This window comes from Phaseolus vulgaris, chromosome 8 (assembly GCF_000499845.2).
Source record: "Phaseolus vulgaris cultivar G19833 chromosome 8, P. vulgaris v2.0, whole genome shotgun sequence".
In the NCBI taxonomy this organism is placed as follows: domain Eukaryota; kingdom Viridiplantae; phylum Streptophyta; class Magnoliopsida; order Fabales; family Fabaceae; genus Phaseolus; species Phaseolus vulgaris.
In genome coordinates, this window is record NC_023752.2 from 37,057,517 (window position 1) to 37,120,651 (window position 63,135).

Genomic DNA, 63,135 nt, shown 5'->3' on the forward strand with positions numbered 1-63,135 from the left:
AGTAGAAAATAAGGTGCGGAAGCAATGGGTGAGATGATCAAGACCCTCCTAGGAGTTGTGTTGGCCTTGTAGGTGCATGATGAGTATGGTGTTTGAGTGGTTCGGCCAGCTCAAGGGAGAAGGTGAAAGGATTGAAGTTTAGAGCCTAGATTTCTAGGAGAAGTAAAGCTTGTGCACAAAAATGGCAGCATAACCTTACTCAATTAAACTTGAAAATACAAGGTGTAGGCTCCTCCTTTTATAGGCTAAGGAGGACCATAATGCAACCCTAATGCTAGCCAAATGAAATGTAAATATGAAGCACATGGGTGCACATGGCACATGGGTGCACAAATGAGCACATGGGGAGGGGTGTGTCTAGTTTTTATGTTCACCCCCTCCATGGGCTTTCTAGTTTACCGAGGTTGGTGTTTTAGGTGCCAAAATTAATTCTAAGAAAATTACAAATAAAGTTCCTATGCTAATTTTGACAAGAAATTAAAGTCTACTCTACACTAGAGTTTATGGCATTTGAACATGTAAAAGAACGTCTTCTTGGATCCTCTTGGCCATAACTCTATGGTTGGCCCAAATCTACCCTTTGGTGGGCTTGCATGTGGGCTTGTGCTTGGGCCTCTTCCATCATCCCCTCCCTCTTGAAAAGGATTTGTCCTCAAATCCATTGCTTATTCTTCTTCATGGCTAGGGGAATGGATGTGGCTGGATGGTGTCCATCATCTCCTTCTCCTTGAGAAGATCTATCCTCAGATCTAGAGATTTGATCTCGGATAGCAGCCTCTTGCTTCTTCAACTATGCTTGCCCTCCCGGATCAAACGTCCACCTAGGGGAATTATCTAATAAAGCAAATGAGTTAGTTGAAGCAGTTATATACAAATCAATTTTATGAAGTTGCCATTTTTGTTTTTCTTTTGTTTTTGGCAACTTTTTACAATATTTCTCTTTTGATGGTTGCATGTGTTCTCTAATCCTCTCATGCTTTGTAAAATTTTCAATAGTGGTTACTTGTTCCTTAGGCATAATTCCTTTAGGAAGTGGTAACAACACAAAAAGAGAAAGAGGACTATGTTCACATACAACTTCAAATGTAGAAATATTAGTAGTCTTGTGGACTACTCTATTGTATGCATGCTCAATAGAAAAAGGATACTCATCCCAAGAATTGTGGTTGGCTTTCATGATTTCTCTAGGCATAGTAACAAGAGCTATGTTTTCAATTTTATTTTGACCATTCTTTCGAGGATGATAAGAATTTGAAAAGGACAACTTAGTTGCAAGTTTTTCCAAGAGAATCCTCAAATGATGGTTTTCAAATTTTGGAGCTCTATCCAACACTAAGTTTGAAGAGAAATCAGGAAGACTTGTCACTTCTTTAAGGAAGAGTTTATCCATGTCTATGACAATGGAATCAAAACCTTTTGTTGTCCTAGGAAGATCTAATATGAAATTTAGGCTTATGTCTTCCCAAGGATCATTTGCAAAAGGTGAAGGAGTATAAAGTTCATGAGACATCGCCTTAGATGTATTTTTAAAACACAGAATGTATCTAGGGTAATGTCTTTGAACATCTTTTCTCATGGGTGACAATAATTTTCCTTTTAAAAGCTCTAGAGTTTTATCAACTCTATTTTGACCCATGAGTTCTCCTTCATGAAGAATTTCTCTTTTATGTGTGAAGGTAGTCTCGTTGATACAACCTTTGTTCATGGAAATTTCAATTCTTTGCAAAGGTTGTCTCAATAAGACATGACAAGTTTCTTTAGGCACTACTTCACATAAAAAATTGTCTTTGTAGATGCCTATAGATGACTTGACCTTCACTTGGTGATATCTTGGCATGTATGTAAAATAATCTACTATATTTTTATCTATGCAAGCCTTTTTTAAGGATTCTTCTTTTTTTTCTAGGCTTGCAAGTGTTCCTTTACAAAAGGTAAGGCTAGGTTGTTCAACAAGAGGTATATTTTCAAATGTATTTTCAACTTTTCCTTCTTGTTGAATGACCTTGTGGGAAGGAACACTCTTCTCCCACGCCTTTTGTTTTCCAAGGGTTTTCTCTTGCTTTTCTATTTTTACATTTTCTTCACTCTCACTAGCTTCTTTTTCTTGGCTACTATTCTCATCTTTGTCCCTTAAGATCATAGATCTTTCATTGAAACATTGAGATGCTAATTGATCATTGCCAAGGTATTCTAAACATGGAATTTCTCTAGCTTGAGTGTGAGAGATATGCTTGGTTAGGTTTTCTTGTCTCTCTTTCCTAGCTCTCCTAGGGAATTGTTGATGATATTCATTTTTCCTAAGACTTTCTTCCCCAAGATAATCATGATGTTTAGAGCTAGATGCATGAGAATGTAATTTTTTTGAAAATTGAGACTTCTCATTCTTTGCTTTAGTCAATTCATTAGTTTTGATCTCATTCTCCAATTGTTTAGATGAAATGGATTGAATATCCTTAGTAAGTTGCTTCAAAAGAGATTTCAAGGATTTCACCTCACTTTTAAGAGATTTAGAGGAGTGAGAAGACATGACTAAAACTTTGTGTGTAGAAGTATTTTACCTTGAGAAAAATTTAGGGAAGTCAAAGAAGGTAGTCTTCCAGGTAAGGGAGGTGAGTCACAGTGGACTACTTAAATACCAAGCCTTTGCCTTAGCCAAAAACTATCCCTCAATGTCTTCACACAAAGCTTTCTCTTAGTAAACCACTTGGAACACAATTAAGTTGAGAAATCAGATTTTAATGCAAGAAAACAATGCATGCTAACTAATTAACAAAGCTAGACGGTTTTTAACAAAACTTAAACAAAATTAAACATGCAAAACGTATCTATGAAAGCAAAAGAAAAGCAATTACAAACAAGTAACAATTACTAATCAAGAATGCTATACTATTCGGCCCTAGGTGAGGCTTCTTGGACACTTTGAGCCCTTGAAGACACACTCACCGTCTAAACGTAATTAACAAGGTAATTAACAATAAACCAAGTTGCAAAGGAAATAAGAGAAAACTCCCTTTGTTGTTCCTCCTTTTGGTTAGTGCACTTCTTTGTTGTCTTGATTGTTGCACTAGATTAGATGACCAAATAAAAAAACAGCACCACTGGAAAATGTTGTGGGCCAGAAAACAGTTTTGTTCCCCGATTTATGCTGAGCTGTAATTGTAAAATTTGTTTCTGAAATTTGGATACAAGAAAATTCAGGATCTTAGCTAAATTTTGGCTTTGGAATCACCTAAAACGCATGCACCATTTTTTTTTAATAATTTTTGCAAATTTGGTGTGCAGTTAGGCTAGCTGTAACGCTCAAGATTCGCATTCTGATTTTGTGAGATTTATCATTTTTTTTCTGTTGCTCCTTTTGACCTCATTCTTTTTTTGTCTTTTCTATAACACCTTAAACTTGCATTTTCCAGAAATTCAGAATTTTCCTATGGGTAGAAAAATTTTGTTAAACAAAACAGCCCAGAACAGAGAGGTGATACAGGGGAAATCTGGAAAACTGGAAGAAAACAGCAAGATAACCAAAATTAACACAATGGAAAAAGTGAGAAAGGAAATTGTGTATGAACTAAGACACAATTATGAACTCAAACTAAAAATAAAAAGCACCAAAGGATCCAAATAACAGCAGATTAAAGCAATATAAAGAGACCCAAAAACAAGAAACAATCAAGCCAAAAAAAATAGGACTACTAAGAATTGATGACAAATATGGATTCACATGACTTGACACAACATTTATAGATTCAGAAAATAAAGACTCAAAGCATAAAATGAAGCAAAATTAAGAAAGCAATAAGGACTCAAATTCCTAAAAGAAAACAGCCACTCAATGGTGTAAGGAATCCTATCACAAGCTGCACAGAATTTGTTCAAGATCAATTGAACAATTGTGCTTCGGTTGGATCTTCCATAAGCACACCAAGAACAATTTAAAAAGTAAAAAAACAGTAAGACAAGTATGGAATTTAAATGACAATATGAAATAAAGAAGAACTGAAAATTTAAAAGACCAAGCTACTCATCTTGAAGAACCAAAAGCTCTGATACCAAATGATGGCATTTCATGTGTTCTTCTTGAATCAAAGTAGTGAAAAATGATGCGGAAGCAATGGGTGAGTGAAACAAAGCCCTCCTAGGAGTTGTGTTGGCTTTGAAGGTGCATGATGAGTATGGGTTTGAGAGGTTTGGCCAGCTCAAGGGAGAAAGGTGAAGGGATTGAAGTTTAGCCTAGATTTCTAGGAGAAGTAAAGCTAGTGCACAAAATTGGCAGCATAACAATACTCAATTAAACTTGAAAATACAAGGTGTAGGCTCCTCCTTTTATAGGCTAAGGAGGACCATAATGCAACCCTAATGCTAGCCAAATGAAATGTAAATGTGAAGCACATGGGTGCACATGGCACATGGGTGCACAAATGAGCACATGGGGAGGGGTGTGTCTAGTTTTTATGTTCACCCCCTCCATGGGCTTTCTAGACCGGCCTTGGTAAATTTAGAGGTTTTTTTAGAAACTCTAAGTTTACCTAGGTTGGTGTTTTAGGTGCCAAAATTAATTCTAATAAAATTACAAATAAAGTTCCTATGCTAATTTTGACAAGAAATTAAAGTCTACTCTACACTAGAGTTTATGGCATTTGAACATGTAAAAGAACGTCTTCTTGGATCCTCTTGGCCATAACTCTATGGTTGGCCCAAATCTACCCTTTGGTGGGCTTGCATGTGGGCTTGTGCTTGGGCCTCTTCCATCAATTAAGACCTTCATTCTAAGGGGAAACAAAGCCAAGGCAGAATCAAGCTTTCTTGAAAAACACCACAAGTACTTGGAGGGCCAACAAGCAAAGACAACAAGGAAGTGCATTTAGCAAAAAGAGGATCAACAAAGGGAGTTTTTTTTAATTTCCTTGCAACTTAATTTGTGTTAATTACCTCTTAATTACGTTATTAGATGGTGAGTGTGTCTTCAAGGGCTCCAAGTGTCCAAGAAGCCTCACCTAGGGCCGACTAGTATAGAACTCTTTAATTAGCAATTGTTAATTGTTTTTAGTTGTTTCTATATTGCTTAATTAGTAACGCTTTGTATGTGTGGTTGTTTTAAGCTTTGTTAAAACCGTCTAACTTTGTTAATTAGTTAGCATACATTGTTTTTCTTGCATTGAAAAAAAAGTTTTGATTTCTCAACTTAATTGTGTTCTAAGTAGTTTACTAAGAGGAAGTTTTGTGTGAAGACATTGAGGGATAGTTTTTGGCTAAGGCAAAGGCTTGGTACTTAAGTAGTCCTTTGTGACTCACCTCCCTTACCTGGAAAACTACCTTCTTTGACTTTCCTAAATTTCCTCAAGGTAAAACACTTATATACACAAAAACTTTAGCCATGTCTTCTCCTCCTCACTCTCCAAAGTCTATTGAAAGTGAAGTCAAATCTATAAAATCTCTTTTAAAAGAAGTTTCACAAGCTGTGCAAATGATTTCTTTTAGACAATTGGAGAATGAGAATAAAATTAATGAATTGGCTAAAGCCCAAGAAGAGAAATCCCAAAAATCACAAAAATCAAAGAAAACTCATACTCATGCATCTAGGAGTAATGAGTCTCTAGGGGAGGGAAGCCTTAGAATTAATGACTATTACCAACCACCCCCTAGAAGGAATAGCAAAGGGAGCAAGAGGGGCCAAGGGAAACTAGAGTAGACCTACCTCACTTCCATGGTAAGGAGAATGTAGAAACCTACCTAGATTGGGAGATGAAGGTAGAACAACTCTTTGCTTGCCATAGGGTGAGTGAAGAACGTAAGGTACCCCTAGCCACCCTTAGCTTCCAAGGGAACGCCATGTATTGGTGGACCTCTCTCGAAAGAGAAAGGCGTCTTCATAGGGAACCTCCCATTACATATTGGAATGACCTTAGGGGAGCCCTAAGACGCCGACACATACCTTCCTACTACCATAGGGAGTTGATGGACAAGCTCCAAAGACTCCAACAAAAAAACATGAGTGTGGAAGAGTATAGACAAAAAATGGAGCTCTACATGATGAGAGCATCCATTAGAGAAGAGGAGGATACCACAATAGCTAGGTTCCTTAGTGGCCTATCACTTGAGATAAGAAGAGATAGAGTGGAGCTCTTACCTTACCAAGACTTGAATGACTTGGTTCAACTTTGCATTAAAGTTGAGTAACAAATCTTACGCAAAACGTCAAGTCAAAAGGTGAGCCCTTACTCTAACTTTTATCCCAAGAAAGAGTTTAGAAGGGAGGGTAGTACATCAAAAGAAAAACCAAAAGAACCTACCAAACCTTTCACCAAAGAAACCTCCACCCCACCCATCCGAGCTAGAGATGTTAAGTGTTTCAAGTGCTATGGTAGAGGGCATGTGCAAGCACAATGTCCAAACCAAAGGACTTTGTTTCTTAAGGGTGTAGATGAATACACTAGTGGCGAGGATGAGCCTAGTGAGAGAGAGGAAGGGGGAGAGGATGAAAGGGTAGCTCCACTAGAGGGAGAATTGCTTATGATTAGGAGAACCCTCAACAATCACCCTAGCACATCCATTGAAACACAAAGAGAGAACATATTTCATACAAGATGCAATGTTTTAGAAAACATATGTTCCCTCATTGTGGATAGTGGATCTAGTTGTAATTGTTGTAGTGCTAGGATGGTGGAAAAGCTTAAGCTACAAGTAGTTCCTCACCCAAAACCTTACAAACTTCAATGGCTTAATAAAAATGGGGAACTACATGTAGACAAGCAAGTGGAAATCAAGTTTTCCATAGGGAACTACAAAGACAAAGTTTTATGTGATGTAGTACCTATGGAAGCTTGTCATATCTTATTAGGGAGACCATGGCAATTTGATAAGAAAACCTTGCATGATGGTCTCACTAACGAGATTTCCTTCACCCACAAGTATAAAAAGTTTGTACTTAGTCCTTTACCACATTCTCAAGTGGTGAAAGACCAAATATAAATGAAGCATAAGAGGGATGAGGAAAACAAAAAAAAAAAAAGCGCTAGAAAAAGAGAAAATCCTTAGGGATAGGAAGGCGTGGGAGAAGAGTGTTCCTTCCCACAAGGTTGATCAACAAGAAAAGCCTCTTGAAAAAGTTTTTGAAAATTTGCATCTTGTTGAACAACCAAGCCTTATCTTTTGTAAAGGAGCACTTACATGCACTGCCACAAGTAGTGAACTTATGAATTTACCTCCTCAAATAGAAAATCTTTTAAGTGAATTTGAAGATCTGTTCTCTAATGAGGGTCCTATTGGGCTTCCTCCCCTTAGAGGTATAGAACATCAAATTGACTTCATTCCGGGGGCAAGCCTACCAAATAGGCCTGCTTATAGAACAAACCCCGAGGAAACAAAAGAGATAGAATCACAAGTTCAAGACTTGTTGGAGAAGGGTTGGGTTCAAAAGAGCCTAAGCCCTTGTGCTGTACATGTCTTGTTGGTGCCCAAAAAGGATGGAAAATGGCGCATGTGTTGTGATTGTCGAGCAATCAACAACATCACCATCAAGTATAGGCATCCAATCCCAAGTCTTGACGATATGCTTGATGAATTACATGGGTCAACTCTATTCTCCAAAATTGACCTTAAAAGTGGATATCACTAAATTCGAATCAAGGAGGGTGATGAGTGGAAAACCGCTTTTAAGACCAAATTTGGATTATATGAGTGGTTGGTGATGCCCTTTGGGCTTACTAATGCCCCAAGTACATTCATGAGGCTTATGAATCACACCTTGAGAGATTGTATAGGTAAATATGTAGTAGTTTATTTTGATGATATCTTAGTGTATAGTAAAATCCCAGAAGACCATCTAAGTCACCTCAGGGAAGTTCTTCTAGTGCTTAGGAAAAATAGTCTTTTTGCAAATAGGGATAAGTGTACCTTTTGTGTAGATAGTGTAGTTTTCTTAGGCTTCATAGTAGACAAAAGGGGGGGTGCATGTAGATCCCGAGAAAATCAAAGCCATCCACGAGTGGCCCACTCCACAAAATGTAAGTGATGTAAGATGTTTTCATGGGTTAGCTAGTTTCTATAGAAGGTTTGTGCCTAATTTTTCTAGTCTAGCTTCTCCTTTGAATGAACTTGTTAAAAAAGATGTTGCATTTTGTTGGAATGAAAAGCATGAGCAAGCCTTCCAAAGGCTCAAAGCTCAACTCACCAATGCACCAATTCTATCTCTCCCAAATTTTTCCAAAACTTTTGAGATAGAGTGTGATGCATCGGGAGTAGGCATAGGTGCGGTATTATGGCAAGGTGGACACCCCATTGCTTATGTTAGTGAAAAACTCCATGGTGCCACCCTCAACTATCCCACCTATGACAAAGAGCTCTATGCTCTTGTGCGAGCCCTAAAGACTTGGGAACACTACCTTGTGTCCAAAGAATTTGTCATCCATAGTGATCACGAGTCTTTAAAATATTTGAAGGGCCAACACAAGCTCAACAAGAGACATGCTAAATGGATGAAATTTCTTGAACAATTTCCTTATGTAATCAAATACAAGAAAGGAAGCACCAATATAGTGGCCGATGCTCTTTCAAGGCGGCATACACTCTTTTCAAAATTGGGTGCCCAAATTCTTGGATTTGATCACATAAGAGAGCTTTACCAAGAAGATCAAGAATTCTCATCCATCTTTGCCCAATGTCTACATAGAGCGCAAGGAGGTTACTATGTGTCTGAGGGATATCTTTTTAAAGAGGGAAAACTTTGCATTCCCCAAGGAACACATAGGAAACTCCTTGTCAAAGAATCACATGAGGGGGGACTCATGGGCCATTTTGGAGTTGATAAGACTCTAGACCTTTTAAAAGAAAAATTTTGTTGGCCACACATGAGGAAAGATGTCCAAAGACATTGTTCTAGATGCATCTCATGTTTAAAAGCAAAGTCTAGAATAATGCCTCATGGACTCTACACCCCTTTGCCGATTGCAAATGCTCATTGGGAAGACATTAGCATGGATTTCATTTTAGGACTTCCTAGGACTGCAAGAGGCCATGACTCTATCTTTGTGGTAGTGGACCGTTTTAGCAAAATGTCCCATTTTATTCCATGCCACAAGGTAGATGATGCTCAAAATATTTCTAGACTCTTCTTTAGAGAAGTGGTGAGACTTCATGGTCTCCCTAGAAGTATAGTATCCGATAGAGATCCAAAGTTTATAAGCCACTTTTGGAAAACTCTTTGGGGCAAACTTGGAACAAGACTACAATTTTCAACTTCTTGTCATCCTCAAACGGATGGCCAAACCGAAGTAGTCAATAGATCTCTTGGGACTATGCTTAGGACTATCATGAAGGGCAACCATAAATCTTGGGATGAGTATCTTCCCCACATTGAATTTGCTTACAATCGAGTAGTTCACAAGACTACTAATGCTTCTCCTTTTGAAGTGGTATATGGTTTTAATCCTCTCACACCCATGGATTTGTTACCTCTTCCTAATCCACAAGAATTTGTGCATAAGGAAGGAGTAATCAAAGCCGACTTTGTAAAGAAAATGCATGAGAAGATTAAACTCCAAATACAACAACAAAATGAGAAGTACGCAAAATATAACAATAAAGGGAAGAAGGAAATAATTTTTAAGGAAGGAGACTTAGTTTGGCTTCACCTTCGCAAAGATAGATTTCCAACTCAAAGGAAGTCCAAAATAAGTCCCCGAGGTGATGGACCCTTTCAAGTCCTCAAGCGAGTCAATAACAATGCATATAAATTGGACCTACCTCTTGAATATGGAGTTCATGACACTTTTAATGTAATTGATCTTTCTCCATTTGTAGGTACCAATGACGATAACGAGCTGGATTTGAGGACAAATCCTTTCCAAGGGAGAGGGGATGATGGAGGAGGGCCAAGCACATCTCACCATGGAAGCCAAGACCCAAGGCTAGACTGTGATGAGCGTCTAGCCTCAAGGAATGAGCGTCTAGGACGTGATGAGGGAAGGCTACACATGGAGCGTCTAGGAGGAGACCTAGACCGTCTAGGACCCATTACAAGGTCAATGGCTAAGCACATTCACGCCCAATTGGATGAAGCCACGGATGAAAGAGAGAAAGCCTTGTACATGTTACATGGAGGCCCATTAGGGGTGCTTAGTAATTAGAGTAGAGCTAGAAAGCATAAAAGAGTGAACATTCTAGAATCTCTCCTTACTTGGCCGGTCATGAGCATGTGCCATGCGCCTTGTCATTTTTGCATTTCATTTGGCTCTCATTTCATTTACACTTAGCTTAGTATTTACGGCCCTATAACCTATAAATAGGGAGGCCATCTCTTGTATTTTCCAAGTTTATTGTGAGTAAAGTTATGCTGCCATTTTGTGCCAAGCTTTGCTTCTCCCAATAATTCTAGGCTCTAAGCTTCACATCCTTCACCTTTCCTTGGGCTGGCCGAACCTCCCAATGTTCATACACACCATGCACCTTCAAGATCAACATCACTCTTAGGAGGATCTTGCACACACATCCATGGCTTTCGCACCATCTCTTACATGATTCAAGAAGAACTTCATGAATTTGCCATCACTTTGTGTGGAAGAACATAGTGTGCCGCTTTGGAATCCCAAAACGATTGGTGTCTGATAATTGTACCCAGTTTGTGAGCCAACAATTGGGCAAACTATGTACGGAGCTGAGAGTAAAACAGGTGTTCACATCAGTTGAACAACCCAAGACGAACGGGCAGGTCGAGTCTGCCAACCGAGTTCTGCTCAGAGGTCTGAAGAGAAGGCTAGACAAAGCCAAAGGGATCTGGGCAGAAGAAGTTCCTAGAATTGTGTGGGCTTACCACACTAGTCCCCACTCCACAACCAGAGAAACACCCTTTAGCTTGGTGTACGGTTCAGACGCAATGATTCTAGTAGAAATCCAGGAGAACTCGCCACGTTTCCAAAACTTCATGGTTGAAGAGTCTAATGAAGAAAGGAAGGTGAACTTGGATCTACTGGACGAAGTAAGAGAGGAAGTAAGGATCACGGTTGAGGCCTTGAAGAGAAGGGTGGAGTACAAACACAGCTCCAAGCTGAGACCTCGACAGTTTCAGGTCGCTGACCTGGTGATGCGAAAGGCCCACCCGTACCTGCTAGAGAACAAGTTGTCCCAAGTGGATTAGTCCTTTCAGAGTGACGGAGGCCCTTGGGAATGGAGCGTACAGGCTCGAGACATTAGAAGGTGGGGCGATTCCTCGTACTTGGAACGCGACCAACCTTAAGTTTTATTTCAGTTAAGTTGTTTGCATTGTACACAGTTGTAGGGGACGCTATTTTTCCCTTACAAGGGTTTTTTAACGAGGTCACCCAATAAAATTTCAGTTATTCAGTTAAGAAATATGTTATGCAGTGCAGTTAATGAACCTCTCCCTGAGATTGATACACCAAGATCGGGAATAGTATGGTTCCTCAGTGAGCCTCCCTCTTATGTGAGTTCACCAAGGCTGAGAATAGTATGGTTCAACCATTAAAAAACTTGTCCCTTGACTTCATACAACAAGGTTGCGGTTAGTTATTAAGACCTGTCCCTTCATTTCGTACAACAAGGATGAGGTAAGTTAAGAACTATTCACTTGGGTGAGAAACACCAAGGTTAGGAATAGTACGGTTCCTCAGTGAGCCTCCCTCTTGCGTGCGAACGCCAAGGTTGAACAGTGGGGTTCAACAGGTACATCCTCCTTGGCCCCATGGGCGAGGATGAGGTAAGTTAAGAACCGTTCACTTGGGTTAGAAACACCAAGGTTGGGAATAGTATGGTTCCTCAGTGAGCCTCCCTCTTGTGTGGGAACACCAAGGTCGAACAATGTGATTCAACATGTACATCCTCCCTGGCCCCATGGGCGAGGATGAGGTCAGTTAAAAACCGTTCACTTGGGTTAGAAACACCAAGACAGGGAATAACATGGTTCCTCAGTGAACCTCCCTCTTGTGTGGGAATGCCAAGGTCGAACAGTATGGTTCAATAGATGAATTCACTCTTGCCCTCACGAAGCAAGGTCGAGAACGATACGGTTCACCAGTGTTACTAACGAGGCATGCCCAACGACCTAAAGAGGACAAAGACGAGATCAGCAAGGAGACCTTTCCCTTATCTTGCAAGAGGAAGATAAAAAACAGCAGGAGGAGCTTTCCTTATCCTCGTACGACAAAGATAAGGCCGAGTAGGGGTTTTTGCGCACATGTCACCAGTATCCCAACAATAATAAAGGTCGAGAGAAGTAAAGCAGATGGAGTTAAGCGCGCTACCTAAGAGGTGAATCTATGTCGAAGACGCTGTTAGTCGAAGTTCATGCAAGTAAAAGCATATAAGACAAAGAGATTAAAGAAAGAGCAGACGCTCATATATATATATATATAAACAAGGTGCGAATTATTTGTTAAGAAGTTAAATTACAAAAAGAAGTTACTCTCTGGGCACGAGCTGCCTATCAACGACCCACTTCGACTCAATGAAAGGGGAGAGATCCACCTCAGGATGCACACAGGAAAACTGAGCCATGACATCTTTAAACCCCTCACTATAAGTGTCAGCGGCGTCGTTATTGAGTTCTTCTCCTGTCTTCTTGAAGAGTTTGACCTATTCAACCAACTTTCGCTCCATTTGGCCCAGTTGGACTTCGCGTTGGGTGGCCCTCTCCTCCAGCTTGGCCATCTTGGCCTGCACCTCCTATACCTTCTCCTCCAGTTCAATCACTTTGTTACGGAGAGGTAGGATCTTCGACTCAGACTGAAGAGCCTTTTGGGACTTCTCGAAGAGAAGCCTCTTGGCTTCCTTCTCGGATTGACGGAGGCTCATCAACTCTTTGTTGAAGACGGCTTCACGTGTGAAGGATGTTGAACAAGATGCTTTGGTGTCTCCAAATCCAAGAGCAAAGCTTGAAGACCTTGTTGTTGGGTGTGTGTGTGTTGTCTAGTTGTTTGAAACTTGTTAATTCACTCCTTAAGATGATCAAGTTCATTTGAATCTTTAACCTTTTGAAAAGATGTGTTTTCTAAAAAGCTGTCAAAATTTCAACACGTTGTTTGAAACAACAGGTTGTTTTACCTTACTAGTTTTTGAAAAAGGTTGAAAGTTGTTTGACTTGGTTGACTTTGCTGTCAAACCAAATCAATCGATTGTTTTGACAAAATAATCGATTGTTTTCCTGAAAACCTTAACAGAATTCTGTTAAACGGTTTTAATATGTTTTAAATGATCCTAACTAACTTGGCTCCTTTATTAAATGCTTTTGACCACTTGGTTTGTCAATATAAAGGTGGTTTTACGCTCCTAATCTTGGAGTAACAGAAAGAGTTTATCAAAACAGTTTTTCCAAGATTTGAAAGAGCTTTGGATCATTCTTAAGTGAGTGGAATAGGATTGGGTTGTAATTCTGAACTTTAAGCTTTGTAATACCCACGTGTATTCTATTCCCTTCTTCCTTGATTACTGTATTTCTGTAGTTGTGTTGCCAAGGAGTGTTGTGTGTTCTTGAGGTGTTCAAGATCAACATTCTTGGTGTGGTTTGCCAAAGGTAGTGTGTTTCTTGAGGGGTTCAAGGTCACTACTTTGGTGTGTGATGTGTGTAATCTGGTTTTGATTGCATAGTGGATTACCTTGTGGTTTCTGGGGACTGGATGTAGATCTTGGTGTAAGAGTGAACCAGTATAAATCTGTTTGTGTGATTCTCTCTTTCCCTGATCTCACATATATCTGTTTTCAGTTGTTTTTATTAATTGTTGATAAAAACAACCGATTGTTTCGACAAAACAACTGATTGTTTTTCTAATATCATCTTAAAACAGTTTTGGGTATTCGTTTCCTTGATTCTTTTCTCTGTAATTCAACATTGATTTTCATTAACCTTCAAAGTTTGCGAAAATCCCTCTTAAACAATTCACCGCCCTCTCGTTTAAGGCCATCTATTCTAATAATTGGCATCAAGAGCTTGGTTCTTGAAAGATATTCAAGTTTTGATCCTAAATCTTTTTTAAATGGCTGAAAAACTACCTTTTGGGGAGGGTGCCTCAATTAATAGGCCACCTCTGTTTTGTGGACTGAATTATCAATTATGGAAGGTTAGAATGAAATTCTTTGTTGAATCTATAGATAGAAAAATCTGGAATGTTATTACAAATACCTATCTTCTGCCTATATATGAAAATGTTTCTTCTGAATGAGAACATCTTGATTGTGTAGCTATGAACATCATTGTATCTGCACTTGATTCTAATGAATTGCTCAAGGTTTCAGAATGTAGTTCTGCCAAAGAAATGTGGAATACCCTTGAAGAGTATCACAAGAATCCAAGGAGTGTCTTAATGGACAAAGAAGAATATTTTGTTTAATCTTTCTCTTCAGAATCCAGAAAAGAGGTTTGTCTTGTGACAAAAGAAGAATTTGGATAAAGTCAAGCTGTTGGGAACAAAAGCTGTCAATACTCAAGTGATGAAAGTGAAGAGGAAACATTTAGGTTGTTGTTTAAGAAATTCAGCAAGTTCCTAAAGAAGAGAAACAACAAAAGTGACTTATTCAACAGGTACGATAACAAGAAACCTACTGAGTTTAACACTAACAATATACATGCTTTGGATGTGGTGAACAGGGTCATATTAAAACTGAATGTCCCAACAAAAAGAGGAAAAACTTCAAGAAGCATGAGAAGAAAGGAAAATAAAAAAAAGCTTATAATGATGACTCATCAAGATCCTCTTCACGTGATGAAGAAGAAGCAAATTTATGTCAAATGACAAGACAAGAAAGTGACACAAGCAGTGTAAGTTCAAGCTCTTCCATTAATGTTGAAAATTATAGCCAACTTCTTGAGGCCTTTAATGAGACTCATGAAGAAGCTAATAGGTTGACCCTTTTGAACAATCAGTTGAAAGGTTTAAACAACTGGTTGGAAAATCGAGTCAAGACTTTGGAAGAAGAGTTAAACCATTCAAAAACAGATTTTGAAAGTTTGGAAATGATTTACAAAAACTCTTCTTGCAAGTGTGATTCTAGCTTTTGTGAAAATTGTGAATCTCTTCAAAAGAAGGTTCACCATCTTTTAAAAACCATGGACAAGTTTTCCAAAGGCCAGTCCAATGTTGAAACTGTTCTTGCTTCTCAAAAATGTGTTTTTGGTAAGGCTGTGATGTGAATGCAATAGCAAGAATACATAATTCTTTGACATTCTTAGGAACAACTTGAGTTGGTCATTAATTGACACTTTATTAGAATTGGATCAATGTTCTAATTCAAGAACTCACTAAGACTTTGCACCGAACCAAAGCTCACATGGAAGTCCATGTATTGTCAAATTGAATCAAGCAACAAGAATGGAAGAAAACACAATGGAATACAGCCAAAGAACATGAATTACCGAACATAATTGAGAAATACAGCAAAGTACCGAACAAAAATGAAGAACAATTAAGCTAGAACATGAACTAGAAAGAAGGAACAAAGCTTGAGAATAGAAAACTTATGGAGATGGAAGGAGAGGTGAGTGATCACGCCACTTAGAGTGTGGATACTCCAAGATTAGTGAGTTGCCGCCACTTGAGGTTCACCATAGACACCCAAGATAAGACTTGATGAAGGCACCAAAGCTCTTCCAATTTCTCTTTCAATTTGAGTAGAGTTTTCTTACTACAATTTCCAAATCTGATTTGTACAAGCCAAACACCTCTATTTATAGCCTATAAGGTGCTGAAATGCAAAGCTAATCAAATGCAAATGTGCCCCTAATGACATTCAACTTTCGGCGCCAACTTGTGCATGAAGGAAGTGTGACTTTCCTTTCTAGTTTGGCACCTCCTAACTCATATCTACACTCCCCCCTAGCATCCCTTACTAAGTTCACACCCCCCTAAGCTTCTAATATTTCTAAACTACAACTAAGGATGCTTTTTACAAAAGAGGTTTCTTATGTTTCCCTCTTAAGCACCATCTACCAAAGATATTACAAATAAAGAAAACAATTGTCCATTATTTCCTAAGGCCTTGAACATGCTTCTTGTAAGCCTTTGAGGAGGATGAATGACGTCTTGCACATCTACCTCTTGGTCCTCTTCCTCTTCTTGTCCTTGTTGATTGGCTTCTATTTGTCCTTGGCCTTGATCTCCATCATACTCCCTGAGTTGGAGAGAATTCGTCCACGAATTCTGGAGACCTACAGAAAAAGGAGTTAGATCGCTGCCATTAAAAGTATGACTACCTAAGAATGTATCAGGCATATCTAACTCATAAGCATTGTCATTAATCCTCTTGAGGACTTGGAAAGGTCCATCGCCACGAGGCATTAGTTTGGACTTCCTTTGAGTAGGAAAACGATCCTTCCTCAAGTGAAGCCAAACCCAATCTCCCTCATCAAACAACAATGCTTTTCTCCTCTTATTGGCAAGTTCAGCATACTTGCCAACCTTCTTCTCAATTCTCATCTTGATGTCTTTATGCAAAGTTTTTACAAAAGAAGCCTTTTCATCACCATCTTTGCACAAGACATCTCCAAGATTCGGAATAGGAAGAAGATCAAGAGGTGTTAAGGGATTAAACCCATAAACAACCTTAAAAGGAGAATGAGAGGTGGTAGAATTTACTACAAGGTTATAGGCAAATTTAACATGAGGTAGTAAATTCTCCCACACTCTAGGATTCCCGGAAATGAAGCATCTCAATAGTTGGCCCAATGTTCGATTGACCACCTCGGTTTGACCATCAGTTTGTGGGTGGCAAGTGGTAGAAAATAAAAGCTTAGTTCCAAGCTTGCCCCACAAGGTCTTCCAAAAGTGGCTCAAGAACTTTGGGTCTCTATCGGACACAATAGTTCTAGGGATCCCATGCAAACGAACCACTTCTTTAAAGAAGAGGTTTGCTATATGACATGCATCATCCACTTTGTGGCAAGGAATAAAGTGAGCCATCTTTGAAAAACGATCCACTACCACAAAAATGGAGTCCTTTCCCTTTGATGTCTTGGGTAAGCCTAAGATGAAATCCATAGATATGTCTACCCAAGGCATTGAAGGGATAGGAAGAGGGGTATATAAACCATGGGGTGCATCCTAGATTTAGCCTTGCGGCAAGCTATGCATTTATCACACCAACTATGAACATGTTTATGCATATGAGGCCAATAAAAATGATCATGCAACACATCCAAAGTTTTAGCAACCCCAAAGTGACCCATTAAGCGTCCCTCATGTGCTTCTCTAACAAGAGATAATCTAATAGATCCATGAGGAACACAAAGACGTTTTCCCTTAAAAAGAAATCCATCTTGTAAAAAAAAAATCTTTGTGTCCTCCCCTAAGACACTCTTGATAGATTTGAGAAAAATCAAGGTCATCATGATAAAGATCCTTGATGTGATCAAAGCCAAGAAATTGAGAGCCTATAAGATTGAGCAAAGTATATCTTCGAGAAAGTGCATCGGCCACAATGTTTACTTTGCCTTGCTTGTGCTTGATCACATAAGGAAATTGCTCAAGGAATTCCACCCACTTAGCATGCCTTTTGTTGAGCTTGTTTTGGCTTTTCAAATATTTAAGAGATTCATGATCACTATGGATCACAAACGCTTTAGGAAAAAGATAATGTTGCCAAGTATACAAAGCTCTAACAAGGGCATATAACTCCTTATCATAAGTGGAATAGTTGAGATGACTCCCTTTCAATTTCTCACTAAAGTAAGCTATGGGGTGGCCCTCTTGAAGGAGGACAGCCCCAATGCCTATGTTGGAAGCGTCACACTCTATCTCAAAGGTCTTAGTGAAATTAGGAAGGGCTAATATGGGAGCATTAGTCAATTTTTCTTTTAAAAGCTCAAAAGCGTTTTGTTGTGCTTCTCCCCATTGAAAAACCACATCCTTTTTCACTATGTCATTGAGAGGTGCGGCTATTGTACCAAAGTTAGGTACAAAGCGTCTATAGAAAGACGCAAGTCCATGAAAACTTCGGACTTCATTCATGTTTGGAGGTGTAGGCCAATTTTGAATGGCCACCACCTTAGCTTGGTCCACATGGACCCCTTTGCTACTTACAACAAACCCTAGGAATTCTATATGGTCAAGAGCAAACATGCATTTAGCAAGATTAGCATACAATTGTTCCTTCCTAAGGGTTTCTAAAACTTCTCTAACATGCACTCTATGGTCTTTCAAAGATAAGCTATAAATGAGAATATCATCAAAATAAACAACAACAAACTTACCAATGAAAGGTCTCAACACATGATGCATGAGGCGCATGAAAGTGCTTGGCGCATTAGTTAAGCCAAAAGGCATAACTAACCACTCCTATAGACCAAAGTTGGTCTTAAAAGCCGTCTTCCATTCATCACCCGGTTTGATACGGATTTGATTGTATCCAAACAACAATAACAGATCTGTTTCAAAACCCTTTCAAGTTTCTTTGAAAAACAACCTGTTGTTTTATTGAAACAACCGATTGAAATTTGTCATTATTGCATGAAAAGGGGCCACACTATTAGATTCTGCAGAGTAAGAAGGTTTTTTGTTCCTAAAGGTATTTTGAAATGGGTTCCTAAGGTTTCTAAGGTTCCTACTAACATCATTGGACCCAAATTCATAAGGGGACCAAATCTTGCTTCTTAATCTTAATCTTTTCTTGTAGGTATCCTTGGTAGCCAAGAATCACTTTTGGACTTAAAGAGTGACTGCTAAAGGGAAAACTATCAAAAGCAAAGTTTGTCTCTGTGCCTATACTTTCAATTGTATATGTCTTGCAAGGTTCTTTTAATGTCAAGAGACATCCTTGGCACATGCATAGTGTTGATCAAAAGAGAAACTTCAAAGAGAGTATGTGTGCTTTCATTTCTCAATTTATGTAAATGTGCATTGTGAACATATGAACATCTCAAAGTCTTCTTTTTGAGTGAATCTATTGGGGTTCTCTGTGCAAAGGTATGAATAAATTGCATACTGCATTTTCATCAATTTAAAAGGTAATTTCTAGTTATGAAAAATGTTCTTTTTGCTGTCACAATAAAACAACCGATTGTTTTTTCGAAACAACTGATTGTTTTTCCTTTGGCACCTTTGTATAATGATGCCAAGTTTGCTTATGCATGATTAAACCTATTTCTCTTTTTCAAATCTTGCTTTTGGACAAATATACATTGAATGTACCTCAAAATCTGATAATAAAAGATTATATCCATTTGTTTTCTTGAAAGCTCTATATCATTTTGTATTCTTGAAATGTCAAACAGTGTTTGTACTGCTTGTCTACTATATTATCATTCTGATTTATGCTTTGTACAACCCTTCTCATTGTCTATTTGTGAGAGCAAATAGGGGGAGTTGTTTATGCTTGATTTGGTTGTATAAGATAGCTTTAAAACTGATGTATTATGTTGTTGCTTCTCTGCACTTGAAAGCACTTGATTACTTCAATTTTCTGGTTTTTCTGCTAATGTTGTATACGTAGAAAACTGGTTTGTGTGTGTCTTGTTATCTTGCTGCTATACTTGCTTTGTATATGCATCAATTTGGTGTTACAGGACCTTTCAAGTACAAGTGCTATGATGAAGAATAATCAAAGTAATGCTTATGGTTCAAGAGCATATACACCTTACTCATATTCTTGACAAGTTAAAATTCATGACCTATGTAAAGAAACTTCAAGAATAAAGAGTCTGATATGGTATTGTTGATGGTTTATAACTGTGGAGGAGTATGTGATGAGAATCAAATAAAGGAGGCTTTTATTAATGAAGGAAGAGGACATTCGCCTTCACATTTGAAGTTCTTCCTTCCAGTCTTCTCAAAATTAAAAGAAGACATAAAATAAAGATGAGGCCGCCCAAGCCCAAGAAGGCCAAAGCCCAAAAAGCCCAAGTCCATCCCATGAAGGGCAAGGCCAAACATTAAATAAAAGAGCATAATTTGATTTACTCTTGTAGGAGGTGTGGATATTAAATAAAGGAGTATGAATATGTAAAATAAAGTCACATTGTCCATGTGACTTAGGAGAGTAGGTGTAGGTGTAGTTTTTAGGAGGTGTCATAGTAGAAAAAGGTCACACCTCCCATGTGACTTGTTTTTGGTGGGAATTTCAAATGAGTTTTATTTGAATTTTCCCACCTATTTTCCAGCACCCTCACACTATAAATAGAGGTGTGGGCTCTTGTAAAATGCAGATTGGAAATTAATAATAGAGAAACTCTACTCAATTTGAGAGAGAATTTGTGAGAGCTTGCTTCTCCTTCACCTTGTCTTATCTTGAGTGCATTTGGTTCTCTCAAGTGGCGGCACTAGCTCACTCATCTTGGAGTCTTCATCCTCTAAGTGGCGTGATCATCAAACCAAAGCATCCATCTCCATAAGTTCTTCTTCCTTTCATCTCCATTATCATACAAAGCATAAACATGTCTTAGCTTCTTTTGTTCGGTTCATCTTCCTTTTCTTGCACTTATGTTCGGCTGTTTTTCATTTGTTTCTGTTTTGATTCGGTTCTGTAGCTTCTATTCATATTCTGTTCGGTTTTTATGCTTTCTTAAGAGTTTCAATCGGTGCAATTGCATTTTTACACAATTTGTTCGGTTCAATTGGCAATAGATGGCTCCTCCATGTGAGTTTGGTGTTTGGTGCAAGTCTTGGTGAGTTCTTGAAACATAGAACCTTGATCCAATTCTATTATAAGTGCCTAAGCTATCTCCAACTCAAGTTGAGTCCATAGAATGTCAAAGAATCATCTCTTCTTTGCTAGTGGATTCATATCAGTATGTCCATGTGGTGTTTGATGAAATCATTCATAGTGATCAGGGTTCTACAAAGGTTTATGCAGAAGAAGATGAGCAGAACATCACCTTGGAGAAAGTTGGAATCCTGTCCAGAAAAAACAACCGATTGATTCTGTGAAACAACCGGTTGAAATTCTGCAACAGGAAGAGTTACCAAAGTAATGGAGAATTCCAAGGGATCTTTTAGTGGAGAACATCATTGGATGCAAATGGGTTTTCAGAAACAAGCTGGATGAATCTGGAGTAATTACAAGGAACAAGGCAAGGCTTGTGGCTAAAGGTTATAATCAAGGAAAAGACATAGATTATGGTGAAACCTTTGCTCCAGTTGCAAGATTAGAAGTTGTAAGATTGTTGTTGGCCTTTGCTTGTTTGAGTGGATTCAAATTGTTTCAAATGGATGATAAGAGTGCTTTCCTCAATGGAATCATCAATGATGAAGTCTATGTTGAACAACCACCGGGCTTTGAAGATCATCAACATCCTAACCATGTATACAAGCTGAAAAAGGCCTTGTATGGGCTTAAGCAAGCTCCAAGGCAGTGTGGTATGAGAGGCTTAGTAACTTGTATATGTTCATCCTTTGTAAAATAAGTTGTATATGTTCATCCTATGCTTTTGGCTTCATAAGACCAAATGAGATTCTAAACATGCTTGAGGTAATGCAAAGGTATGAATGTATTTCATTATGCATTTCCCATGACTTTGAAAGATGATTTGCTTTGAAAAATAACATTTCCTTGCTGTCTCAGAAAAACAACCGATTATTTTCACGAAACAACCAATTGTTTTACCTCTGGAACATTTGAATAAAGCTGTTATGATTTCTTATGCATGATTATAACTGTTTCTTTTCTTTCATAACCCATTATGAGTCAAATATGCATTCTTTGTGCCTTTGAATTAGATCATAAAGAGATATATTCTTTGTTCTCCTTGAAATTCAAAGCTTTTTATGAATGGCAACCACATTGGTGGTCATGGGGTTGATGAATATCTGTGAATGTATCTTTGGAATGTCTGGAAGGTTTGCTCTTAACAGAAGAAAGAATAATTCTACCAAATCCACCTCTTGAGCAATCATTTGACCAACTTGAATTGCTGGATGAAGAAAAGATAGGGGGAGAAACTGTGGTCTCCTTGCTGAAATTTATGGGGTCTATGGTTCTTTGATTATGCTGCTGTCATAACTTTGATACACCATAGATCTTTGCTGCAATTTTGATGTGGTATCACAGGTTTGTTGCTACAATGGTGCTGATACACATACTGGTATTATGGTTTTTCTTAATCCTGATTTTATCCCTTCTTTCATTCTATTTGAGAAGACAAATAGGGGGAGAATGGTGTGGTTTTATGTGTTGTATTGCTGCTGCTACACTATGGTGTTATCTGGTTTTATCATGGTTTAAATTCTGCTGCTGTCATGCTCTTATTCACCATAGTTTTGCTGCACACAAGTCTAAATTTTGGTACTGGTTTCTATGGTTATTTGACTGGTTTTTTTACTTAAAGGCTTATGCAGAAAACTGGTTTTATGTGCCTTGGTGTCCTACTCGTATACTTGCTTTGTATATGTACAAATTCTATTTTGCAGGACCTTTCAAGTTAAAAAACAACAACACAAACAAACCAGGGATTTGTCTTCATCAAATAGGGGGAGATTGTTGAACAAGATGCTTTGATGTCTCCAAATTCAAGAGGAAAGCTTGAAGACCTTGTTGCTGGGTGTGTGTGTGTTGTTTAGTTGTTTGAAACTTGTTAATTCACTCTTTAAGATGATCCAAGTTCATTTGAATCTTTAACCTTTTGAAAAGATGTGTTTTCTAAAAAGCTGCCAAAATTTGAACAGGTTGTTTTACCTTACTAGTTTTTGAAAAAGGTTGAAAGCTGTTTGATTTGGTTGACTTTGCTGTCAAACCAAATCAATCGATTGTTTTGACAAAACAATCGATTGTTTTCCTGAAAACCTTAACAGAATTCTGTTAAGCGGTTTTAATATGTTTTAAATGATCCTAACTAACTTGGCTCCTTTATTAAATGCTTTTGACCACTTGGTTGGTCAATATAAAGGTGGTTTTACGCTCCTAATCTTGGAGTAACAGAAAGATTTTATCAAAACAGTTTTTCCAAGATTTGAAAGAGCTTTGGATCATTCTTAAGTGTGTGGAATAAGATTGGGTTGTAATTCTGAACTTTAAGCTTTGTAATACCCAGGTGTATTCTATTCCCTTCTTCCTTGATTACTGTATTTCTGTAGTTGTGTTGCCAAGGAGTGTTGTGTGTTCTTGAGGTGTTCAAGATCAACATTCTTGGTGTGGTTTGCCAAAGGTAGTGTGTTTCTTGAGGGGTTCAAGGTCACTACTTTGGTGTGTGATGTGTGTAATCTGGTTTTTATTGCATAGTGGATTACCTTGTGGTTTCTGGGGACTGGATGTAGATCTTGGTGTAAGAGTGAACCAGTATAAATCTGTTTGTGTGATTCTCTCTTTCCCTGATCTCACATATATTTGTTTTAAGTTGTTTTTATTAACTGCTGATAAAAACAACCGATTGTTTCGACAAAACAACCGATTGTTTTTCTGATATCATCTTAAAACAGTTTTGGGTATTCGTTTCCTTGATTCTTTTCTCTGTAATTCAGCATTGATTTTCATTATACCTTCAAAGTTTGTGAAAATCCATCTTAAACAATTCATCCCCCTCTCGTTTAAGGCCATATATTCTAACAAAAGAGACCTTGGTCAGGAGAGCTAACTCCTCCCTCAGCTTCGCCATCCTAGCTTGCAAGTCTCGCACCTTGGACAGGGAGAGGCTGGATGCGATCAAGTACTCCCCAAGGCCTTGAGCCACGCGACTTTGGGTGGGGTCTTCGCTCAGGCTGTCCATCATATATTGATTTTGGAAGCATTGAAGGGCTTGTTGGAGGATGGCAGAAAGCTCAGCGGCATGAGGCGCCTAGTGACCTTCGGGAGCATTGCCCCCCCTCCTCCCCGCCTTCATGCATGATAAGGCCGCGAGGAGAGAAGGTGCTGGGAGGGTTGTCTTGGAAGGATGGCGCATGGCCATTGGAAGCGGAGTGTGTTGGCGCCGCGACATCGCCCACCCTTGGACTTTTGAAGACGAGGCCCGTGTTGGGTTCAATAGTGTCAAAGTTCAAGAGGGGGAGGGGGGGGGGGTGAATTGAGCTTTTAAAACTTTTACACAGATTCAGATTTTATCACAGTACACAGAAAATAAATTGATTTATTTAGCAATGAACATATTTATTTTTATACTGTTTATGTACTTTAAGGCGTGTATCTCAGTTGAATGATTTTTTATTTTAAGATTGAGTTAGATGATCTACAGGAAAAGTTCAAATTGATTTACACAGAATAAAATCAGAGAGCTACAGCAGTTAATCACAACCTATGAATACAAAATCAATGTTTGTTTTTAAAACAATTAACAAATTGAATTAACCTTCACAGAACATGAATTTCAATGATGTTTCACAACACATATAGATTTACGCAGAAGTTCTTCAGAACGTTTTCCATAAAATCAAGAACAATACACACGTACCCAGAAAGAACAGATTCAAACACAATTGAATAGATTTATTTCTTGACAGATTAGTTTGATCAACGATTATTGATTATTGAGTGCAGAGATTAAGAAAGAATGAACACAGAACAATTATACAGGTTCACTCAAATGAGCTACATCTAGTCTTCACCTAATCCAAAGTGAAATTCACTAAACCACAATTCAAAACAATTACAAAAACCACTGTTCTTGAACCCTACAAGAACATGGCATACTTTGCTGAAAAACACTATTCCAGTACACACAACTCTTCAAGTAACCCTATCAAGAAGAGTTTACAACCACACTTTACAAGAAATTGAAGTATGAAACGAATACACCTGATAGAGAATGCAGAAATCTGCCTTAGACCAGTAGAACAAATTGCTCACACAGTGACAACACCTCTTGCCAAGCCTTAGAACCAAAACAAGAAGAAACACACTTTGTGATTTGAAAAAATCTTTCAAGAACTCATGCTAATCCTCTGAAATCTCTTATATCTCTGTTGTAAAACTAGTTTTCTCAATGATATGAACAACATTTTAAAGCCAGAACAAACTCTCTTTTTATAGGAAAACATTTTATAACAAACTTTAAAAAAACAGTTAAAGCTGTTACAAAAAGAACAGATTGAAAATAAAATGAACAGACTTATTTTCAAAGGCAGTTAAGATACTTGATGCATAAAACATGATTTTCAAAAACACTTAATCAAGGCATCAGTTTAAGAAAATAATCTATTTATTTAGAAAAGAACAAATTCATTTTCTATGCAGTAAAGGATATTTTGTAAAACATGTGAAAAACATTTTCATAAAACTTGTGCTTGCTCTTATCACATGGTCAGGGGTTAAGAGGTGGGTTACCCAACAAAAAGCCTACTTTAAACAACCTCTAATCTATGCCTAAGACATCCTTAAAGCAAATACAAACACTAAGGAAAAATACACATTTGGCTTCATGAAACACTTTGTCTTGAAGGGGAAGCATCCATCTTCAACAATCTTCCCCTGTTTGATGGAGACAAATCCCCATAGCTCAGTTGCTTTAAGAGGAGAACAACACCTGTACTGCACCAAACATCAAACTAAAAGGTTGAAACAATTCATAACATGTGAATCAGTTTTAAGGTGCAGAATGTAACTCCCTGTATCACCTAGCTTTACCTAGCATGGTGAGCTATTTTTCTCCTCCTTTGGATTCATCAAACAACATGGAGAAATATAAAACCAAAAGACAATCAAACATAATAGTTCAGGAAACATTACAAATTATTCAACAAAAACAGAATGCAAGAACATAAACTAGGCAAAAGACAAGCATAGAAACAAAGCACTTCTAATCCTTGTAGTACAGTTCTGCCAGCTGCAACTGAGCACCCTCAATCTGATCATCAAGATGCTGGAACCTGGCTTGAGTTGTCTCGAAATAGGCCCTTTGTTCCTCTAACATGACATCAAGATGATACAGAACTTGCCTCTCAAACATGGACATGGGTTCACCTCGATATTCTAGGGCTTGATAGGCAACAAGAGCATTTTGGGGAGTTTCAACAACATCTTCATTCATTGCTTGTGGTGCAGGTGAATCTCCTCTGATTTATGTAGATGGAGAACTCATCCTTTGACTCCCAGCATGATCAACAGGTGACTCTTGTCTGTATGAGTGATGGATTACATAGCAGGATTGTTCTGCATCTTGAACAGTATCATCTTCCATAGGAACAACATCATCTCCATCTTCATTGTTGAGATTTGAGGCTTCACGTTCCTCTCTATGAGTCTTGCTTCTGTGAAATACCCAACTGCCTTCTACTTTGTGAAATCCCATCTTAATGAGAGTGGCATTGTCAATCTCACTCACAGCCTTGATAGTCTCGTTCCTCTCATTAGAAGTATCAATACCAAAATAGTCAATCAATTTTCAAACAAGGATAGCATATGGAAATCTGTAATCAACTAACCTTTTGGATTTCATCATGTGCTCCGATATAATGTAAACTCAGTTAACTTTTATCATGTTCATAATGCAGTATAGTAGGATTAAATCTTCCTCATGCAACACAACATGATTTGTGCCTCTAGGAATGAGTTGCCATGCAATGATACAGGCAAGTAATCTTGGGGTTAAGTTACCTGCATGGAACCTGTTCACACTTAGGGATGAATCCCTCACACAGCTTCGATAATACTGTGTTTTGTTAAACTCTTGAATCCCATTTGTATTTCCTTTGCCAACCTTCAAACCAGCATACTTGATTCCAACAACCAGATTCCACACTTCATTGGTGATTTTCATCTTGGTCCATCCAAAGTCAGATTGGTGTAAAACACTTTCACAAGGTCAGGGTATACGTTACCAGTCATTTCAAGAAGTTGTTTCAGTCTTTGATGCTTCAGGGCAGTTCTGGTTTCATTCAAATTCTCATTTTTCAGCCATGAAAACTCTAGAACTTTTGGAATGTTGATTTGCTTTCTGCTCATCTCATGGATGTAGGCGGTTATCCCCTCATCATCTCCAACAAACCAGTTCTCCAGCACTCATTGAGAGTTATTATGCTTGTTCTGTTTCTTCTTTTTCTGATGTGATGAAGAGGCCATGGTTGAACCAGAGTTTGGTCTGGAAACACAACTTAAACCAAAATTAGTGCATAGTAATAACCATTCAATACGAAATTATCAAGGAAAGAAACATTACCTTTTGATTCAAATGGTAAGCAGTGAGTATGGGCAACACAATTACACAGTTTCATGTAGGAGAATGGAAGCAGTTAAGAGAAGATATGCACGAGGATTTTATTCTTTGTATTTGTGCAGAGAATCTTTGAAAAGGGGCAACAAATATTTTGAATCACGATGCATGCATATCACACCATGATTTAAACAACCAATGCATCAAATCATTTACAAGACCATGACCCAAACCGTCCAAGATTCAGTGGTTAATACCCACTAAGTTAGTCAATCAGTCAAAGATTAAATTTTCTCTTTCCTAGTCATCAATGTATATCAGTACCAAAAATAAACACGTTTAATTGCAAATAAACAAATTTAATTTTTCACTGCACAACACAATTAACATTTATAATGCCCAATTCATTTAGCAGAAAATTAAACCTATCTTTGACCAATGGTTTTGTAAACAAATCTGCAAGCTATAAATCTGTACCAATGAACTTAATCTCACATGTTCCATTTGATATGTGTTCCCTTAGAAAGTGATGCCTAATTTCAATGTGTTTGGTCCTTGAATGCATGATAGGATTTTTAGTTAAATTGATGGCACTTGTGCTATCACACAGCAAAGGTATATTGTTAAGTAAGATACCAAAGTCATTCAATTATTGCCTTAGCCATATGGTTTGAGCATAACAACTCCCTGTTGCAATGTACTCCGCTTCAGTAGTAAAGAGAGCAACACACGCCTACTTTTTGCATTGCCATGAGATCCAGCTTGATCCAAGCAAGTGATAGGTACCATTGGTGCTCTTCCTATCAATCTTGAAACCTGCAAAGTCTGAATCAGAGTAGCCAGTCAAACTTAATGAAATGTTACCTAGATACCACAAGCCAACTACTTTTGTTCCTTGCAAATACTTCAAAATCCTTTTGGCAGCATTGAAATGTGATTCTTTAGGAGCAGATTGGAAACGAGCACACATGCATGTCAGGTCTGCTGGCAGTGAGATACAGTAGGGATCCTATAAGTCCTCTGTATTTAGTTTCATCAACAGAAATTCCAGCTTCATCCTGATCCAAGTGACAACTAGTTGAGAAGGGTGTGCTGATTAGTTTGCACTTGTCCATTTCAAATTTCCTCAGCAGATCTTTGCAATACTTGGCTTGATTTAAGAATATGCCATCCTTGAGTTGTTTGACCTGCAAGTCTAGGAAATAATTCAACTCACCCATCATTGACATTTCAAACCCACTTTTCATGATTTCCACAAAAGTTTCACACAATTCTCCATTGTTTGATCCAAATATGATATCATCCACATAGACTTGCACTAGAATTGTGTCATCCCATTTCTTCTTAATGAACAAGGTCTTATCTGATGTTCCTCTGTCATAGGCTTGTGAGGTAAGGAAATCACTTAGTCTCTCATACCATTGCCCAAGAGCTTGCTTAAGTCCATAGAGAGCTTTCTTGAGTTTGAACACATGTCCTGGATGTTGATGGTCTTCAAATCCTGGTGGCTGTGAAACAAATACCTCTTCATTTATATAACCATTCAAGAAGGCACTCTTCACATCCCTTTGAATAACTTGAATCCTTTCATGCGGGAGAAGGTAAGGAGCAGTCTAACAGCTTCAAGCCGAGCCACTGGTGCATATGTTTCATCATAGTCTATTCCCTCTTCTTGATTATACCCTTTAGCCACTAGTCTAGCCTTATTTCTGGTAATCACCCCATGCTCATCCATCTTGTTTCTGAATACCCACTTTTTTCCAATGATGTTCATTTCAGGTATTCTAGGAACAATAGTCCATACCTCATTCAGAGCAAATGGATTCAGTTCCTCTTGCATAGCCAAAATCCAGTTACTGTCCTTGAGTGCTTCATTCAGATTTTTAGGCTCCACTTGAGATACAAAGGCCATTGTCTCACAGAAATTATTCAAGGACTTCCTAGTTGAAACTCCTTTCTGAATGTTCCCAATGACATTATCAAGGGTTAAATCTCTTGGAGTTTTCCATTCTTTTGGCAAACCTGCAGAAACAGTAGGTTCTTGGACAGCATGTGAGTCAGCAGTATCAATATGAATCAATTCATTTTTATTTAAAACAGATTTTAAATCATCACATTCCAGGTCATCTGCAGCATTTTTAGGTATGCTATGATCAGTTTCATCAAATACAACATGCATTGATTCTTCTACTATGAGCAATCTTTTATTGAAGACTCTATATGCATGACCATTCAAAGCATAGCCAATGTGAATACCTTTATCAGTTTTAACATCAAATTTACCCAAATTCTCTTTGCCATTATTCAATACAAAGCATTTACACCAAACACTCTAAGGTGACTCACACTAGGTTTCCTGCCCTTATACAATTCATATGGTGTTTTCTTAAGGATGGGTCTAATTAAGGTTCTGTTTAACACACAAGCTGCAGTATAGACTGCATCTGCCCAAAAATACTTAGGAAGCTTAGATTCATTTAACATAGTTCTAGCAAGTTCCTCTAATGATCTGTTTTTCCTTTCAACTACACCATTTTGTTGGGGAGTCCTAGGAGCTGAAGAGCTATGTGATATCCCATGTTTTTCACAAAACCTTTCAAATCTAGCATTTTGAAACTCACCCCCATGATCACTTCGAATGGATTTTATATATCAACAATTTTCATTTTGCAAAACCTTTGCTAATTTCTTAAAGGCATTGTAAGCATCATTTTTATATGCAAGAAAAATAGTCCATGTATATCTAGAGTAGTCATCCACAACAACCAAAGCATACAGATTTCTAGCCAAGCTAGCAACTCTAGAGGGTCCAAATAGATCCATATGCAATACATCCAATGGATTCTTAGTAGAAACAATGTCCTTTGAATTGAAAGAAGATCTGATATGTTTACCTTTCACACAAGCATCACGGAGCCTGTTATCCTGAAATTTAATGTTAGGCAAACCAGAAACAAGATCTTTGGATTTCAATTTGTTTAAGTGATTAGTGTGAATGTGAGCAACCTCCTGTGCCACAACCAAGACTCATCACTTCTCGATAGTAGACACTCATTTGAATAATCACTTTCTAGAATATCCAAGAGATATATGTTATTCACTCTCTTACCAGTAAACAACACCTTACCAGAGGAGTCATTTGAAATTGTGCAGCCATTTGACTTGAAGTTCACCTTGTATCCTTTGTGACATAGTTGGTTGATACTTAGAAGGCTATGCTTGAGTCCTTTCACATAAAGCACATTCTCAATAGTGGTTGAATTTCCAGTTCCAACAGTTCCCCTGCCCAGAATTCTTCCACGGTTATTGTCCCCATAGGTTACATGTCCCTCTAGCTTGAGCTTTAAGCTGGTAAATTTTGTCAGATCACCAGTCATATGTTTTGAACATCCACTGTCCAAATACCATTGATTTCTCTTGCTGCCTTTCTGCAAAACAGGGAAAAAATAATACAAATGGTATCGTTTTCAGTATAGGGTCCAACAAAGATTAAAACCTTTCCTTTGGTAGCCATTTGGCTAAGTTTTTAGGAACAAGATATTTTCTAGCAATTCATGACCTAGAGGTATGACCAGATTTCATACAATAAAAGCAGGTAACATGAGATGCCTTTTTGTCACTGTTAAAAGCTGAAAAACCTGATTTTGCTGGAACAAAGAAACTTGAAAGCTTTTTAACATTGGTTACATTTCCAGGGTTATAACCAATACCATTCTTGTTAAAAACAACATTCTGTGAACCAAGGAGAGACTCAAGATTCTCTCTTCCATTAGTGAAATTAGATAGGGTTTTTAGCAAATATTCCACTTGTTTTTCCAATTTTTTACAGTTTTCACAGGTTTTAATAGAGGCATGCAAGCATGTTAGTTCAAGACTTACAAGATTAGTTTTAGCCTTATGCAGTTCTTCCTTAAGTGTTTTTACTTTAGGTGCAAGCACATTATTTACCTTTTGCAACTTATTGCATATTACAGCCAATATATTTGCCTTATCATGTGTTTCTTTGAAAGCAGCAAGCAATTGATCATAGTTATCAGATTCCATAGAGAATTCACTTACTGAATCAGAGATTGATCCTTCATCTTTCACCATGAAGCACATATTGGTTTCCTCACTCTCAGTTGAAGAGCTACTGGTTGAAGATACTTCATTCTCTTCCCAAGAAATGTAAGCTTTTCTCCCCTTGCTCTTTTCAACTTTCTTGCTTGCTGATTTTTCCTTTGATTGATTGTTTGGACAATCCATCTTGATATGCCCTGTTTTACCACAACCAAAGCAAGTGTAGTTAGAGGAATTAGATTCATTCGGTTTAGGATACCTTCTTTTCTGTTGGTTCCTATCTCTGCTTTTCTTCTTTAGGAATCTGCTGAACCTCTTTGTCAGTAGGCTGATTGTTTCATCATGTTCAACATCTTCTTTCTACTCATTGATGTCACTCTGTGCACTTGCTTTCAGTGCAAGTCCCTTGGGTTTCCTTTCCACTGTTTCTTGCTCTTTTAGTCTCTTGAGCTCCAGCTCATGCTCCATTAATTTTCCAAATAGTGCAGCAGTGGGCAGCTTTGATAGATCACGACTTTCAGATATGGCAGTCACTTTGGGTTGCCAACTTCTATCAAGGCACTTCAACACCTTTATGTTAAGTTCCTTTTTGTCAAATACCTTTCCCAATTTAGTAAGATGATTCATAATGTGGGTGAACCTTTTTTGCACATCAGCAATGCTCTCTTCGGGTTGAATTCTAAAAATTTCATACTCTTGGATGAGAGAATGTTTTCTTGATCTCTTCACATTCTCAGTACCTTCATGAGTAACTTCCAAGACCTCCCACATCTCCTTAGCTGAACTGCATTGAAATATTCTGCAGAACTCATCCATTGTTAATGACGAAGTTATGATGTTCTTAGCTACAAGATCATATTGAGCCTTCTTCTTTTCACTCTCACTCCATTCAGATCTTGGCTTTGCCACTTCTTCATCCTTGACAACCTGGTGGCACATAAGTTCCATGGACTACAGCCTCCCAAATACACGAGTCAATAGATTCCATGAAAATTTTCATTCTAATTTCCCAAAAAGCATAATTCATCCCATTGAACATAGGGGGTTTATTGATAGACGATCCCTCAGCAAAAAGCACTTTAAACTCAGACATTATTGCAAACAAACTTGATTAAAATACAAGTCCTAGCTCTGATACCAATTGTTGTGTTCAATAGTGTCAAAGTTCAAGAGGGGGGGGGGTGAATTGAGCTTTTAAAACTTTCGCACAGATTCAGATTTTATCACAATACATAGAAAATAAATCGATTTATTTAGCAATGAACAAATTTATTTTTATATAGTTTATGTACTTTAAGGCTTTTATCTCAGTTGAATGATTTTTTATTTTAAGATTGAGTTAGATGATCTGCAGACAAAGTTCAAATTGATTTTCACAGAATAAAATCAGAGAGCTAAAGCAGTTAATCACAACCTTTAAATACAAAATCAATGCTTGTTTTTAAAACAATTAACAGATTGAATTAACCTTCACAGAACATGAATTTCAATGATGTTTCACAACACATATAAATTTGCGCAGAAGTTCTTCATAAGGTTTTCCAGAAAATCAAGAACAGTATACACGTACCCAGAAAGAACAGATTCAAACACAATTGCACAATTGAATAGATTTATTTCTTGACAGATTAGTTTGATCAGCGATTATTGAGTGCAGAGATTAAAAGAGAATGAACACAAAACAATTATACTGGTTCACTCAAATGAGCTACATCCAGTCTTCACCTAATCCAAGGTGAAATTCACTAAACCACAATTCAAAACAATTACAAAAACCACTGTTCTTGAACCCTACAAGAGCATGGCACACTTTGCTGAAAAACACTATTCCAGCACACACAACTCTTCAAGAAACCCTATCAAGAAGAGTTTACAACCACACTTTACAAGAAATTGAAGTATGAAATGAATACACCTGATAGAGAATGCAGAAAACTGCCTTAGACCAGTAGAACAAATTGCTCACACGGTGACAACACCTCTAGCCAAGCCTTAGAACAAAAACAAGAACAAGCACACTTTGTGATTTGAAAAAATCTTTGCTAATCCTCTGAAATCTCTTATATCTCTGTTGTAAAACTAGTTTTCTCAATGATATGAACAACGTTTTTAAAGCAAAACAAACTCTCTTTTTATAGGAAAAAATTTTATAACAAACTTTCAAAAAATAGTTAAAGCTGTTACAAAAAGAACATATTGAAAATAAAATGAACAAACTTATTTTCAAAGGTAGTGAAATAATTTGTTATATGTAGGAGACTTAGTCAAACTCCCTGGTGCAAGGATAAAACAGTGAAAAACTGTTTAAGAGAAACATGACACCAGACTAAAAAGAATCTATTCATTTACAGAAGAACATATTCATTTTCAAAACGATAACAAGAACTCTTTAACAAATGAAACACAGTCGTTTAGAAGGAATGAAAACTTAGTTAAGATACTTGATGCATAAAACATGATTTTCAAAAACAATTAATCAAGGCATCAGTTTAAGAAAAGAATCTATTTATTTAGAAAAGAACATATTCATTTTCTATGCAGTAAAGGATATTTTGTAAAACATGTGAAAAACATTTTCATAAAACTTGTGCTTGCTCTTATCACATGGTCAGGGGTTAAGAGGTGGGTTACCCAACAAAAAGCCTACTTTAAACAACCTCTTATCTATACCCAAGACATCTTTAAAGCAAATACAAACACTAAGGAAAAATACACCTTTGGCTTCATCAAACATTTTGTCTTGAAGGGGCAACATCCATCTTGATGGCATTTCATGAAGGTCTTCTTGAATCATGTAAGAAAAGTGGTGCGGAAGCTATGAAGGTGTGTGAGCAAGATCCTCCTAAGAGTGGTGTTGATCTTGAAGGTGCATGAAAGGTATGATTATAGGGAGGTTCGGCCAGCCCAAGGAATGGTGAAGGAGGTGAAGTTTAGAGCCTAGAATTCTAGGAGAAGCAAAGCTTGGCACAAAATGGTAGCATAACTTTAGTCACAATAAACTTGCAAATACAAGGTGTAGGCCTTCCTATTTATAAGCTAAATGGCCGTAAGTTTTAAGCTAATGTCTAATCACTACAAAAAAAAAGTGTATATTGTGACGGTTATTTTTGTATAAACTGGCGTTTATAACCGTCACAATATACGGTTGTGGCGGTTTCCCAAACCGCCATAGAACTGGCCGCCACAAAGTTTAATGTGACGGTTTTACGCTACCCGCCGCAACACCCGCCACTTTAAACATAGTGTAAATAGTGGCGGTTTTTATATGTAAGTAGTGTGAGTTATAACTGTCGCAATTTACATTCATTGAAGAAGATTTTGGCGCCATAATATACGTAAGTAGTGACATTTTTAACTGACGTAATTTTAATTCTGAATAAATAAAATTTAACCACCAATTTTTTATAATCTATTTTATACAATTATAATATTTAACCACCAATTTTACATAATAAAATAAAATAATGTATAAAGTTATAATCATTCAATTAATTTCATTGAAAATTAAAGCATACATGTTCAAAATTTTATATATAATTGAAAATTAAAACAGAAAAAGTTCATACATCCCTAATCAAATTTAAAATTACAACACATAATTGTTCAAAAGTTCATACATTTCTAATCAAGTTAAAAATTAAAACACACATCCCTAATCAATTTTGCTTCCAACACTTGATCATATTACTTGATTAGGTGATGGAACACCACTTCCATAATTTGATGCCTGAAATAAATAATTTCAACATTAGTTCATCAATAAATATTTATAATATAAATATAGACTTTTATTTTTTATTCATTTAAAATTTATTTTTAAATAAAACTCATGCCATACCATTTATATAATTTAAAGAGATAAAGTAGGTTGTGACCTTCGTAGTACGCGTTAGAGTACCAATATTTGTGGTATTAATACAGACCATTTTTTTTTGCCCAGGAGTTTGAATTAATCAAAAGTTAATGCAAATTCAATGCAAGGTAGGATATTCCTATATGGGAAAAGTGGTTCTTGTTAAGTCACTTGTTCAATCCATGATCCATAATGAACTCACATCATGCTTATTTGCCAAAATTAAATCACCCTATCATACGTTCAATCAATTCAATTATAATATTTTCATATATTGTTGAATGATTTGATAGCTTTATGTTGAGGAGAAAAAAAATATAGTTTATTAAATGAAAAGTCATTAAGTATTAATTCACTAACTAAATTTAATAAAGAAATAAACTTTTATTTTCGTTTTGATATTACCATATCACTTCACATGATTTAATAATTTAAGAGGATCTACATCTAAATCCAAATAAATTAGTTTGATGTAGTACTGGATTTCTTTAAATTTAATCTCAGATTTCTAGGTGTTAATCTAAGTTGTTCTTTTTATATTTGTCTGCAATCTGCAAATTTTCTTCAAATCCTACTGCTTATGCAACAACTTTGTTATCAACTAAGAACCTTAACTCTTGACTAAAAATGAATAAACCTTAATAAATTTTGGAAGACATACAAATTTAACATATCCAAAAATGACAAAGGTGAAAAGGACACCTGCAATTTCCATCGTACCATGGAGCAGGCTTGCTTGCCAAACTTACCAACCAATGGCCTGCTCCACTCACTATTCACTATGCTTTTAGAGACAAGAACCAAATACTTGTTAGTCTAAAGCAAAAATCACAGTTTATGTCTATTTGTTCTTCTCATCCTCATACCCAGATGCTCTTCCTCTTCTTGCAATGAGGTATGGCTCTGGGGAGGCGTTATCACTGGGCATATATTAGCCCCTGATAAGATCTATTTGCTAAAAAACTCTGCTTCTGATCTAGCATTTCCTTTCATTAGAGCATTAGAGTGTGCTGACAATAAAGTTTCGTGAAATGGAATAAAATATGTACTAACTAATGTCTGAATATAAAGAGAAAATAGTGTTTAAAGATTTACTTAATGGGATTGTTTAACTATAAATTGAATACTGTTGACATGTCTTCAATAACCAGCTACGAACTAATACTTCTCTCTTGTATTTAAAGAATAAATCCTTTTTCACTACCAAAACAATGGATACAAATCAAAAGACCAGTGATTCTCTTCTTGATGAACTTTTAGCTTGGTTTTGACCTAGATGAAAACAAATTAAACAAGAAAAAAGGTAAATGCCATTTTTTAAAAAATACCAACAATGCATGAAACCAAAACTGATATCTTTATGCAAAGTGAGTGGGAGGGGGGAGGAGAGGCTAATATCAATTTTTAAAATTCACTAATTTATGAAACTTAACCGACAGCTATAATCTTTATTATGAATTGAATACTACCTCATCCACTTGAACATTATAGATTTGTATGGAAGAGTCATCCATGCCAATGGCAATAATATTGTTGTCTTGAGGATGAAATACAAGAAATGTAGTGCTGGTGGAGGCGGCATGAAAGTTGTCATTGTCTGCAGTTAATATTCACAAAAATTAATACGCCCGCAATATACAATTGCAACAAAAAGTGAAAGAAAGGGGTCATGGAGTGCTAAAATAAACCATCAAAGGGATGCTTAGCAAAATAATTTGTATAGATTATAGTCTGTCCATTTTGGCAGTACTGCTAAAAGGTAAAAAATGATAGGGAGTATCATAAGCACCATATGTTGTCTCTCAAAACAACGATATTAGGACAAACTTATGATATCAACAAAATTAACCACTTTCCTTGATTATGATGAATTAGGTAATTAAATCTTACAAATAAGAGTGAAATCCAGAATTGTTGATGAAGTCACATGATATTGACCATTTAATTGTCCATTTTACCTTTTTTAGCATTGAGCGTGTAGGGATCCACCCTCAATTATCTAAATCAAGCATCTCAACATCTGAAAAGCAATCAACTCCATTGCCGCCACCAACAACAAATTTTTTTCAATCTAAAGCAGTACCAGACAAGCTTCCTTTCTTCTGGTTCAAAGAAGGGTGCATGGTCCAGTTATCATGAACAGGGTTGTATGATTCAACTGCACAGATAGAAGATAAAAGGGTTGTCAAAACTTCATCTCATTCCAAAATATAACTAATTGAAAAGCACAGCTACTCATACTTGTGTCATACCAAATATAACCATTTCCACCACCAAAAACATAAATTCCACCATTCAACCGCACAACTGAAGCATATGAACGAACTAAGTTCTTAGGCTTACAAGGTTTGATCACACTCTGAGAAGTACAATACAAATCCATAGTTGCCAACCATGATTTTCCATCTAAATCTCCAATTAAAGCCAGAACAAATGTGTTCACAAGAGGCAAAGGTGACAGAGAACAGAGAATCTACCTCTGGTTTGACCCTACAACTCAATACCACATATATTCAGTGCTTTGGAACATGTACCAGATTATGTATATTAAAGTCAGAACTAAATCTATGCAAAGCCAGAACTTCACCTGGTTGTAATTCTCCTAAGCAGAGAATTCCTGTGAGCTTGACCTCTGTTTCTATTTTTCCATCCTGCAAGAAAATAAAGAATTAAAGGGACAACCTCCATTCTTTATCTGTTGTTGAATACCAAGGATTCTTCAATACCTTAGTTACTTAATCTTCCACACAGTTTGTGCTATCTGCATTGTCTTCTATGTAATGCGTTTGTTATGATTATTTCGATTGAAGCACATACTTGTTATCAATTACATGGTGTGCTTTGAGATGGTGAATTACCTGATAGTTCTGGTTCTTTTGATGGGTGGTGGCAGCTAAACAAAACCTCAATCATAATAGAAGCGTCAGAGTATATCCAAGAGTTAAAGCAAAAGGTGGAAGAATTGAATCAAGACATAGCTAATGCAAAGACTTCAAGTGACCAAATTTTTTTGCCTATGGTATTTTCTCAATCACTGTAAAAATTAACAGCTTCCACATATGTATGTGTTCATTTAAAAGTTGATATTTTATATAAATGGATTTGATTGATATCGTTGAATGCAAGGAAAAAATCTAAGATACCTTGAGATAGGTCTGAATCTCCTCTCGCTCGTGGTCGTTAGCAATTCGCACGACATCTTCGATCCTCTTTTTGACGGAAGAAGTGCCTGATTGGAATAAGAACAAACGAAATGAAATTGAATTGAACAAAAATAGAATCGTGCAATTCAATTGGGAATAAAGGGAGAGAACAAAGACCTGGTTGAGCATTGATGTGGTGCGTGAGAAGAGGTTGACGAAAAACGGGTTATGGTGAAGCGGGTAAGGACTTAGTTAAACGAAGAAAGAAATTTAGAGATTTGGAATGAGGAAGAAGCAAAAGATTTTGGGAAGAGGATATCAACGGGTTTTGAAAAATTGAAACTCTGAACAAGCGTGGAAATGAATTTTTTTAGGGGGAAAATTAAAGTAAATCTGATGGAGGGAGAAAAACGTGAAAGTAAAAATAAGGCACGTTGTATAAAATGACAGTTGAAAATGTCATATTTTAAATATGAAATGTGACGGTTATTTAAATGTCGTATTATACTGTTAATTATGACGGTTTTTAATAACTGACGTATTAAAACTGTCATTATTTACATAATTTTTTGTAGTGAATGAAATGAAAGCCAAATTAAATGCAATTCACAAAGCACATGTGGCATGTGCTCATGACCGGCCAAACCTAGAGAGTTTCTAGAATGTTTCACTCAAATATGCTTTCTACACTACTCTAATTACTAAGCACCCCTAATGGGCCTCCATGTAACAATTACAAGGCTTTCCAAAACCGTAGCTTGATCCATGTGTGGTGAGCTAGACGGTCTAGGATTCCTTCTAGATGCTACTTATGTAGCCACTCCTCATCATGGCCTAGACGCTCCTCATCATAGGCTAGACGCTCCATTTGAGACTAGACACTCCTCATGGGCGTAGACGGTCTAGTCTTGGAAGCTTTGGCTTTCATAGTGTGGTGAGCTTGGGCCCTCCTCCATCATCCCCTCCCTCTTGAAAAGGATTTGTCCTCAAATCCAAGGCTTTTGCTTAGGGGATGGTTGTGGCTGGATGGTGTCCATCATCTCCTCCTTCTTGAGAAGATCTATCCTCAGATATGCATTCTTGATCTCGGATAGCAGCCGCTTGCTTCGTCAAGGTGTGTCCTCCCGGATCAAATATCAATCTATGTGAATCTTGAAACAAAGCAAAGGAGTTAGGTGAGCCTTTGGAGAACAAATAAATGTGTGAAGTTGCTATTTTTGTTTTTCTCTTGTTTTGGCCAACTTCTCACAATACCTCTTTTTTGAGGGTTGTAGGTGCCCTCTAATCCTCTTATGTTTTTGAAAATTTTCAAAAGTAGTTACTTTTCCCTTAGGCATAATCCCTTGAAATGGTAACAACTTAAAATAGGTAAGAGGACATTGGGCACATACAACTTCATATGGAGAAATATGAGTAATCTCGTGGACTACTCCATTGTTATGGAAAAGGAAAAGGATTCTTATCCCAAGGGTTGAGTGTCCTTCATGATTTCGTGAAGCATAGAAGAAAGAGCTATGTTTTCAAGTTTTGAAGCTCTATCATTTGACAATAAATCATGGAGGCTTGTCACGTTTCTCAGGACGAGTTTATCCATATCCATGAAGAATGAAGCAAGACCTTTTGTCGTCCTAGGAAGCTCTAATTTGAAATGTGTGTCTTCCTAAGGATCTTTTACAAAAGGTGAAGGAGTATAGAGTTCTTGGGACGTTGCTTTAGGTGTAGTTTGAAAACAAGAGTTATACCTAAAGTAATGTCTTTGAACTTCTTTTCTCATGGGTGACAAAAGTTTTCCTCTTAAAAGCTCTAGAGTTTTATCAACTCTCATTTGTCCCATGAGTTCTCCTTCTTGTAGACTTTTTCTCTTATGTGTAAAGAGAGTCTCGTTGGTACAACCATTGTTCATGAAAATTTGTACATTTTGCAATGGTTGTCTCAATAAGACATGGCAAGTTGTTCTAGGCACTACTTCATACAAAAATTGGTAGGTGCTTATAGATAACTTGTCATTCTTTTGGGGATATCTTAACACATTTGAGAAATAGTTAAGATCTATGCAAGCTTCTTTTAAAGACTCTTCTTTTGTGCTCATGCTTGCAAGTATTCCTTTACAATAGGAAAGGCTAGGTTGTTCAACAAGAAGCATGTTTGTAAAGGTAGTTTCATTGTGATTGACTTGTTGAATGACCTTGTGGGAAGGAACACTATTCTCCCACGCCTTTTGGGTCCCAAAATTTTTTTCTTTTTCTATTTTTTCTTCATCCCTTTTGTGTTTCATTTGTATTTGGTCTTTTACCACTTGGCAATGTGGTAAAGGACTAAGTACAAACTTTTTGTGCTTGTGGATGAAAGAAATCTCGTTAGTTAGACCATTATGCGAGGTTTTCTCATCAAATTGCCATGGTCTACCTAATAAGATGTGGCAAGCTTCCATAGGTACTACATCACACAAAACATTGTCTTCGTAGTTACCTATAGAAAACTCGATTTCCATTTGTTTGTCTACACGTAGTTCTCCATCCTCATTGATCCATTGTAAATTGTAAGGTTTTGGATGAGGAACTACTTGTAGATTTAGTTTCTCAATGAATCTAGTGCTACAGCAATTGCAGCATGATCCACCATCCACAATAAGAGAGCATATATTTTCTAAAACTTTGCATCTAGTATGAAAAATGTTCTCTCGTTGTGTCTCAATGGATGCACTAGGTTGATTGTGGAGGATTCTTTGAATCATCAATAAGTCCCCCTCCAAAGGATTTATCCTCTCTCCTTCCCCCTTTCCTTGTGTACTAGGTTCATCCTCACCACTTGTGTACTCATCTTTTCCCTTTAAAAACAAAACCCTTTGGTTTGGACATTGCGCTTGCACATGCCCTCTTCCAAAACATTTAAAACACTTGGTGTCCCTAGCACGGATGTATGGGGTGGAGGCATCTTTTACTAAGGGTTTGGTAGTTTCTTTGGATTCGTCTCTAGGTGTACTACCCTCCCTTTTAAAGTCTTTCTTGGGATAAGAGTTGGAGTAAGAACCCACCCTTTGACTTGAAGTTTTGCGCAAATTTTGTTGTTCAACTTTAATGCAAAGTTGAACCAAATCATTCAAGTCTTGGTAGGGTAATAGTTCTACTCTATCCCTTATCTCAAGGTTGAGCCCACTTAGAAACCTAGATATGGTGGTGGTTTCTTCCTCTCTAATGGATGCTCTCATCATGTAGAGCTCCATTTTCTGCCTATACTCTTCCACACTTAAGTTCTTTTGTTGGAGTCTTTGGAGCTTGTCCATCAACTCCCTATGGTAGTAGGAAGGTATGTGGCGACGTCTTAGGGCTCCCATAAGGTCATTCCAATATTCTATGGGAGGCTCCCTATGAAGACGTCGGTCTCTCTCTAGAGAGGTCCACCAATACATGGCATTGCTTTGGAAACTAAGGGTTGCTAAGGGTACCTTCCTCTCTTCACTCACCCTATGGCAAGCAAAGAGTTGCTCTACTTTCATCTCCCAATCTAGGTAGGCTTCTACATCTTCTTTACCATAGAAATGGGGTAGGTCTACCCTTACTTCCCTTGGGCTCTCTTGCTCCCTTTGTCTAGTTCTTATAGGGGGTGGTTGGTAATAGTCATTAATTCTAAGGCTTCCCTCCCCTAGAGTCTCATTACTTTTAGAATGGGATGCATGAGTTTTTTTTTATTTTTGTGAGTTTTGTGATTTCTCTTCTTGAGCTTTATCCAACTCATTGATTTTGTTCTCATTCTTCAATTGTCTAAAAGAAATTAATTGCACCGCTTGTGAAACTTCTTTCAAAAGAGTTTTCAAAGATTTTACTTCACTTTCAATAGACTTTGGAGAGTGAGAAGAAGAAGACATGGCTAAAACTTTGTGTATATAGGTGTTTTACCTTGAGAAAGTTTAGGAAAGTTAAAGAAGGTAGTTTTCCAGGTAAGGGAGGTGAGTCACAAAGGACTACTTAAGTACCAAGCCTTTTCCTTGCCAAAAACTATCCCCCAATGTCTTTGCACAAAACTTTCTCTTAGTAAAGCACTTAGAACACAAGTAAGTTGAGAAAACAAATGCAAGAAAACAATGTATGCTAACTAATTAACAAAGCTAGACGGTTTTAACAAAACTTAAAACAACCACACATACAAAGCATTATTATTTAAGCAATATAGAAACAACTAAAGAAAATTAACAATTGCTAATTAAGAATTCTATACTAGTCGGCCCTAGGTGAGGCTTCTTGGACACTTTGAGCCCTTGAAGACACACTCACCGTCTAAAACGTAATTAAGAGGTAATTAACACAAATTAAGTTGTAAGGAAATTAAGAAAAACTCCCTTTGTTGATCCTCTTTTTGCTAAATGCACTTCCTTGTTGTCTTTGCTTGTTGATCCTCCAAGTGTTTGTAGTGTTTTTCAAGAATGCTTGTTTCGGCCTTGGCTTTGTTTCCCTTAGAATGAAGGTTTTAATTCTCCAATTCCAGCACCTATCAAAAGACTAGACCTTACCCAAGTCTAGTTTCCATTCAATTAAGCACCAAAGGAGAAATAAATTCCAGCACCAAATTAGAGGTCAAAGAACAAAAGCAAGAAACAATTTAATTGAATAAAACAGTACCACCAAAAGGAGTTAGATTATGACAACTAGAAATAGTGGTGCGGAAGCTATGAAGGTGTGTGAGGAAGATCCTCCTAAGAGTGGTGTTGATCTTGAAGGTGCATGAAAGGTATGATTATAGGGAGGTTCGGCCAGCCCAAGGAATGGTGAAGGAGGTGAAGTTTAGAGCCTAGAATTCTAGGAGAAGCAAAGCTTGGCACAAAATGGCAGCATAACTTTACTCACAATAAACTTGCAAATACAAGGTGTAGGCCTTCCTATTTATAAGCTAAATGGCCGTAAGTTTTAAGCTAATGTCTAATGAAATGAAAGCCAAATTAAATGCAATTCACAAAGCACATGTGCCATGTGCTCATGACCGGCCAAACCTAGAGAGTTTCTAGAATGTTTCACTCAAATATGCTTTCTACACTACTCTAATTACTAAGCACCCCTAATGGGCCTCCATGTAACAATTACAAGGCTTTCCAAAACCATAGCTTGATCCATGTGTGGTGAGCTAGACGGTCTAGGATTCCTTCTAGATGCTCCTTATGTAGCCACTCCTCATCATGGCCTAGACGCTCCTCATCATAGGCTAGACGCTCCATTTGAGACTAGACACTCCTCAAGGGCGTAGACGGTCTAGTCTTGGAAGCTTTGGCTTTCATAGTGTGGTGAGCTTGGGCCCTCCTCCATCACATCTTCAACAGCCCGTGCAGGTATCCTCATCCTCCGAGCCAGTGACCACCACCACCACCCCTTTCTGCCTATTGTAAACAAATGCTGATTCAGATGAATTGGGGGCAGAGATAGTAGAGGGAGGAAGGTTTGTAGAAGTTAAAGTACCCACACCAGCAGCAACAACCTTGCGCTTGGCGAGCAACTCGACCAATTTTTTCTTCTTCTTCGTGTTAAGAGTTATATCTGCATAGAAACAACAAAGATAAGAAACTAAACAAACATGCAATTGGCAGTCAATGTGAAGCAGAAATAAGAGCAGTACAAATATAGCTCTTAAGAGCTTTGGTGCAGAATTCAAGCTTCATCAGCTTGGCGGTGTCAAACATCGCTCCCAAGACCAAAAGAAGTTGGCACATCTCGCGATCGGGTGGGGTCAGGTCCTCGAGACTCCTAGGCTTTTTAAAATCCGGCTTCTCCACCCAATAGAGGGGGAATCCGTTAAGAAGGGTAGGGTCGTGGACACTACAGCTCACCTTGAAGAACTTCTTCCTGAAGCCCATGTAGGAATGCTGGAAGAGAGTTAGGAGAACCCTCCCTGCCACCCCATTGAAGCTCAGCCATAGCCTCTTGCCGGGATTCTTCGCCTCAAAGAAATATATGAAGACATCCATGGAGGGCGTGTGGCCGAGGTTATTGCACATAATGCTAAAGGCCCTTACAAAGGCCCAGTTGTTGGGATGCAGCTGGGCAAGGGCCACATTAACCTCTGTGTGCAACGCGCGCTCGAACCCCGTTAGTGGCAAGCGAAGCTTGACCCGCTTGAAGATGGTGGAGTACATGTACAAGAAAGGACCTCCAGCTGGGTCCACGCGATCATCAGCGCACACAGGTTCACCTTTCTCACAAGGCAAAACCGATACGTACGCGTTGTGCTCACTCCCGAAGACACAACACTTCTCATCAACTTCACCCTCCTTGTACGTTATGACGTCTTGGTTGGAGGTGTATTTGGAGGTTTCCGCTAAGAGGTCATTAGGGGCCCAATGGTAGAGGGCTTTGTAGTTAACAGAAGCTGGAGGGTTTGGTGTTGTTTTCGTTATGGCCATCTCAAAAAGGAAGCTAAAAAGAGAGAAAGGAAGGGAGAAAATGAGGGTTTAGAAGAAGATGATGGCGTGGCCCAGAAAACCCAGAAAAACAGAGATTCAAAGCACAAAACAGAGGAAACGTAAAGTGCAGAAAACCTAAAATGCATAAAACATAAACAGTCCCAGAATAGTTATAGCATGTCATGGGCAGCGAAATCATAAAGCAAGGGCAACCAACAAATATAGATCAAGTAATAGTCGTTGATCTTGCCATGTGTACGCTGATTTAAAAAGTGTGGTGAGACGTCACTTCGGTGTACTGTTCACATCCCATCACCCAACGCCACGTAGGTCGCCTAGGGCGATCACTTAGTCTCTTCGCTGAAACAAGTTACAACTCGAGACTGGGGGCTTGTGTATCGACCAGTGCTTGGTCATCGATTCCAGTGACTGACCTTATACATCGCACACCGGTGCCTGATAGTAAAGATTAGCCATGTAAGGTGGGCCCCAGATACACATATCAGGGTGTTGGTCAGTCTTCAGACTTCGATACCATAGACCTCGACGTTGGAGATCGACATCAGACCTTGCCAAAAGAGGGAGAGATCGGACGTCGACGTTCTGAACAATTATATTGGGCCACGTAAGGTGGGTCCTAGAATTACACAGTTATCAGTTGAAAAAGTCATATATGAGAAAAGCCTAAGTCACGAGGGATCCATGCAAGTGGTGTGTATAGCGCATTTAGGCGCGACATGAGTAAACAGTTCTTGGAGGCATTAAGGCCCATTAGGGTTAGGGTTTCCGAAGGAAGTTGCATGCATGGCACGTGAACACTTAGGGCACCCGCTGAACAGATGGCCCCAAAGACTTGGTGCACAAGTTGGTACCCAGGCGGCCATACTGTTAGTCGTTGCACTCCAGTTAAGGGAAGTTCCATGTGCCAGATTACGCTAAGATTATGTAATAGCGGCGCAGGGACATTCTCCAAGGAACCCTAGACATGGGTAAGGGAACTAAGGTAAACCCTAGTTTCAACCTATAAAAAGGGTGCTAAGAGCTCTAGCAAGGTACATAGTTTCTAAGACTGAAACTACTTTATACACTTAGTGTTTCTTTGCGCTTATACTGACTTGAGCGTCAGAGTGCAAATGACCGTCATATTGACCATGAATTGAAGTTCCATGGCGAAAATAGGAGGGCTAAAGGCTGCCGTTCGAGTCAACTGGCGAAGTGAGTCAACCGACGAGAACAATTTGTGATTTGAAGATGAAATGAAAAGCAACTGCAATTTGTTATGGTTAAGTGAAAATAGAGAGAAACACGTACCTGTGAGCATATGAGAAGATATTCCTTGATGAATTGTCATTTATTTGTTTTGATTTGATCTTGGAAGTTGATTATGTCTATATTTTTCTATATTTGAATTTGGAAGCATAATAAATTTCTAATTTGATCTGTTGTTTAGTGAATTAAGCTGTTTGATATTTAAATTCAAATATATTCATTTACTTTGCTTGAGGACAAACAAGATTCTAAGTTGGGGAGAGTGATAAGAGCCTAATTTCAGTAATATTTCATATTAAAATATAGGCACTTATGAGGATTTATTGCTAATTCACATATAAAATAATCCTTAATTTATGAATTTATACCTTTTTATATTTTTTATGATCTTTATTTGAATAAGAGTATTTTATTCTCAAATTTGGTGTTAATTGCAGATTTATAGGGAAGATTGGAGATTTGGATTAAAGAGGAATGATTTGAGCTAAAAAGAGAAAGATGGAAGGTCCTAGAATGGAAAATGCAGAGACAGATTGAGCCTTTTTTATGTTTTATCACTTAGCCCATTAGTGCGACACAGGAAGCAACCTAACCCTAGAAAATTAGGTTAAATAGGGGGCTCGAGGCTAAACTCTAGTGTGCTAGATTGAGAGGAAAACACCATAGAGTGAATTGTAACCCAATTGGGAGAATGGAAGGTGTTAGAAGTATGCGTGGCTAATTATACCCTTTAGGATTGGGAGTAATCTGCTCAAACTCTTATGTATTGAGGTGATATTTTATATATTAATATTCAGTTCTTGATTGATTATTAGTATTGTTGTTTTACTTTTAACTTTACGTGACAAATTGAGAATCTTAAATATGTCCGAGAGGTATTTTTAGGATTCAGACCTAAACATCAATACTTAGCATATTTGAGTGCTAGAGATAGACTTGAAATGTTAATTGTCATTAACGTCTGATTGTGATTTCTAAGTTGTTTTTATAAGTATGCAAGAGATCGATATTTAGAAAACATTCTTAAGAATTTTATATTTGAGAGATCGATATAAATGAATTTTCTACAGGCATCAATTTCAATCAAAGAACTTAATATTAACATGCTAATCAAAATACATGAGAGTGAGAGAGATGAATCCTAATCCCTATTTTTTCCAATTGAAGCAACTAATTCTTTGTTTCTTTTCTTATTGATCAGTGCCAACATAATCACTTCAAACTCTTTTTATTGTTCTGTTGTTATATTTAGCGAATATTGTACTCGATAATTCATTGTTCCTTGTAGGATCGATATCCGTTCTTAGGGACAATTATTACTTCTGACAAACGCGGTGCACTTGCCGTAAAAAGTCATCAATTGGTCCTCTTCAACTCTTCACCAAGAGTTTTTCCGCCCAGCGTGGCGTAGCTTTGCAACTCGAACAATTCCTCGATCAGGTTGCTGGTAGGGACGACCACCAGGACGCTCTTGTCCTCGGGCAACAAGTCAAATTCCAAAGATTGCGCCATTTGAAGTAAGGGGTTTAGCATCGAGGGTTGCTTCACGGAGGAGGACCCCACCCAGCGCCCATTTGGGCCTTGGAAGGACGGTGATACAATCCAAGTAGCTACAAAGATGACCAAGGAAGAAAAAGACAAAGCACATGGTAAACTGTCATTTCAACAAAAAATTCAATACCCCACCAAGGATCACATGAACCTCACCAGAGGAGCTGGGCATAAATCGACACACGAACTATTCTTCCTTTTGGTCTTCTTATAAGATATAAATATGTTGTAAATAATTTGGGCTCTCTTTAGGGGTCCAAATAGAAAAAATAAGTTAGAGTAAGGTGCCTTTAGCATAATAGGGGGTGTAGATATCATTTTAGCTTGTTTCTAACCCTTTAGGAAGGGATTTTGACCTTGTTTCTAGAAGGACAAGCCTAGGGTGTGAGTTTGATTTAGTGATTGGGAAGCTTTCAAGTGGCGGCCAACACACTCATCTTGGAACACATCACACTCCAAGTGGCATGACATTTCTCACCCACCATCATAAGTTTTCTCATTCCATTTTCCTTCCATTTCTCCATTCATTTATGTTTTTGTCTCTTAGTTCTCTTATTTGTTGCTTTTGGGTTTCACTCATAATTATGAGTATGGTGCATCATTTGGGAGGTCATGACCACCATTGATGTTTACCTTGTGCCCATTTCAATTTTTCAATTGCATCTCATCCTCACCATATCTTGTTTTTCATCATTGCCTCTGTGAAGTGAACCTTCACACTTACTCAACCACTTGGTTAAGTTCGTGTCCAGTGGGAATCTTTCTTAGGTCCTCACCATTAATTGTTAAAATCTCAATCTTAAGTAAAAGTGTAATCATAAATGAAAATATCTAAAAATCAACTCACATTATGTGGTATTCAGAGCTTTGGATTTTTAGCTTATCTTGTTTAGAGTTGATTGACACTTTACTTTATTGCATCTCTTATACCTTGTCTCTACATTCAAGTACCTTTAAATTCTTGTCTTTACTTTCAAGCATTTTTAATTTCAGCCCTTTACTTTTTTGTTTTTAAATTCGACATTGTACCTTATTCAATAACTTTGTTTCGCTTTTTGAATATTCCTCTTTTGTTATTACCTCTTTGCCTTAAGTCATATGTCTTTAGTGTTCTAGGAGTCCTTATATTTTTATTTTTTTGTCTCTACTTACTTGCTTTTAATTGTGAAAGTTTATAAGTAATTAGAAACTTGTTTTAGTAGAAGTGGATTTAAGTTCCAAACAAAAGATTTCAAGTGATCAATTATTTTGAATCCCAAACTTTTTGTGAAAATTGGAGTTATATGAAAATATGCATGATCAAAACTATGGACATTTCATTTCCATAATCCAAAAACAAGTATAAAAAAAGGGGGGAATTTGCGCAAAAAAAAATAAAATATATTTGTCTTCCAATCTTTCAAAGACAACATTTTTCAAAATTTTGGGTTCATCGTGATTGGAAAATTGATTTTAACCTTTGCGGAATTTTTATCCTTTTGCTTTGACAAATTTCTCATGAAAATTTCACTGTTAAAAGTTTAGTAGGTATCTTAGAGTCTTTTTTGTGCGCCTTTTTTCTTGCTTGTCTTCCTTTTCAAGTTTTGTCAGAATCTTTTTTCACAAATTTGGTTTAGCTTTCTTGTTTTGAGCTTTTTTTTATTGTCTTTTCAAAATTTCTTAAGTTTTGTTGTGATTCTTTGAGATAAAGTGTTTTTGGCTTTGTCCTCTTTCACTTGAGAATATTTTCAACACCAAGATAGACCTTTTTAAGAGGATAAAATTCTTTTTGAGTGCTTTGAGTGTTCTCCTCTTGATTTCTTTTCACCAAAAGTGACGCAAACTTGAGGGAGTGTATTCTCACTTCTTTTTCACTAATTGTTTAATTCCTTGTGCAAACATTATGGGTCATTTGTCTTTAGGTGAATCTTCAAAACCACAATCACATCACAAAGCCCACCTTTTGGGAGAACTTATGGAGGTCAAGAAACGAATGGTCCACAAAGAAGAAGAAATAAGCCAACTAGCGAAAAGAGTGCAAAAACTAGAAGAAGCTCAAGCAAGGCATACTCAGGAAAGGAGATGGGAGCCGCCAAGAACAACTAGACATTCCATGCACTATGGGAGTCAAGAACATGATTGGCGAGTGCACAATTTTGACAAACGGCACCATCAACACCAACAACAACCACAACATTCTTTTAATTTTGTAAAGTTACCTAGTTTTAGTGGGTCCAACGACCCTACTTTGTATTTAGAATGGGAAGCTAAAGTTGAACATCTCTTTAATGTGTATAAGGTTACCGAGGACCAAAAGGTTAGGTTAACTTCCCTAGTTTTTTTAGACTATGTCATCCAATGGTGACAACAAACTGTAATGGACATTGGGCTAAACAAGAGGCCAATCGTGGTCTCTTGGTATGATTTGAAAGAATGTATGCACGTGCGGTTTGTTCCTACTCATAGGAAGGAACACTTGTTGAAGCTCCAACGGCTTCATCAAGGACCTAGGATCGTAAAGGAATATTTTGAGGACTTATAAACGACTTTGAATAAATTTAATATGCCTAATAGTGATGAATCAAAGATAACTCGGTTTGTGAGTGGTTTAAGGAGAGAAATTCGAGATGTTGTAGAAGTATATGAGTATTCTTCTTTAAAAAAGTTGGTTCACCTAGCCAACAAGGTGGAATCACAACTTTCAAACATACTCCTAATGATGGTTTCTACAAATCTTCCGGGAAGAATGCAAACAACATTTCTACAAAAACTTCTCCTTCCCATTTTTCAAAAAAAATCACTACTCACCAAAAGGTTTCTATAGACCACCTTTCTACCTCTACCACTAAGTTGCCAACCAAAAACCCCGATATGAAATGCTTTAAATGTTTAGGTTTTGGGCACATTGCTGTCAACTGTCCAACTAAAAGCACCAAGTTGGCAACTAAAGAACAAATACAAATAAAAACAAAAAGAGAAAATGAAAAAGTCGAGGAAAGTAAAAAGGGTCTCATCTTGTTAGACCTCACAAAAGTAATTGCGCCTTCATGGTATACTTCTTCCTTCTCTTTTTCATTACCAAAGGTTTCTACTTACTTACCATCTTTCTTAAATAATTTTAGGGATGATTTTCAAACACCTCCTAAAGGTTTCCACCTTTTAAGAGGATTTTCATCACAAAGATTTGTCACTCCCAAACATTCTTTTCAAACTTGGTTTGTATATAGAACCCCATCTTATGCACTCCCAATACTTAAGGAACATAAGTTGAGTTCACATCCCAATCCTTGCACTATCTTATATGTGAACAAACTAACTATGTTATCTACAAAAGTTCTGAATTCGAGGTTGATACAACCCAAGTAGCTATGAAGATGACCAAGGAAGCAAAAGACAAAGCACATGGTGAAATGTCATCTCAACGAAAAATTCAAGACCCCACCAAGGATCACATGGACCTCACCAGAGGAGTTGGGCATAAACCAACACACCAACTATTCTTCCTTTTGTCCTTTTATAAGATACAAATATGTTGTAAATATTTTGGGCTCTATTTAGGGGTCCAAATAGAAAAGATAAGCTAGAGTAAGGTGCCTTTAGCATAATAGGGGGTGTAGGTATCATTTAAACTTATTTTTAGCCCTTTAGGAAGGGATTTTGACCTAGTTTCTAGAAGGACAAACCTAGGGTGCGGGTTTGACTTAGTCAAACCCTAAGGTTTCCTCTTTTTTAGTATTTCCCATCCTACCCTTCGTGCTTGTTCTCCAAGGCTCCTTCATGTATAAATAAGAGGCCTCCCTCATTGTATTGACAAGTTGAATTTGAATGAAGTAAAGAAACTTTGCACAAATTGTGTGAGCTCTTAGTGAGGCTTATGTCGTCTTAGGTTTGAGGTCTTATCTTGAGTGATTGGGAAGCTCTCAAGTGGCGGCCAACACACTCATCTTGGAACACATCACACTCCAAGTGGCGTGACATTTCTCACCCACCATCATAAGTTTCCTCATTCCATTTTCCTTTCATTTCTCCATCCATTTATGTTTTTGTCTCTTAGTTCTCTTATTTGTTGCTCTTGGGTTTCACTTATAATTATGATTAAGGTGCACAATTTGGGAGGCCATGACCACCATTGATTTTTACCTTGTGCCCATTTCAATTATGCAAATGCATCTCATCCTCACCATATCTTGTTTTTCATCTTTGCCTCTTTGAAGTGAACCTTCATACTTACTTAATCACTTGGTTAAGTTCGTGTCCAGTGAGAATCTTCCTTAGGTCCTCACCATTAATTGTTAAAATCTCAATCTTAAGTAAAAGTGTCACCATAAATAAAAACATCTAAAAATCAAATCACATCAGACGAACCCTCTTTCGGATGCCCGTTGGCGCAGACGAGGCAACAACCAGGATCACAGACTGAGTTGCCCTTTCCGGCTACCTCAAAGCTACCAACCTTCCGACTGGCAGCATGCCGTTTTAGGCTACTTATGAAACTTCTCAAGGGGTGACCCATTCGGTGGATTACAACTGTAAAGCACATACAAAATTAAATATCAACATGACGAATACAAAACCAAATACAAGAAATTCATGTGTCAGTGAAGTCCGCCCACTTCTTGGATGACCCATATAAAGCTATCACCTCCCGGGTAGGTAATTTATATGGAAGTTGGTAAAAAACTACCAAAACTGGCTGGTCCAATGGTGACATTGACGACTGCGACCAGGTACCAAGTTGGGTGGGATTCGGGGTCCAGTGGAAAGGGAACTTGGTTTTCCCCTTGGAATCGTAGAAATAGTCACGGTTGTCCGGTTCCACAAAAATTTTAAAATATTTTTCTTAAAATTTTTTGTACGATGTGGTGAAGGCTGCAAAACGAACATTATTGTGGTTGGCTCGATAAGGACAACCAACTCACATGAATACTAGGATGAGTGTTGTAATAAAAGAGAAAATATTGGGGTGTAGGGATAAGTTGGAAAAGGTCGCAAAGGACTCAGAACGCTTGAAAGATCGCCCACGAGTTAGGATGTAACTGGGTAAGAGCTACATTAATGATCCAAAAGACCCCCATGGTAAAATTTTTAAAGGGTAAGGTTATAAGTAGGTCAGAGAAGAAAGTGTTATATACAAAGAAAAATTCTTGTGGTGCATTTTCCCGACAAGGCACACTCGGTCAGTATGACCATAAATGTCCGCCATCACCGCATCGATCGAACAATCAGGTTTGATAAAAGAGGTGGTAGATAAAAACTGATCTAACAAATTGGAATCCATAAACTTAGTCGAAATTTTCAAAATAGATGGATCGACCCAATCATAGCTTGGACCGTTCGAATCACCCCCCTCTCTCTCACCGTCAAACACACTACGTGTAATAGAAGACTCAACATGAATTATACTATCGGAAGAGTTGGAGGAAGACGAAGACAGTACTAACCTTGGTTGGATACGAGATAGAGAAGATAAAATGGTTAGGTCGGCACTTGGAGCACTCAATGAACCTTGTCAACTTGCAAACCCCTCAAAAGGATTGAAATCAAACAACCTTGGATCATCACACAGAGTGAATTAACAAATTCAAATACTCTAAACACACAACAAACATCAAGGGTCTTCATGCATTCCATTTGAATTTGGAGACATCAAAGTACCTTGTTCAACAAGATGAACCAGCTTAATGAACAAGAAAATGAAGAAAAGCATGTGAAGAGCATTGCTTTAAGAGTTGCTAGTCATAAGGATGGTCACAATGATGGTGAGAATCTCAACTTGCTCATAAGGAAGTTTAGCAAGTTCTTGAAGAAGAACAGTCGGGACAAGAATCAACTATCACATAGGTATAATAATAAGAAAGTGAATGAATTTAATTCTACAAACTAAACTTGTTTTGGATGTGGAAAACAGGTTCACATCAAGGTTGATTGTCCAAACAATGAGAGCAAAGAGAGAGGGACAATAAAAAATGTTGAAAAGATAGGCAAAGAAAGAGGAGACTACATAGCTTGGAAAGATAAAGATGATTCATCCTCAAGCTAATCTGTGTTTGATGGTGAAGGAAGAATTTGAATCAAGCAATGTAAGTTCAAGCACTTCTATCCCAACTTCTTGATGCATTCAAAGAAACTCATAAGGAAGCTAATAGGCTGACCCTTTTGAATAATCGGTTGAAAGGGTTAAACAACTAGCTAGAAAATAAAGTCAAGACCTTAGAAGAAGAGTTAAACAATTCAAAAACTGATTTTGAAAACCTGGAAATGATTTACCAAAACTCTTCTTGTAAGTGTGTTGATTCAAGCTTTCGTGAAAATTCTGAATACCTTTAAAAGAAGGATCACTATCTTTTAAAAACTGTGGACAAGTTTTTCAAAGGTCAATCAAATCTTGAAACTGGTCTTGCTTCTTAAAATTGTGTTTTTGGAAAGGTTGGACTGAGATTTAACCTAAAAAGCAAGAACAAATCATTTTCAAAACCCTTTTCTAGTTTCTTTGAAAAACAACTTGTTGTTTTGTCGAAACATTCGATTGAAATTTGCTTTTACTGCATGAAAAGGGGCCACACTGTTAGATTTTGGAGAGTAAGGAGGATTTCTGTTCCAAGAGGTGTTTTAAAAGGGGTTCCTAAGGTTCCTAATGTCCTAGGTAATGCCCATTGACTCAAATTATAAGGGGACCAAATCTTGCTCCTTGATCTTATTTCTTGCAGGGTTCTTTGACAGCAAACAATCACTTATGGTACCTGGAAAGTGGTTGTTTTAAGCACATGACAGGGGATAAAAGCAAGTTTGTTAATCTACTTCTTAAGTAAGAAGGTCATGTGTTTTATGGGGACAACAACAAAGGGAAAATTCTTGGAAGAGGAACCAATGGAGACAAGAATACCTTCTTGATCAATGATGTGCTATTTATGGAAGGTTTAAAGCATAACCTCCTAAGCATAAGCCATTTGTGTGACAAAAGTTATCAAATAACCTTCAAGCCCAACACTTGTGAGATAAGCCTTCCCAAATCACAAGAAGTATTGGATTGGACTCTATGAAGAAATTCACTGAAGAAGATGATCATAATCCAATTCTACAGAGGCTGGAACCCTGTCTAGTAAAATAACCGGTTGAATTTGCGAAACAACTTTTGAAATTTTGAGTCAGGATGATCTTCCCAAAAAATGGAGAATTCCAAGAGACCTTTCCATGGACGCTCCTCTTCATCATGCATGCAACCTAACCCTTACATGCCCTAGCACACACATGCTTAGGTTTAAAAGAAAGTATTTACTTAAGCTAGACCCCATGCGCACTAGGTATAACTACCCCTCATAAGCCGCCTAGGCATTATGCCTCAAGGATTATATGAAAAAGGAACTAATATATAGATTTGGGGCTCAATCACATGGGCTTGCCAACTTAGCCCTGTTAGAATGGATGGCTTTAAATAAGAGGGGAGGGGGGGTGAATTGTTCAAAGAGGGTTTTCGCAAACTTTTAATTCAAGAATGAAATTTCTTCAAGAAACAAATGATAAGAAAATTCAGTTTGCCAAAACACAAAGCAAAAAAGAACAGCACCAATAAAACAATCGGTTGTTTATACCAGTTTGCAAATATTAAAATTGAATTTAAAGAGATTAAGGAGAGAGAGAATGCACACAGATGTTTATATTGGTTCACTCTAAGCCCAGAGCTACATCTAGTCTTCTCAGAAACCACTGAGGAATTCCACTAAGCAATCAAACCTAGATCACTTACAACACAACCAAGAAAGTGACCTTGATCCCCTCAAGACACACACTTCTCTTGGTCAACACACCCACACTAAGAATGTTGATCTTGATCCCCTCAAGAACACACAACACTTCTCAGCAAACACACAAGGTTTCTTTCAACAGATACAAGGATTACACTTGTTACAGAAGCAAATCTGAAATCAATACAAGAGAAAATCCTATCTCACACTCTTTGATCAAACTCAATCTCTAAGCAATCTCAACACTTTCAAAATCCCAAAACTTGTGTTCTTGTAAAACCAAAATCTGTTTTACTGTTTTATATTCAAAGATGTTGTTTGTTATCAAATATTAACAAACTATTAATTGCCTTTAAAGATTGGTCAAAGCATTAAAAACTGGAGCGTAAACAGTTAGAAAATCATTTAATGCTCAGTCAAAGCACAAAACAGTTTTTCTATTATGGTACCAAAACAAACAATCGGTTGTTTCCACGAATCAATCGGTTGTTTTGGTTTTAACAGCTCAACCATTTGAAAAACAGTTTTCAACCTTTTCTACAAACACCTAAGTATAAAACAATCGGTTGTTTCGACAAAACAATCGATTGTTTTTCACTTAGTTTGAAAAACACTTTTCTTTTAAAAAGATTGAGAATACCTATGCTTTGGATTCAATCAAGAGTGGATTACAATACTCAATCTACCCCAGATCCTATCTAAGACAACTCAGCAACAGCAAGCACAACCTAGCCTTCAACATCCTTCAAAGGGTTTGGATTCTTCAAAGCTTGAACACCACTTGGTTCAACAATCTCCCCCTATTTGATGAAGACAAATCCCTGATGCTTGTGTTATACCTAATTGAATCTGAAGCAGTTCCTGCAAAGCACAATTTTAAGCAAAGCATAGAACTTTTGATATTTGGTTAGCACAGAAACAAATATAGAAAATCAGAACATAATATCAGAGCAAACAACAACAAACAAATATTGGAGCAAAAACCTACGATGTTTCACTCATACAAACTGTTTTGCAGAAAATAAAAACTGAAGCCAAACACAGCATATATCTCCCCCTATTTGTCTTCATAAATAGATCAAGAGAAGAGATAAAAAAAATATAATTGTTCTTAATACATCAGATTTAAAACAGCAAAAGAAGAAAAATAGAAAAACTGTTACAACCATAAAAAATAATCGGTTGTTTCGATACATCAACCGATTGTTTTTCACTTCATTCATCATCATCAGCATATTGAAGATCAAAGATCTGGTTCTGTACTGCCTCAATTTGTTCATCTAGGGTCATGAAACGTGCATCCATGCTGTCAAACCTGTTATCAATCCTCTGGAAATTGCTGACACAAAGATCATGGAGATTCCTTTGATTCTCCGCAAAGCTATCAAGCCTATTAACCATGAGTCTCTCAAAAGAAGACATGGTTTGCATTCCTTCTTCGTGATTTCCAGCACCAACACTAGGTCCAGCATCTTGATGTGCTTCAGGTAGATCTTCATGTTGAAAATCCATATCTACAGCATGTTCATCTTTTTCATGATCAACAACAGCACTAGATGAGGCTTCAAGGTCACCATCTTTGCTAATCCATTTGCCACCTATTTTGGTGAATCCCATTTTACTGAGAGATCCATTGTTCAACTCTTGAGTTGACTTGACCAACTCAGATGTTTCATCCTCTAGGTTCACTTCAAAATAGAGTAGAAATTTAGAAACCAAAACAACATATGGATGGTGATAGTCACTTAACCTCATTGCCTTTTGCATGTGCTCTTTGATGATGTGGATCCAATTTATTCTGATCTTCTTCATAATGCATAAGATGTACACCAGATCCTCCTCTGTAAGAAAAGAATGATTGCTCCCCCTTCGAGTTAGAATCCAAGTCACAATGAGGGCTAGCAACCTTTCATCAAGCTTTAAGCCACCAACCGAGCAAGTCCTAACTTATGCATTTTGGTTCTTTTAACAACTCTTGTAGTATTGGACTTTGTTGAAATCCTCCACTACTCCAAGGTTCCCTTTGTTAATTCTGAGGCCTGAGTACTTTAGACCAGCTACAGCAGCCCACACATCATGTGTAATCTCCATATTTACACACTACTCCAAGGTTTCCCTTGTTTTTCACTTAGTTTGAAAAACACTTTTCTTTTAAAAATATTGAGAATGCCTATGCTTTGGATTCAATCAAGAGTGGATTACAATACTCAATCTACCCCAGATCCTATCTAAGACAACTCAGCTACAGCAGCCCACACATAGCTACAGCAGCTACACCTTTTACATGAGAAACAAGGTTGTTTCTCTCAAACTTGAGATTTGTGTAGAAAACTCTTATCAAATCTGGATAGATGTTCCCCTTCATCTCCAAGAATTTTCTGAGGGATTGATCTTTGAGGAGCCTTCTGACACTATCCAGCTTTTGGCTTTTTAGCCAATCAAAGCAAACAACTTTAGGGTTGTTTCTCATTTTGGTGCTAGTCTCAAATCTATATCTCTCAATAAGATCATTATGACCAGAGAACCATCCTTCAAGCCTTCCTCCAGACCTTACTGCTCTAGATTTGACTCTTCTTGAGGTGGGAGGAGTTGAGTCCATGATTGGCAAAGAAGAAACAGAGAGAAGCTCACACAAGAAATGCAAGAGATGTTGCAATTGGTTGTTCTTGTGGAAGAGATCAGCTGCAACAGATTTTATAGCAAAAACAGAATCATAAAGCATTCAATGACATGAGTGGGTACCAGATTTTCAGAGAGAGAGGACTTGACCATGCCCAGCACTGAAAACGTCAGAAAAAGCAGAAAATCACATGGTCTTCACATGTGATCTTTGACTAGTCATTAGAAGCTCTTGAATTTCCAAGATTGTGGAATAAATTCCTTTATGACTGTTGTAACTTCCTTCTGAGCATGATCAGCTTTCAACACAAATTCATTGACCAAGGATTCTTTCTTTAATTTGATCTGCAACGGATAGAAATTCAACATAGAAATTAAATTGATTTCTTCACAGTACTGTCAAACTCAAAATAATCGGTTGTTTCGAGAAAACAATCAGTTGTTTTTCTGCAGCAATTAAAACTGATTTGGAGTTTTTAAGCATGAGCAGAAAGGGTTCAAAGCAGATGAAGTTAAACATTTTAAAGGAGATATTTAAACATGAAAAAGAACTTAAAAACAGGAGTTAAGAACATAGATAAGGAAGGTCTTATCCTTTGTGTTGTTCTTTCAATGAGCCATGTGCTTTGTGATCAAGAAGCCTTATTTTAACTGTTGAGGGCTTTTTGGATAGATGCAGAACATTGATTCAGCTTCAATGTTAGTCTTTTTCTTCCAAGAACTTGACCAGATGTGATGGCATTTCATGTGTTCTTCTTGAATCAAAGTAGTAAAATGGATGCGGAAGCAATGGGTGAGTGAAACAAAGCCCTCCTAGGAGTTGTGATGGCTTTGAAGGTGCATGATGAGTATGAATTAGAGAGGTTCGGCCAGCTCTATGAAGAAAGGTGAAGGGAGTGAAGTTTATAGCCTAGATTTCTAGGAGAAGTATAGCTAGTGCACAAAATGGGCAGCATAACAATACTCAAATAAACTTGTCCAATACAAAGAGATAGCCTTCCTATTTATAGGCTATTTGGGCTTAAATGTTAAGCTACATTTCTAAGGAAAAGAAAACCAAAATGAAATCTAAATTCTAAGCCATGTGCCATGGAATGACCGGCCACACAACCCTAGGTTCTAGAAGGTTTCCTTCACAAAGTTCTTTCTACACTACCTATTTTACTAAGTACCCCTAATGGGCCTTTTATGCAACAAAGCCTCTTCTCTCCCAAACCGTAGCTTTGGCCCTTGTGTGTGTGAAGCTAGACGGTCTAGGACTCTTCATAGATGCTCCTCATGTAGCCTTGGCCTAGACGCTCCCTTGTGAGCTAGACGCTCCATTTGGAAGACTAGACGCTCCTTTGAGAGACTAGACGCTCCTTTGTGAAGCTAGTCTTAGTCTTTTGGCTTTCATAGTGTGGTGAGCTTGGGCCCTCTTCCATCATCCCCTCCCTCTTGAAAAAGGATTTGTCCTCAAATCCAATGCTTTTGCTTAGGGGAATGGTTGTGGCTGGATGGTGTCCATCATCTCCTCCTTCTTTTGAGAAGATCTATCCTCAGATCTTCAGGCTTGATCTCGGATAGCAGCATCTTGTGTCTTCAAAGCTTGTCCTCCTGGATCAAACGTCCACCTATAGAAATAATCAAATAAAGCATAGGTGTTAGTTTGCAAATTAATTTTACTAGGTTGCCATTGTTGTTTGTCTTTTGGTGTTGGCAACCTTGGACAAGATTTCTCTTTTAAGGGTTGTGTGTGGCCTCTAATCATCTTTTGTATTTTAAAATGGTCATTTTTGGTTACCTTCTCTTGAGGCATAAATCCTATAGGAGATGGTAACAACTTAAAAGAAGAAAGATGATTGAGCACACACATAACTTTAAAAGTAGAAGTAGTTTTGTGAACTACTTGATGGTATGTTTGCTCATCTCTAAAATGGTGTGTGCACTTCATGACTATTCTAGGCATAATAGAAAGAGCTATATTTTCAAAAATATTTTGACCATGCGTTTGAGGATGATAAGCATTTAAAGTGTGCAACTTAGTTGCAAGTTGTCCAAAGGAAATCCTCAAATCATGGTTTGCGAAAGTTGGAGCTCTATTCAATACTATGCTTGAAAATAAACCATGAAGATGTATCACTTCTTTAGAGAAGAGTTTATCCATAACCATGAAGATTGAATTAAAACCTTTTGTTGTCCTAGGGAGTTTTAAAATGAAATTTGTATCTTCCCAAGGATCATTTGCAAAAGGTGAAGGAGTATAGAGTTCATGAGACTTTACTTTAGGTGTAGTTTGAAAACATGAGTTGTACTTAAAGTAATGTCTTTGAACCTCTTTTCTCATGGGTGACAAAAGTTTTCCTCTTAAAAGCTCTAGCGTTTGTTCAACTTTCTTTTGTCCCATGAGTTCTCCTTCTTGATCTATGCAAGCTTCTTGTAAGGACTTTTCTTTTGTGTTCATGCTTGCAAGTGTTCCTTTACAAAAGGAAAGGCTAGGTTGTTCAACAAGAAGCATGTTTGTAAAGGTATTTTCAATATGCTTGACTTGTTGAATGACCTTGTGGGAAGGAACACTATTCTCCCACGCCTTTTGTTTCCCAAAATTTTTTTCTTTTTCTATTTTTTTTTCTTCATCCCTTTTGTGTTTCATTTGTATTTGGTCTTTTACCACTTGGGAATGTGGTAAAGGGCTAAGTACAAACCTTTTATGCTTGTGGATAAAAGAAATCTCGTTAGTTAGACCATTATGTGAGGTTTTCTTATCAAATTGCCATGGTCTACCTAATAAGATGTGGCAAGCTTCCATAGGTACTACATCACATAAAACATTGTCTTTGTAGTTGCCTATAGAAAACTCGATCTCCACTTGTTTGTCTACACGTAGTTCTCCATCCTCATTGATCCATTGTAAATTGTAAGGTTTTGGATGAGGAACTACTTGTAGTTTTAATTTTTCAATCAATCTAGTGCTACAACAATTGCAACATGACCCACCATCCACAATAAGAGAGCATATATTTTCTAAAACATTGCATCTAGTATGAAAAATGTTCTCTCGTTGTGTTTCAATGGATGCACTAGGTTGATTGTGGAGGATTCTTTGAATCATCAATAAGTCCCCCTCCAAAGGATTTATCCTTTCTCCTTCCCCTTTTTCTTGGGTACTAGGTTCATCTTCACCACTTGTGTATTCATTTTCTCCTTTTAAAAACAAAACTCTTTGGTTTGGACATTGTGCTTGCACATGCCCTCTTCCAAAACATTTAAAACATTTGGTGTCCCTAGTACGGATGTATGGGGTGGAGGCATCTTTCACTAAGGGTTTGGTAGTCTCTTTGGATTCGTCTCTAGGTGTACTACCCTCCCTTTTAAAGTCTTTCTTGGGATAAGAGTTGGAGTAAGAACCTACCCTTTGACTTGAAGTTTTGCGCAAATTTTGTTGTTCAACTTTAATGCAAAGTTGAACCAAATCATTCAAGTCTTGATAGGGTAATAGTTCTACTCTATCTCTTATCTCAAGTGATAGGCCACTAAGGAACCTAGATATGGTGGTTTCCTCCTCTTCTCTAATGGAGGCTCTCATCATGTAGAGCTCCATCTTTTGTCTATACTCTTCTACGCTCATATTCTTTTGTTGGAGTCTTTGGAGCTTGTCCATCAACTCCCTATGGTAGTAAGAAGGTATATGTCGACGTCTTAGGGCTCCCCTAAGGTCATTCCAATATTCTATGGGAGGTTCCCTATGAAGACGTCGGTCTCTCTCTAAAGAGGTCCACCAATACATAGCATTTCCTTGGAAACTAAGGGTGGCTAAGGATACCTTACGTTCCTCACTTACCCTATGGCAAGCAAAGAGTTGCTCTACCTTCATCTCCCAATCTAGATATATTTCTACATTTTCCTTTCCATGAAAATGAGGTAGGTCTACTCTTGTTTCCCTTGGCACCTCTTGTTCCCTTTGCCTAGTTCTTCTAGGGGGTGGTTGATAGTAATCATTAATTCTAAGGCTTCCCTCCCCTAGAGTTGCAATACTTTGTGATGCATGAGTATTTGTTTTTTTTGATTTTTGAGATTTTTGGGATTTCTCTTCTTGAGCTCTAGCCAACTCATTAATTTTGTTTTCATTCTCCAATTGTCTAAAAGAGATTAATTGTACCGCTTGGGATACCTCTTTTAAAAGGGTTTTCAAAGATTTTACTTCACTTTCCATAGACTTTGGAGAATGAGAAGAAGAAGACATGGCTAAAACTTTGTGTATATAGGTGTTTTACTTGGAGAAAGTTTAGGAAAGTTAGAGAAGGGAGTTTTCCAGGTAAGGGAGGTGAGTCACAATGGACTTCTTAAGTACCAAGCCTTTTCCTTGCCAAAAACTTTCCTCCAATGACTTCACACAAAATTTTCTCTTAGTAGAACACTTAGAACACAAGAAGTTGAGAAAGCAAAAAGCAAGAAAACTATGTAAGCTAGATATGCAGCAAAACTAGTCGGTATAGCACAAAATTAAACAATATTAAACATGCAAAACGTTTCTACCAAAACAAAAGAAATACAAGTTCAAACAAGCAACAAATTACTAAGCAAAATGACTATGCTATTCGGCCCTAGGTGAGGCTTCTTGGACACTTTGAGCCCTTGAAGACACACTCACCGTCTAAAACGTAATTTAAAAGAGGTAATTAACAATAAACCAAGTTGTAAAGGAGATAAGAAAACCCCCTTTGTTGTTCCTCTTTTTGGTTAGTGCACTTTCTTTGTTGTATTGATTGTTGATCTTCTAGGTGTTTGTAGTGTTTGTCTCAAGAAGCTTGTTTCGCCTTAGCTTTGACTCCTCCTTAGAAAGTTGGCTTTAATTCTCCAATTTCCAGCACCTATTCACAAGGGCTTAACCTTAAACCAAGTCAAATTCCATGCACATAAGCACCAAGAGAGAATTAATTTCCAGCACCCACAAAAGAGAGGCCAAGAAACAAAAGCAAGAAACAAATTTAATTGAAAGAAAACAGTACCACCAAAAGGATTTATAATATGACAACTTAGAAAGAGATTCAAGGAATTAAAGCAAACAATTAAAGGTACTCAATAAAAGTTGGCACACAAAAGGAATTCCTAAAGAAAAGCACTAGATTAGATGACCAAATAAAAAAAACAGCACCACTGGAAAATGTTGTGGGCCAGAAAACAGTTTTGTTCCCCGATTTATGCTGAGCTGTAATTGTAAAATTTGTTTCTGAAATTTGGATACAAGAAAATTCAGGATCTTAGCTAAATTTTGGCTTTGGAATAACCTAAAACGCATGCACCATTTTTTTTTAATAATTTTTGCAAATTTGGTGTGCAGTTAGGCCAGCTGGAACGCTCAAGATTCGCACTCTGATTTTGTGAGATTTATCATTTTTTTTCTGTTGCTTCTTTTGACCTCATTCTTTTTTTGTCTTTTCTATAACACCTTAAACTTGCATTTTCCAGAAATTCAGAATTTTCCTATGGGTAGAAAAATTTTGTTAAACAAAACAGCCCAGAACAGAGAGGTGTTACAGGGGAAATCTGGA

The 63,135-nt window shown here is 37.5% G+C and overlaps 2 protein-coding genes across 25 annotated transcripts; both read right to left on the minus strand.

Annotated features, from left to right (window-relative positions):
• Positions 1-27,661: 27,661 nt before the first annotated feature.
• On the minus strand, positions 27,662-31,249 carry LOC137825044 (uncharacterized). The gene is made up of 6 exons (XM_068630718.1): positions 30,614-31,249; positions 30,127-30,432; positions 29,681-29,929; positions 28,755-29,294; positions 27,973-28,512; positions 27,662-27,829 (listed from the first exon to the last, which is right to left on the minus strand). Exons 1-6 carry the CDS (start codon positions 31,247-31,249, stop codon positions 27,662-27,664), a joined length of 2,439 nt encoding a protein of 812 aa, XP_068486819.1.
• Positions 31,250-34,589: 3,340 nt separating this feature from the next.
• On the minus strand, positions 34,590-38,435 carry LOC137826641 (uncharacterized). 24 transcript variants are annotated; one of them, XR_011083559.1, is made up of 10 exons: positions 38,237-38,256; positions 38,060-38,145; positions 37,775-37,809; positions 37,643-37,686; positions 37,504-37,567; positions 37,169-37,406; positions 36,875-37,074; positions 36,386-36,513; positions 35,619-36,188; positions 34,603-34,790 (listed from the first exon to the last, which is right to left on the minus strand). XR_011083559.1 is itself a non-coding variant. In XM_068632700.1 (9 exons), exons 1-7 carry the CDS (start codon positions 38,246-38,248, stop codon positions 37,024-37,026), a joined length of 327 nt encoding a protein of 108 aa, XP_068488801.1. In that variant the 5' UTR covers positions 38,249-38,435; the 3' UTR covers positions 35,983-36,188; positions 36,386-36,513; positions 36,875-37,023. The 24 variants fall into 24 exon arrangements, 9 of the variants coding, with proteins under 9 accessions (XP_068488797.1, XP_068488796.1, XP_068488801.1 ...); XR_011083561.1 differs by having other exon boundaries at positions 37,643-37,689; positions 38,237-38,251; XR_011083558.1 differs by having other exon boundaries at positions 34,602-34,790; positions 37,504-37,686; positions 37,775-37,820; positions 38,237-38,432.
• Between the last annotated feature and the right edge of the window lie 24,700 nt (positions 38,436-63,135).

Coding starts and splice junctions, on each gene's coding strand:
- LOC137825044 (XM_068630718.1), bottom strand. CDS start 31,249: ATGGATTGTCCAAACAATCAATCAAAGGAAAAATCAGCAAGCAAGAAA. Junction 30,433..30,613: donor CTTTTAACAGTGACAAAAAG/GCATCTCATGTT, acceptor CCTGTTTTGCAG/AAAGGCAGCAAGAGAAATCA. Junction 29,295..29,680: donor CCTTTAAGAAATTAGCAAAG/GTTTTGCAAAAT, acceptor AATGGCAAAGAG/AATTTGGGTAAATTTGATGT.
- LOC137826641 (XM_068632696.1), bottom strand. Junction 37,568..37,774: donor AAAAGAACCAGAACTATCAG/GTAATTCACCAT, acceptor ATTTTCTTGCAG/GATGGAAAAATAGAAACAGA. Junction 37,407..37,503: donor CTTAGGAGAATTACAACCAG/GTGAAGTTCTGG, acceptor ATTGAGTTGTAG/GGTCAAACCAGAGGTAGATT.